Below are 72,089 nucleotides of genomic sequence, written 5' to 3'. Positions count from 1 at the left end.
AATCAATGTGGACCACCAAAACAAATAGGACAAAATCAGGAAAAACCAACAAGAACATTAGAACCATCCGCAATAGCTGCATCAACATCACTTATGCAAATCTTCATCGATCAATATGCTAACTCATATGAAAACTCAACAACAACAATTTAGACTAGAAAGATAACTTGTGGAGCACCAAATAATGAACCATATGAACTAAGGATACACATTAAAATCCAAAACATTCTCCCAAATCCACAACCAAACATATGATCATACCAGAGGTCATCAGATCAAATACCAAAATCTGCGAACCATTAAACAAAAAGTCTGAACTATAAACTTGATCAAATAATATGATCAAGAAATCTTCTGGATCAATGAAACCAACAAGGAGTGGAGTATTCCAGCATCCCAAATAGATAAATCATCTATATTAGATCAATGCAATCACCAGAACACCACATGGCTCTCAGCAACACTAGATCACAAGAATATGGTGACATCAATGACAACAATATATCCTAGCAACAACAATATCCAACAATATCTTCTAGGGCACACAATCAACCAATACCAACCCTTCCCATACATTGGTTTTTGAGCTAAGTGAGATGAAGAAGCTGTTGCACACCTTCTCAAATGAGATTATTAATATCAAGTTCCAGGAAGCCATCCCTCTGAAGCCTCAGTACCAAAAAATTTAAAACGGAAGGTCCCCTTATTAACAAAATCAATATTACTGTCCTCTTCTTTTTCTTCTTTTATCAATTCAGAAATCAATATTAATGGGTCCCAAATATGGAATCATGCCTCTAAGAGCAGAGAAAGCATTGCTAAAGGAGTTATATGGAAAGTTGGAAATGGTAGGAGAGTTAAATTCGGGGAAGACCCCTGGCTTTTTGATAAACCCTTGACTGATTTCCTTGAATGCCCCCCTAATGGTCCCTCCTTTATTAGAATTTTTGGCACCTTAGTTGAAGGGTATTGGTCTGGCAATAAATGGCAAAACATTGAAAGTATCCACCCAAGCCTCATTAAGCTCAAGATCCACCTATCTTCGGTCTAGTTGAACAAAGAGGAAGACTCCCTCATATGGAAATATGAACCCAAAGGTATCATTACTGTTTCTTCAATGTATGGTGTTATCTCTCCCACCCCTCCTGATAATCCTTTTTGGTCAAAAGCTTGGATTAAGGGCCCGACCCCCAAAATCAACTTTTTCTATTGGACTATTCTTCAAAATAAAATCTTGACCCTAGATAACCTCAAGGGTAGAGGTTTTGCCTTTCCTAATAGATGTGCTCTATGTCTTAAGGAGGAAGAGTTAGTGGACCACCTAGCCATCCACTATTCCTTTTCTGCCTCGGTTTGGGATAGATTTCTTAAAAGTTTTAGCATTGATTGGGTGTTTCCTAAAACTATCAGTGAGTTGTTCTACTCCTGGAATATCCATTGGTCTAACTCCTTTTTGAGATCTCTGTGGCAGCTATCACTTCCTCACATTTTGTGGGGATTATGGAAAGAAAGAAACAATCATATCTTCATGGACACTTCCCTCAATTAGGATATTGTGTTCCAAAAAATACAATGGGTGATTGTGGAGAATATTCGGATCATTGGGGGTTCATGTTTTTCGACCAACCCCCTGGAATCTAACATCTTAAGTTCCTAGAATTTGAAGAATGCTGGAAGCTCTGACCCCAAGCAAAACAAAAGACTTGAAGCAAGATGACAAACTCCCCCTCATGGTTGGTTCAAAGTTAAATTTGATGGTGTTGCAAAAGGTAATCTGGGCCCTGCGGGTTGTGGAGCTATTCTTAGAGATGATAAAGGAATATGCAAGGAAATGATTGTTGTCCCAATAGGGAGTCAAACAAACCACAAAGCAGAAGCAATGACAGCTCTCCAAGGAATTCTCCTTGCTAAAAGATGGAATTACCCCTTCATATGGATTGAAGGGGATTCAAACAACATCATTAAATGTATCAAGGGGACCTCTAAGCCCTCATGGTCTATCAATAATATAATAAAAGATGCAAGAGACCTTATTAGCACTTTTGAAAAAAGTTATATATCTCATATCTACCGAGAAGCCAACGGGTCTGCTGACTGGGCAGCCAACGTGGCAGTCAATAAAGATGAAATGAGTACGTGGACGGGAAAACAAGGACTCCTTGAGGATGCCAGACTAATCATTTTTAATCACAGATATAGTAGCACTCCAAAGATCTTTGATGGACAAAACAATAATGAAATGTACTAATTGGAGCACTCTGAGTTATTATAATATTATCAACACCATTTATTATAATACTCATTCTATCACTTCCCATGCTTTTTGGGTAAATTTGGTAGCTCTGAGAAACTTTCTATCTAAAACTCTCTGCAAGTTTCATTTTTCTACTCTAAACAACGAAAACATGGGTGGAAATAGATATCTATACAAACCTAGCAGCTGCAAGGAATGGAAGCAGAAGGAGGAGGTCTAGAATATTTTGCAAAAGGGCAGGTTTTCTAAATTTATAGAGAGACTCCATGGATGGGATGGCACGGTTACCAGTTTCTTCTGGAAAAAGGGCACTTTGAAAATGGGAGACCGATATGTTGTCATAGATGAAGATCTTATCACCCAAGCCACAGGTCTCAAAAGGGAAGGAAGCAACTTCTATAGAGACAGAAAAGTGAGTAAGGAGGCCATTGACAGATATCCCAAAACCGACAAGGAGGAAAAATGCCTGGTGAAGCTAAGTAAAACTTACTATCCCCCTAGGGATTTTGTTAATCCTTGGTGGGAGGTCCTCTTTGTTATAATGTGCTATATTACATTGGATGGTAGATTTACTAAAGTATGCGGCTACCATTTTAGGCATGATGAGAAGGTTAACTTTCCTTATTTTCTGTTATGCTCTATGAATGCCACCATTAAGGCCTATAAAGAGAACCCAATGGGGGACATTGCCATGCATCAAGGCTTAAGGGTCCTTATTTATGACCATCTCAAGGCTAATTAGATTACCCGGCTGCAACCCTCTATTGAGTCTAAGGAGGATGGGACAGACTCTATTTTTTGTGTGGATGAGGGTTCCGACAGTGACCCAACGAGTGACTCTGAGGAGAGCTTGGATGACTTGGAATTTGAAATTGGTAAGAAGAGGAAATATATGAATACCAGACCTTCTTCCTCAAAGGGGAAAAAACCTAAAGGCAAAATCCTCTAGATTAGCTCCTTAGAGGAGGAGGAGGCATCTGAAGACTCAGAGAAGGAGAAACCCCAGGGTTCTCTGAAAAAGAAAACTAAAGTCCAAACTCAGACTAGAAACAAGCATAAGAGAAAAGAGGAGAATGTGAAGGAGCTAGAGGCTCATAAGAAGGAAAAGATTTTGGAAGATGAACAGAACCTAGAGAAGGTGATCACTAGAGAGGTGCATAGGGTCGATGACACAGATACTATTGGTGACATTCCAAAAAAGGAACAGGACAGCTCCGGTAAGATTGATCTCCCCCTGAACCCTCCTCCTGAGGGTATGAAAGGCTTTATGGACACCATGGAGTGGTTAATAACTAGTTTCAAGAAAGTTGTGGATGACAACAAGAAGCTCAGCCACAAAATTCTGGAAACTATCAACACTGGGGAAGGGAAGACTATGGCTGATTATATTGAGGACCTGAAAATACTATTGCAAAAGTTGAAAATATAAGAGACTCCTTCAACCCCAGATTTGAGAAAATAGAGAAAGACCTGCTGGAGGAAAACTCTTACTGACGCTATGGATCAAACTATATCGGGTAATGTCAGTAAAGTCAGCAAAATTGAGGATTGCCTCAAGAGTATTGCAGAGCAAAGTTTAGACATCCTGAAGGTTTCTGCTGGCAATACTAAAACTCTCATCAGCAAACTAGATGAGGAGAAGGATACCCAAGATATTGACCTTGACATTGAAGGCACATGAGATGCTCAAGGAACCAGAACTAGAACCAGAGGTAAAAAGAAAGAAAGGAAGCCTAATAAGGATTTGGATGATCTCAAAGTTGTTGTGGCCACCTATGACTAGTTGGTGAAAAAGGTGGAGGACCTTCTGAAGACTATTACTGTGTAGTGCCTTCCTAGTTTCTTTCCTTTGCTATGTTTTTGGTCTAATGACTTTATTGCCAGTCATTTTGTAAGCGGTTTTTTTGCTCTGGACTCTTTGATGACTTATCTTAATTACCTATGTTAAAGGTTTTGGGTCCTGAAAACCTATTTTCTTAATTAATCAGAACAAAATCAATATTAAGGAGGTGCAAAAGTAAATAATCAATAATAAATTTCCAACCAGATTGTTGATGTTCCTAATTCACTACAAATGGTAACTCCTATTAACAACAAAGAATTGATCATAGGGAAAAATAATTTTATGGAAGATTCAAATTCATGTTGTTTTTCATGTAATGATGTGCACATGTCACAAAATTATCTGTGGTGCAATTTACAATAAAGGGTAGCTAAACAATGCACTCAAGGCATCACACCCAATATGTGAAATTATTTGTCCATAGGGATGGATCATGTGATGTTGAATGCTCAAATACAAGGAATGTCCCTAGAACAAGAGGCAAAAATTGCTCTTGATCATGCAATTTTCTCATGGATGGAAAATGAATGTTATATTCGCAAATGAAGCATCAACATTGAAGGCTCCTCAAGTTCAATTAGACTATAATATTCATTCCAAGTGGAGGTTCACTAGAGAGCCTGTTTCTCAAATTCACCAGCACAAACCAAATTTAGATAAGACTCCGTCCATAATTCCTATCATCTAACCTTTCCAAAACTTGTAGATAAGTACAAATTAAAGGAGAATAAGGACTCCCTCTTGTTTCCATGAATGTGGTCAAACAATTGAAAAAGGCCCCTACCAATGTACCTATATGGGATATATTGGCTATTTTGGAACAAAAGAATTTTCTTAAGGAGGCTTTGGAGAGTCAAGAAAATTAAGTGCAAGTTAGAGATGTCACTGGGTGAACTTGTAAAAAGGAAAAGAACCAATTACAAGGATGCAAAACCAATAACCCTTAATGTTTATTAATTCAAACCCAAATCCAAAAACTAAAGGAGCAGGTAAGTCTATGCTAGATATTTGAATAATATTGTCATTGATGTCAAACCAGTCATTTGATCTTGGACTAGATTGTGTTTTGTGGCCCAAATATTAGTCAAGATATTATGGATGTTATAGATATTACAATATTGTATGCAATATGTATATGTAGTTCAGATGTTGTGGTTTTGGTTAGAAGCTATTATGAAACATGGATAGCTCCGAATGATGATTTTTGTGGATTCATTGAGTTCTCATTGATCCCAGTATCCTGATGTTAGGAGTTATTATTGATCTTGTTATTAGTTATGTGTCCCGATGTTAGAAGATTTGGTAATTATCAGAAGTAGCTCTTCAAGTTTTATGTTGTGGTTTCTTTGGTTCATGTGGAGTCTACCTTTTTAGAGATATTGGGCTTGATATTGAGATAATGGGTTGGTATTCTTAGGTCTAGATGACCCTGCCCCTTTTTGGTAATCCTGATATATGCATTGATAATCAAAGTATGAAAAGGAAGCATGTAGAAATATTGCGGAGGCCGACATCAGCATATTGGTAATGTGTTGGGGTTGGCCCAAACTATTTTGTATCTATACCTCTGGTATACACACACACACACACACATATAGTGGCATGTGATATCGAACAATTGTGTGTGAATGTGAAGGTGAGTAATGTGCGAAAGATAGTTAGCAAAAAAGATACTAGAGTGTGTGAAGTGTGAATTGCAGACAACAAAGGAAATTAGTGTTGTAGTAGTCCTTTACTGAACCTGCTGTAGGATAGTTGTACAAAGATCTATAACCAAATCTACTATAGATTTTGAGATTTTTAATATGAGATTAAACCTGGAACTGATCCCATGCATTTGGAGATGCAACTTTTTCAGTTCAACCTTTCCAGTTGTAGTGAGCATTTCGACAGTTAACCATCTTTTGTATATCTGTAGTGAGCAGTCCGACAGTGAGCTATTTTTGTAATCTAGCAGTGAGCCACCCCTTTGTAAACTCAAACTCAAACTAGTTATATTCTCTTAAGAGTTAACACTCTCCATGGTTTTTCCCATTTGGGTTTTCACATATAAAATCATGTGCTTATCTTGTGGTTGTGTTCTTCACATCTATTCTTCATTAACTGCTCTATATTAGTCAAGTGTGTTTGATAAAAATTATAATTAGTGAAAAGTTTATTATTTTTGAATTGGTGGGAATACTGATTCAATCCCCCCCCCCTCTTAGTATTTTGTTGCTTTCAACCTGATCAACAGGCTAAACCTATGCCCTTCTTCTTAACTCTCATTGATGGGGATAAGTTGTTACATAATTCCATGATAGATTTAGGAGCTAGTACCACAGTGATGCAAAAACAGATAGTAGAAGCTTTGGCTACTAGTTATGAACCTTTAGAAAGGGGATCATGCAATTAGATGGTAAAAAGGTCCAGGCCATAGGGGTTATCAAGGATTTTCCTTTGACCTTGTTTTGTTGTCCTAGTATTACAGTTCCCCAAAGGTTGCTATCATTAATATCCCTCCTATTTTTGGAATTTGTCTCTCCCAAGATTTCATTGCAAACATTGGTGGTTATATGTCTCTTGATGGATCTCCTCTAATTCTTAGAACCAAGTATGGGTCCAAGTTGAAAGTGTTGTTTGAAACCTTGCATGCTGAACATAGCAATTGATATTATGATAAATTTTGAGCCTACCCATACCTATTTTTCAAAGGAATAAATATATTGTGTGGAGTGCTGGAAGAGGAAGGGGTGACTAGAAACAAAATTCAAGAAGAAGATGTCCTCTTAAATGAATTCATATAAGTTGATCCTTTCAAAAATTTCCAATGCCATCGATGGAAACTTATACAATATTTGATGAAGATCAATCGGTCCCTTGAATTACAAAGGAAAAAATAAAAGTTGTAAAAGAAAATTACAATCAAATTCCCAAGCTATGGATATTGCATTTTGATGGTGCCAAAAGTTGAGCAATCTCTAGAGTAAGTGTACATCCATAGAATGAATCCTTATGCCTTTCCGGTTCCAATTTTCCTACACAAATAATGAGGTGAAGTATGAAGGGTTGGTAAGAGGACTTTTCCTTGTCGAACATATGGGAGTCAAACAATTGAAGGTGTTAGGAGACTCAAAGTTCATGGTCAAGAAAGCTCACAACATTTTAGCCACAAGAAATGCACGTATGAGATCTTATTGACATATAGTCTGGGACCTCATTGAAGGCTTTGAAGCTTTCAATATTCAGGTGGTTTTGAGAAAGTTGAATATTGAAGCAGATTGGTTATCCCTAACTGGGTCACAATTTGATCTGTTAACAAACTTGATCACAAACAAACACTTTGTGTAGATGATTACGAGACCCATAATTCCAAAAAATGATTAGAACTAGCAAGTGTTTGAGAGTGATGCTCAAATGGCTCTGTTTATTTAGCAAGAGAAGGCAAGTTTGTAGAATAGTTTTAGCCTAAGATTGAAGAAGCTTATGAAGATCAAGTGATCCAACTAAAAAGAAATAAGCTTTCGAGAGGATTAATAACATTGGAAACTATTTTTGATTGTGATGACACAAAAAATGACAAAGGAAAGTTTGTCATTGATAAAGGGGATTATGTTTATTTGGAAGTTGGAGATCGCAGGAAGTTGAAAGTTGAAAATTAAATCTCTTAGAAGGATAAAGAGAGGTAGATACCATGGTGTGATAAAAACAAAGGGGTAATAGCATGGAATTATGATGATCTTAATGGATATAATTGTGATATCATCTAGCACACCATATAATTGGTTGAAGGAGCTAAATCAATTTGCCAAAAATAGACCTGTTGACCTGAAGATAGAGTCCCTAATGGGACAAGAATTGAAGAAACTAATTGATTCTTGGATTATCTATTTGATCAAACATAGCTTGTGGGTATTGAACCTAGTGCTAGTCCGAAAGAAAAATGGAGATATTCACTTGTGTGCATATTTTTGAGACCTAAATAAGGCCTCTCTAAAAGATCATTACCCTCTGCCCTCAATGGAGCAGATTCTATAGACAGTCGTAGGATCATAAATGTTCTCATTATTGGATGGTTTTTAAGGGTACAATTAAGTGCTGGTCAGAGAAGAATACTAAATAAGACAATGTTTACTACTAAGTGGGGAACCTTCACTTATGCAAAAATGCACTTCGACCTCTTAAATGTTGGTGCTACTTTTCAATGTACAATTGATATCACTTTTAAAAGTCTTATTAATGTGATTATTTTGATTTATTTAGATGACCTCACTATATTTTCAAAGAAAAGGGAAGATTTTTCGATCACTTGGAGGAAAATTTCAAAAGGTGTCAAGAATTTGGGGTGTCTTTCTGTTGGCATTGAACTTAACTGATGAAATGAGATGTGATGACCAGTTAAGTTGATATATTCAAGTATATGATGTTATGGTAGAGATTGTTGGCTAGATGATGATGTTAAGTTCTTTGATGACTTTATTTCTGTTGTCATTGATGGAAACCATGTTTGTTGAGTCATCTAAGTCATCTAGACCTACCGATATAGCCTAACCAATAGTGGATCTAGTGGAATCGGTTGACAACAAGGTTAATAGGTTAGGAAGAATAGTACGATGATCAAGAGACCGGTATGACCGATTGGTGAGGAGTTAGGTGTTGCAGTTTAGAAAATATGTTTACAATATTGGTATCTATCTATGATTGGAACCATATCAACAAATTTGACATATTGAGTGAGTTATGATTGACTGTCATGAACTCTGTGAAGAAGAATGTGTATCGGTGAAAATTATTTGACCGGTAATGATTTATGGTTTGGCGGTGAATCTTATCATGTTCATAAGTTAGTGGTGACGTGTCAGAATCCATGTGAAGTGATAAGAAGTTGTTTGAACGTGTACAAAGATTAGATTTCTTGGGAAACAACAAAGTGCTTAGTAGAATGTGACAAGGGTTTGATTTCTTATCAAATCGATGTGCGGTGATCATTCAATGGTGTAAATTATCTATAAATTTGTTTTAATGATCTGTAATGTATTTTGGCGGATTTTTTTGCCACGCTTGATGTAAATTCAATGTATTTTGAATGTAGCTAGGGTTATGTAGCCAACCTAGTTGAAAAGTGTATTTAGGTCTAGTTTGATAATGGTTTTTGTGTCGATGATTTGAGAAGAAGAGTATGTCAAACCAGATTGTAGTGTCTGCATATGTGATGCAGATTAGAGCTGAGCAAGCAAGGAATTGCTGAGACCAGATCATTTACCTATTTTTTCCTAATAGTTGCAGTAGATTGAAATCCCTTAACTAGTAGACTTGAATAGGTCTTATTTGTAAATCCCTTCACCAGGTGGCTCATTAGTTTGAGTTTAAAATCCTCTATCAAGGTTACTCCTAACAGGATAAAGCTCTTAACAGAGCTAAGGCTGAAATCCCTTCACCGGGTGACTCTTAACAGTGTCTTCTCTTAACTGAACATATTGTAAAGCTCCTAACTAGGCTAGGCCTTTAAAAGAGTGCAAATATTTTGTGGGTGCTAATTCCCATCGTGGTTTTCCCCATTTGGATTTCCATGTGAAAAATCTTCGTGTTCATATGGTTGATGCATTATTCATGTGTTGATTTGATATCTTTACTTTATTTACATGTTGATGAACACTTAAGATATTTTTTTGGTAAATTAGTTTGAAGGATTATTTGAGTTGTTAGCAGTACTGTTTTTTCAAGTGTTTTTGAAGTATTGCAGATTTATCTTGTTACTGATTGACCCCCCATCTTAGTAATAAATGGATCCTCATAATAACAATTGGTATTAGAGCATTAGGTCCTCTTTGTGTAGAAGCTTAATTGCTTGAGGAAAAGATTTGAAGATGATGAAGAAGGAGGGTCCTAAGTTCACAAAGGAAAACTATAGAATATGGAGTGACAGAATGAAGATCTACATCAAAGGAATGGGAGCACAGTTCTGGTTGCATGTTGAAAATAAGTACATAGCTCCTATTGGTACACTGACTCCAGATCACCTTAAAGAGTAGCAAGAGAATATTCAAGAATCGAAAGTCATTGTAAGTACACTTTTTGATTTTGAGTATATTGATGTTCATGGTCTTGAAACAAATTATGAAGTCTGGGAGAAGTTGAAGTTAATTTATGGTGGAGATGAGCATGTGCAAAAAGCTAAGGAGGAAAGTCTTAGAGGCAAGTTTGATGACATGAAGATGATGGAAGGGGAAAACATCACATAGTATGCACAAAGGATAAAAGAGGTAGTTGGAGGAATCAAAAGTGCTGGTGGAACCATTGTTCATTTCCCTTGAAGAATTTGATGGTGGAGTAGTAAGATTTGGTAATAATTCACCATTCTTGGTAAAAGGTAAAGGTTCTATTTCTTTAAATGGTAAAAGTAATGTTGATTTTGTATATTGGGTTGAAGGATTAAAGCATAACTTGTTGAGAGTTGGTCAGTTGAATGATAAAGGTTATTATCATGAGTTTAAGAATTGAGTGTGCAGGATTTTAGGATCCAAAGGAGAGCTAATTGCTACTGGTAAACAGACAAAAGGTAATCTATTCCATATGAATACTAATGTTAACAGTTGTTTGGTTGCTAAAGTTGAGGACAGTTGGTTATGGCATAGAAGATTTTGTCATGTGAATTTTGATAATGTGGTTAAGCTCAGCAAGTCAAATATGGTTAGAGGTATGCCACAACTAGTCAAACCAGACAATGTGATTTGTAAAGAATGTCAGTTGGGTAAGATGACTACTTCTTCTTTTAAGTGAAAATTATTTTCTTCTGAGAATATATTACATTTGGTGCACATTAATTTATGTGGTCCTATGAGTGCTAGAAGTTTTCAAGGTGACATGTATTTTATGATATTTACTGATGATTACTCAAGAATGATGTGGGTTACATTCTTGAAGGAAAAGTCTTAAGCTTTCAATAAGTTTAAGGCATTAAAAGCCTTAGTGGAAAAGGAAACTGGTAAGAATCTAAAGTGCCTAAGATTTGACCGAGATGGAGAATTCACATCAGCTAAATTTGTGAAATATTGTGATGAGCATGGAATCAAGAGACAACTGTATGCAACAAGGACACCACAACAAAATGGAATTATAGAAAACAGGAACCAGAGCATAGTTGAGGCTACTAGAATAATGTTTATACAAGGAGATGTACCTAAAATGTTTTGGAGAGAAGCTATTAGCACTGTAGTATACACTATGAACCGGGTATTGGTTAAGAAAGGTAATGATGAAACACCCTATGAACTATGGCATGGTCATACTCCTATTGTTTGTTATTTCAAAGTCTTTGGCAGCAGGTGTTACATAAAGAGAGATGATTATACTGGTAAATATGATCCTAAGAGTGATGAAGGAACATTCCTTGGTTATTATACCAAGAGAAAAGCATTCAAGTGTTTCAACAAAAGAACTAAGAAAATTGTGGAAAGCATTAATGTGAAAGTTGATGAATATTCTGATAAAATTGATGATACCAGTAAGTCTGATGCAGTTGATGAACAAAAGATTATCATCAATGAAGAAGAAATTCAGTTTGATGTTAAGCATAATAGTGTGGAGGATACAACTCAACTGGTAGAAGATGAAGAAGATGAAGAAGAAGAACAAGAAGAAACTTCTATACTGGAACCGGTTATACCTAGATATGTAAAGTTGAATCACTCTGTAGATCAAATAATTAGTGACAATAAAGCTGGAGTACAAACAAGAAGAAATATCAGAGAAAGTGCTTGTCTAATTTCCATAGTTGAACCAAAGACAGTAAGAGAAGTTCTCAAGGATGATGAATGGATAAAGGCTATTGAGGAAGAGTTTGATCAAATTGAGAAGAACAACTCTTGGTCACTTGTCCTGAGACGAGATAATAAAAATGTGATTGGTACTAAGTGAGTGTTCAGAAACAAACTGAATGAAGATGGTTTAGTGGTTAGAAACAAGGCTAGATTATTTTGCAAAGGGTATGCACAAGAAGAAGGTGAAGATTATGGAGAAACCTTTGCACCAGCTGCTAGACTTGAAGGAGTGAGAATGTTACTTGCATTTACAGTGTTTAAATGATTCAAAGTTTACCAAATAGATGTGAAATCTATATTTTTTAATGAGATTCTAGAAGAAGAGGTTTATATTGAACAAACGGATGAGATTACATTGATAGAAGAAAAGGATATGGTATGCAAATTGCATAAAGATTTGTATGGATTAAAGAAAACACCAAGGGCTTGGTATGAGAGACTCCATTCACATCTCATAAAGATTGGATTTCAGAGAACTAGTTAGGACATCAATATCTACTTGAAGACACAAGGATACAATATATTAATTGCAAAAGTATTTTTTGATGATATCATATTTAGAGGAGATGATGATATGGATTTAAATCTTGTAGAAGCGATGAAAAAGGAGTTTGAAATGTCTCTGATAGGTGAGATCAAATTTCATTGGTTTGCAGTTCCAACAGAAGGAAGGAGGTATCTTTATCAGTTAGTCCAAGTATGTGAAGGAGGTATTAAAAACTTTTGGGATGGAAAACTCAAAATCGGTTGGAACCCTTATGGTTAAAGGTTGCAAATTTTCAAAGGAAGATGATTCAAATCCAGTGGATGAAACTCAGTATAGATCTATGATTGGTAAATTAAATTATGTTGTTCATAGCAGACTAGATATTACTCATGCAGTTGGTATTGTAGCAAGATTTCAAAATATTCCTAAATAGAATCACATGGTGGTAGTGAAGAGAATTTTCAGATATCTTAGAGGGACTATTGATTATGGATTATGGTATCCATATAAAAGAAACTTCTCTTTGTAGGTATTCACTGATGCTGATTGGGCAGGTAATGTAGATGACCAGAAGAGAACAACCGGTGGTGCATTATTTCTAGGAGAAAGACTGGTATCTTGGACCAGTAAGAAATAGCGTTGTATTTCTCAGTCTACAATAGAAGTAGAGTATGTGGTTGCATCCATGAATTGTACACAAGCTATATGGATGAGTCATGTACTAGAATGATTCAAGGAGACTATGATAGAACTGGTGGTGATATATTGTGATAACAAAAGTGTTATAAATATTTCTAAGAATCTAGTATTGCATGCTAGGACTAAGCACATTGAACTAAAGTATCATTTTCTGAGAGAAAGGGTGCAGGAAAAGCAATTCATGCTAGAACATGTGCCAAGTAAGGAGCAGTTAGTAGACATATTCACTAAGCCATTGCTTAAGGCTAGATTTGAATATCTCAGAGGTAAGTTAGGGGTTATACCACTACCTAGGGTCACTTAAGATGTTGTTGAAGCATCAATCCAGTGGACTTATTGAAGATCTTTCACTATGGATTGATGAAAGATGGGCTTTTCTTTAGGGGGAGTAGCTAAGATGAAGAAATTAAGAGTAGCTGAGACGAAGAAAACATTTGTATCAGCAGATGAATTTGACACTTTGCACCTTTGGCATTGTTGTGAAAGGGGGAGAAGAATAGTAAAGGGAGAAGAAAGGCAAAGGAGGAGAAGGACAATGAAGAACATGTGCAGCAGTCATAACAAGAACTCTCACAGTTTTGGATGATGAGCCTTTTTGTATTGCCATCTTTTCTTAGTGTTCCCTGTTGATATATTGGTGCTTCCATCAATGCCAAAGGGGGAGAATATTGGCATTGAACTTAACTGATGAAATGAGATGTGATGACTAGTTAAGTTGATATATTCAAGTATATGATGTTATGGTAGAGATTATTGTCTAGATGATGATGTTAAGTTGTTTGATGACTTTATTTGTGTTGTCATTGATGACAACCATGTTTTTTGAGTCATCTAAGTTATATAGACCCATTGGTATAGCCTAACTAGTAGTGGATCTAGTGGAACCGATTGACAACAAGTTTAACAGGTTAGCAAGAACACTATGATGATCAGGAGACCGATATGGCCGATTGGTGAGGAGTTAGGTGTTGCAGTATGGAACATATGTTTGCAATATTGGTACGAGTCTGTGATTGGAACCACATCAACATATTTGAAATATTGACTGAGTTATGATTGACTGTCATGAACTCTGTGAAGAAGAATATATATCGGTGACAAATATTTGACCAAGAATAATTTATGGTTTGGCGGTGAATCTTATCATGTTCATAAGCTAGTGGTGATATGTTAAAATCTATGTGAAGTGATAAGAAGTTGTTTGAGCGCGTACAAGGAACAAATTTCTTGGGAAACAGGAAAGTGCTTAACAAAATGTGATGTGTGGTGATCATTCAACGGTGTAAATTCTCTAGAAATTTGTTGTAATGATTTGCAATGTATTTTGGTGGATTGTTTTTCCTGGGCTTGATGTAAATTCAATGTATTTTGAATGTAGCTAGAGTTATGTAACCGACCTAGTTGAAAAGTGTATTGAGGTCTAGTTTGAGAATGGTTTTTGTGTCGATGATTTGAGAAGAAGAGTGTGTCGAACCAGATTGTAGTGTTTTTGTGTATGAAGCAGATTAGAGCTGAAAATGATCTATACAAGCAATCAAGGAAGTGCTGAGACTAGATCATTTACCTATTGTTTCCTACCAGTTGCAAAAGATTGAAATCCCTTAATCGGGTAGACTTTAACAAGTCTTATTTGTAAATCCCTTCACCTAGTGGCTCATCAATTTGAGTTTAAAATTCTCTAGCAAGGTTACTCCTAATAGGGTGAACCTACTAATAGAGCTAAGGTTGAAATCGCTTCACCGGATGACTCCTAACAGGGTCTTCTCTTAATTGGGCATATTGTAAAGCTCCTAACTGGGCTAGGCCTTTAACCGAGAGCATTCCAAAAGAGTGCAAATATTTTGTGGGTAAAGGGAAAAACCATGGTGGGAAGCCTACCCATAGTTAGATGATGTTGGAATCCAAGAATACTGAGGGGGGGGGGGGGGTGAATCAGTGTTCTACTGGAATATAAGATTTTAGCCTTATGAAAGTATTCATTCATCAATTGGTAAACATAAATACATATAACTGAAACAAATAATGCAATCACATAAATGAACACCATAACACAGATAATTTATATGTGGAAAACCTCAATGAGGAAAAACCACGGTGGGATTTGTGACCCACAATATTAATTCACTGGCCATATGAAGAGATATTACATATAATAGGGGATTGCACATGCAATAAGGCACACTACCTAGAGCACACTACTCATCACCAAGAGTCTCACTGACTACAATCACTTTCTAATACAAAACTGCAAAACTGAACTCATATAATGCATCTGCTATAACTGATTGAGTTCTAGTTAAGGCTCTAACTGTTCTGGTTCTTAAACCCTAAACCCTTGCCAGAATAACATACACCTTATGAGTACCTTAGAAATCATCTATAGTTCATTACTGAATATTGCTTTGGCATACAAATGATCTTGCAAACATAAACTTCACATTTCAAATCTTATCACGAATGTTGTTCTTTAAATGACCTAATAGATTGACTTATATACCCTTACAAACATTTATGCCATATGTCGGCTTACATACAAAATGATAATACATGATGGCTCATTACAAATATATATGAATTATAAAATGCTTTGCCGGATCTCCAAGTGATGTCAGCTTCCCATACCGGTACCTAGTTTGCCGGTTACCTTTGAAATCCTTGATGCTAGTGAAGTATTTGCTGGATGTTAATGTGAACCAAAATATGTTACTAATTTTGCCATTAATGACAACATAAGAAACCAAATGAGTGTCAATTACCAACAATCTCTCCCTTTGGCATTGATTGCAAAACTCATGAAAAATGGTTTCAATCTTCCCTGCTGATCTTGGAATGTGATTCTGCTCCCCCTGAGCTATATATACCATCTGAAATCTGATCCATACATATTTTTCCTTTCTATTTTTCACATACATCACTCCCCCTTGGCATCAATGCAAAAAACTAGTACAAAGAATGAATAAATCAAAGAAATTTTGTATAGGGAAATGTCTCTCAAAATACTTATTGGAGTTGAATGAGCTTGAAGATTTCTGGGTAAGCATTCTTAAAAAACTCCAAGTATATGTCCCAACTAGATTTGAATGTCCTTGAAATTGACACAAGTCCATTTAGGACATATGCATGAGATTCTTGTTCCTTGAGTTATGTCGGTGTGGGCTTTCCCATCATATCTATACACTCCTTATTTACATACAGTGTGTCCAACTAGGGACTCACTAACCCTCTGAGCTCCTTAGCTCTCCGTATGATTTTATCTCCGTCTCTTTCAAGAGATGAAATTTGGACTTCAAACAACCAAATTTGACCATCTACATATGTGGTTAAATAATTTACTCCATCAAAGTTATTTACAATGCCTACAATTGTATTTTGGATATCTTTAATGCTTTGTCTATACCTTATGTAAGTAAACTTGAATTGCAGCATACCTAGTAAATATTTGTACATTGCTTCAAAGCATCATCTATCATTTTCAATCTATCTGCTATCTATACTTTGTCATTTCAATAAGCTATTCAAAAGTGGCCCTCTTGGCCTAAGCAAACCGGTCCAGAGCATGCCAGTTAGAGATCCATTGTAGTGATTGAAATTCCTTTGAAATATGCTCTGTCAACATTTTGAGCTTGTTGGATGGACTTGCTCCCTTATCAATTTGGCATTCCGGGACTAACTGGTGCAAAATTGGAATGGAATTATTAATTGTTTTCTTTTCGTCAATCCCTTCCTTGATCATTTTTTGAGCTGCAATCATCATGAGTTTGGTTGAACTCATCTATATTATGCTCTTCTGCTCAACATTTGTAGTGATAATTACCAACAATGAAGTTCTGGCTACCCATTCTCTATTAGATTCCTCTCCCTTTTTCTCTGATGATTGTGCAGAAACACTTATCGGAGTTTGAACTTCCTTTTCCTTCTCTCCTTCCTAATTTTTCTCTTTATCTTTCTCCTCTAGTTTATTTTCTCCAATATCATCTTCTTTTTCATCGATGGCTTTGCCACTTGGTGCAACATCTGTTACTGTCGGCTCCCCATTTTCTATATCCACAACTTATTCATTTTGATCTAGAGGACTATTGTCCTCAACATCTATAACCTGTTCATTATGTACACTAGCGTTTTCTGCTTGAATTCCTCTTTATCCTGTACATTTCCTTCTACTGGAGATTCTACATTTAATTCCTTGACATCTTTCAAAATTGTGAATGGGTTGTCCAGTACACCTTTGCCTTTTCCATCAATCAGGATGTCAGTTTCAATATCTTCATCTATGTCTTCCTTCTTCTTCTTGTCGGATGATGTAGGAGTTTCTTTCATTGGCCTTTTCTTTTGAGTAGGCTTCCTTTCAGTTGACTTACTCGTTGATATCTTAAATGTTACCTTCCTTGCCGGCTGCTTCCTTGTCTGCTCAACTTTCTCCTTTGCGTCTTCTACCTTTTTTATCTGCGCCCTCTTGAAAGATAAATGAATTTCATCCTCAGTCTCAATATCTAAATTAATTGGTGCAATGAGAGCTTCAGGTTGTTTCCTCTTCTTGACTTCTTTGGTTGATGAGGCTTCAATTAAAGTCTTAATATCTTTTGAGACTTTTTCAACAAATTGACTTACTTTACTCTGCTGCCTCTCTCTCTTCTTCTGATTAAATTATGTTTTAACTTCAAATTCTTTTTGCTTTGCAGTTCCAAATGATTTTTCAGATTCATCTGCTAGTGCATCTATAAGCATCTTAGAATATGCATCCAAAATGCTTGCATCTACCTCATAACCCATTTATTCAATCCATATCTTCTAGGGTATCATAGCTTCCATAAGAGTTTCATCCTTTTTCACCATGAAATAGATTTCAGTTGAGTATTTCTCAACTATGCGCTTTGGAATTCTTTCCCTTGACTTCATGGCTTTCTGAAATGATTTGAAGTATCCCCAAACTTTGTCATCTCTTTGGTTCCCCAAAATGGTGATAACACCCTTAATCTACCTGCCTACTGGTATATTGAAGGCCCATTTCCTTTTGCCCAAACCCGGTATCTCATTCAAGAAGAAAAGAATTAGGCACACTATCAGATTTCCATACGAGAAAACTCCTTTCTTTTCTCCCTTGATCTTGCCTAAGTTTATAATCAACTCCTCTTTCCTCCATTCACATAGATCATACTTTTCATCCTTCTTCAACATTTGTTAAGAAACAAATATGCAAGAGCTATAAACTAAGTTAAGTTGATTAGATTGGGTTACCTTATAACCTATAATCATGCTGACGAATTTGGCATACTTGTCAATAATGGTACTGACTCTCATTGACTGACTATTAGAGGTTGCACCTATCAACTTGTTGATTTGATCATTTGATATCTTCTTCTTTGATTTCTAACCTATCTGAGGTAAGCCAGTGATAGCCCTGATTGCTTCCTTTGTGATCTTGTGGGGTTTATCCAACCAAATAAATTCACCGTGAACTCTACTTAGCACGTAATATATTATTTTTTCCTCAAACTTATGAATATTGAAGATTCTAGTTAACCCTAGGTCTGCAATATGCTTGAATTTGGGCTTGATGATTTCAGAGTCGCTCAACAGTTCAGATATGCACATTGATTTGATTTCAGCTATTCCCAAGTCCTCTAGATTGTAGTGGATGTAAGCTCTGACATCCTCAACATAAACAACACCTTTAGGAACCCTCTAAAAAGTGCTGACCAAATCATCTAGAGTTGCAATATGAGGGCATCTTTTGAATATTGGTCTCAGACAGTCCTTAAGCTCTACTACACTGGGATTTGCAATGAAAGTGGGGACAAAAGAAGAACTAGCCTCCATTTCGAATAATTGAATTGCAAAAAATACCTGGAAATAGTCGTCAGTGACAAACCCTAGATATCTCCTTTGAATGCAGTTGAAATCACTAATGGTTGCTACTGATCACTCTGAATCACCTTTGACTTGCTCTGTATCGCTTTGAATGGAAGGTGAACATACTGAAGTGAATTCTTCCTTTTATTCTTTGAAAAACCTTAATTCACCATCGACATAAATGCCTTTCGGTGAGACATACCGGATCTCGATTCAATATATATATGCTAGATAAAATTTCTCAGATGTTTGAAACTTCCTTCTAGATCTCTTTCCCAGGGAATAGGCAGGATTTTCATGAAATTTGTCTACCCCTAAGGCATCTTCCTCAATTGCCGAATGAGCTTCCTGTTGGTGCAGGAACATTCTGCTTTGTTGGTTGAGTAATTAGAGTAGTTTCATCTCCTGATTGATCATCTGACTTCCAGACCCATCTCTTAGTATGATCTTGCTAGATCTCATTGATCTTTTGCTTTCCTTTATCATTTGATCCATTATTGCTAACTGGTGGATTTATGCTTCTACAAAACTTGGCTATGTGACCAATCTTGTTGCATGCATAGCATGTAACATTGTTCATTTGAATTTCTTTTCCATATCCAAGATAATTGTTTGACCTACACTGATTAGCCATATGTCCAAAATTTCCACATGCATGACAATTTACATTCATTCTGCAATCTTCTATCTTATGACCATACTTATTGCATTTGGAGCATTGACCAGTGATAGATTATAATTCTGATTTACTTTATTTCTACATTGTCTAGCCATATGACCAAGTTTATTACAAACAAAGCATCTACCATTAAATTCGTGAGCATTGAGCTACCTTACCGGTGTCCTCTAGTTCTGGTTGTTCTAATCATTATGCATACTAGATGTCTGATCTTCATTTGCAGTACCAAAGCTCCTACCTTGTTCAAATCTAAGTCCTCTAGAGTCTTTATTTTTCCTTTGGCTCTCCAATAATTCATTAAGTTGTGTCAAATTAGCCTTGAATTTGTCCTTATACTCATTTGCAATAGTCAGATCATCTCTGAGGATTGTCATCTATCTTTCAAGTTCTTGTTCATTGTTTTGGAATTGCACTGATTCTATTCTCAACACATCATTTTCATGAGCCAACCTGATGCATACTTTAGATCTGTCCTTTAGTGATCTAGCAAGGTCTTCTTTTTCTTTTTGTCTTCAATTTATTTTGGCATCCTCATAGTTAGGGCTTGCGTTTCAATTTTTCATAACTTCATTTTCTTGACTCAACTTCTGACATAAGTTCTTTAGAGTATCATTTTCTTCATCAATTTGATTTTGCAATTGTTCCCATAGTTCCTTTCTTTTGCATTGAGCATTAGATAGATTTTCTTGCAGAGTGATAATGAAATCTTTTGCAAATCTAAGTTCACCTTTCATCTTTATGTTCTTAAATTTTTCAGCTTCAAAATATTCAAGAAAAACTTCATGCTGCTGCCTCAAACACATCTCCATGGATTCTGGATTCTGGATTCAGGATCTCCCTCAAGCTGTTAGGCTTCCTCTGAGGTACAAGGCTCTAATACCAATTGTTAGAATCCAAGAACACTGAGAGGGGGGGGGGGTGAATTAGTGTTCTATCAGAATATAATATTTTAGTCTTATCAAAGCATTCATTCATCAACTAGTAAACATAAATACATATATCTAAAACAAATAATACAATCACATAAATGAACACCATAACATAGAGAATTTATATGCGGAAAACCTCAATGAGGAAAAACCATGGTGGGATTTTTGACCCACAATATTAATTCACTAGCCATATGAAGAGATATTACATATAATAGGGGTCTACACATGTATCAAGGCACACTGCTCATCACCAAGAGTCTCACTGACTACAATCACTTTCTAATACAAAACTGCAAAACTGAACTCATATAATGCATCTGCTATGCCTGATTGAGTTCCGGTTAAGGCTCTGACTGTTCCAGTTCTTAAACCCTAAACCCTTGCCTGAATAACATACACCTTATGAGTACCTTAGAAATCATCTACAGATTATTACAAAATATTGATTTCACATACAAATGATCTTGCATACATAAAGTTCGCATTTCAGATCTTATCACGAATGTTCTTCTTTAAATGACCTAATAGACTAAATTATATACCCTTACAAACATTTATTCCATATGTCGGCTTACATACAAAATGATAATACATGTCGGCTCATTACAAATATGTATAAATTATAAAATGCTTTTTCAAATACTACCCTTTATCGGATCTCCAAGTGATGTCAGCTTCCCATACCAGTACCTAGTTTGCTGGTTACATTTGAAATCCTTGATGCTAGTGAAGTGTTTGTCAGATGTTAATGTGAACCAAAATATGTTGCCAATATTGCCATCAATGACAACATAAGAAACTAAATGAGTGTCAATTGCCAACAGATAATACTTCTGCAGTAAGTATGTGATTACAATATGAGGGGCCCGCACATGCAAGAAGGCCAATAACCTAGAGTGATTTTCTCATCACAAAAAGGAGCCTCACTAACTACAAAATAAATCCAGACTACAATTTGGAATAAACATTGAATTGCAAAGATAACATCTTATATGCCTGAGTACAGTTCTGGTTAAGCTTAGTACTAGAGGCCTTAAACCTCTCTTACCAACCCAATTTGATCACCTATGATCGACCAAACCTTTTGCATATGATTACAACATTATTCACACATAGATAAACCCATAAACATAATCCCATATACCCATGATCTATAAAGAGATCTTACATCATATTTATACCAACCCGGGACCTAAACAATTAGGTCGGCCACCTAAAAGATAATACAATAAATTCACAACATAAAACCACAATCCAATGATAAACCAATTCGGCTTAGGCCGAAAATGATGTAAACCAATCATTAAATCCCACTAGTAACGCATCAGGAACCCCCTCCAACATGTTACATAAATCGGTCCATAACCTATATAACACCAAACCCAAAATAGGTCGCCGTAAACCATATCCAACACCACCGATGAACTGGAACAAAAAGAAGATAGCCAACATTATCCCGAGAACCATCTAGAAGCCTCACCAATACCACTTATCATGTGCATAAAAAGATCTTCAACAAATCTGTACCGATAAAACCCTTACCGGTGACCAAAAGGCTTACTAGAACAAATGATAGCTCTCGAGTCATCAAATCCCGAAGCAACTGATCATGATACACATCTGAATAGCATGAATGACAAATCCAAAACAATTCCACAAACCAAAGCATACCGGAGCATACTAGACCAATATCATAATCCAACCACTCTATCAAAACCAACCAGAAACTGGTAAATAACCAAAACAACTGGCATTGCCATCAATGACAAAACATCATTGCAACACATAATCAATTTCTCCAAATTTCCAATAATCTCCCCCTTTGGCATTGATGGCAACGCTAGATGTGAAAAACATCCAAGTGCCAAGAAATGCCAAACAAGTCTTCCCCTATGGAAGACAACCAACAATCTCCCACAAGATGATATAGAAATGAAGCTTTGATCTCTCCCCCTTTGACATCAATTCCAAAAGTTTGACATGAATATCAAAGAAAAATAATAAATCCTCCGATTCTCACAACTGACTATTACCCATGAGTAGTACCACCACCACATCAATCTATAATGAGTAATAGCTCCAATAATGCATACCGGACTAATGCCAATCAACATCACGCAGGTCTCTACCGGAGGGGTAGAAACCCCAAATCTGTCTTTGAAATACTCAAATGATTCCTTAGGAAAAGGTTTAGTGAAGATGTCTGCAATCTACTCTTTAGTGTTCACATAAACCAGTCTAACTTCATTTTCTTCCACCTTCTCCTTCAAAAAGTTATACTTGATAGATATGTACTTTGTCTTAGAATTAAATATCAGATTCTTTGATATATCAATAGTAGCAGAGTTATCACAGTGAATAACTACCGGTTCATTATAATCCACCTTTATATCCTTCAAAATTTTCTTCATCCATAGAACTTGTGTACAGTTAGTAGCAGCAACAACATACTCAGCTTCAACAGTAGATACAGAGGTACATGACTGCTTCTTGCTGATCCATGAATCAAGTTTCTTTCCAAGAAAGAAAGCTCCAACGAATGTGATCTTCCAGTTATCAACATCTCCAACCCAATCTGCATCTATATATGCACATAATGTAAAGTCATCATTTTTAGGATACCATAAACCATATTCAGTTGTTCCCTGCAAATACCTGAAAATCTTTTTCACCACACTCTCATGATTTTCTCTAGGATCACTCTGATATCTTGATACAATACAAATTGCATTCATTATATCCGGTCCAGTCTGAGTCAGATATAATAGACCTCCATTCATAGACTTGTACCTTGTAGGATTTATCGGTGTAGATGCATCATTCTTTGTCAATTTCTCACTGGTAACCATAGGTGTACTAACTGGTTTATAATTTTCCATACCAAATTTCTTCAACAACTCCCTAGCATACTTAGTTTGATAGATGAAAATACATTCATTAGTCTGAGTAATCTGTAAACCTCAGAAAAATTTCATCTACCTAATCATAGACATCTCAAATTCATTTTTCATATTGCTAGAGAATTCCATTCACAACTTATCTTCACCTCGAAAAATGATATCATCAACAAAGACTTCAATAATTTATATGTCATCATCAGTGATCTTATAATATAAATTATTGTCAACATTACCTTTAGTGAAATCAAGCTTCAAAATATATTTATCCAATCTTGCATACCAAGCTCTAGGGGCTTGTTTCATTCCATATAAAGCTTTCTTTAACCTACAAACCATGTTTTCATCATTTGAAAGTGAAAATCTATAAGGTTGCTCAATATAAACTTCGTCTTCCAGATCTCCATTCAGAAATACACACTTAACATCCATCTGATAAACCTTGTAGTTTTTATATGCAGCACAAGCAAGAAATAATCTCACAACTTCAATCCTAGCTACCGGTGCACAGGTTTCATCATAATCAATTCCTTCCTTTTGAGAATATCGTTTACAAACCAATCTAGCTTTATTCCTCACAACTTGTCCATATTCATTCAATTTATTCCTAAAAACCCATTTAGTTCCAATAACATTCATTTTTTTAGGCCGGGGAACTAAAGTCCATGTGTTATTCTTTTCTATCTGATCTAATTCTTCTTCCATAGCTTTCATCCAACATTCATCTTTACAAGCTTCAATTACTGATGCTGATTCAACTTGAGAAATTAAACATACCTCATTGCCTGCCAACCTTCTTCTTGTTATTACTCCTTTGTTTTTGTCTCCAATGATCTGATTTGAATGATTCAACCTTACATATCTAGTAGTCTTCTGATTTTTTGTTCCTCTATCCTGATCTTCAATTATTGTTGAATTTTTTGATAATGCTGGAGTAACTAGTTCAACATTCTATTATAGTGTAGGTGCTACCAGTTCAGTTATGATCATTTCCACTGCCGGTTCTCTCTTGTAAGTTCTGATTTGACTTATGTTCTGCTCATCCACTTTGACATTTGTGCTCTCCACAATTCTCTGCAATCTTTTGTTATAACACCTATATTATTTGCTTTCATTAGAATAACCAGGAAATATTCTTTCATCACATCTAGGATGAAACTTTCCAATGGAATCATCTCTTTTGATATAGCATTTACTATGAAAGATTCTGAAATGCTTAACTGTCGATGTATGACTAAACCATAACTCAAAAGTTGTCTTACTGGTATCTCCTTTGATATGAAATCTGTTGAATGTGTATACCACCATGCTTACAGCTTCTCTCCAGTAGACATGAGACAGATTAGCTTCCATCATCATAGTTCTAGTTGCATCCAAGATAGTTTTGTTCTTCCTTTCCACAACTCCATTTTGTCGAGGTGTCTGGGGTGTAGACAACTGTATCCTTATCGCATTCTTCTCACAGTAGCTATTAAATTCATCGGATGTGAATTCTCCACCTTGATCTGACAAAAAAATAATCTTCAATCCTGCCTCTGTCTCAATTTTATCTTTAAAGATTTTAAACTTTTCAAATGCTTCAGACTTCTCCTTTAGAAAAGTAACCATCATTCTAGAATAGTCATCATGATTAGCATGAAATATCTATCACCCTAAAAACTTTTGGTAGACCACACAAATCAGTATGAATAGGATCAAGAACATCATTAGATTTGTCTTGTATACTCTTAAAAGAAGTTTTGACTTCCTTTCCCATTTGACATTCCTTACATACCAAATTATAGGGCTTTACAATCTTAGGTATATCTCTATCTGCCTTAGTAGAATTGATCTTCACAATGTAATCAAAATTCACATGAAATAACCTCTTATGCCATAGACAACTCTCATCAATTTGTACAATCAAACATGTCTTCTCACCGGAGTTCAAATGAAAGATATTACCTTTAGTCTATGTACCGGTTGCAATCTCCAATCCAAATTTGTTGATAATCTTACATTTTCCATCCTTGAACTGTAACTGAAATCCCTTATCCACCAACTATCCCACACTCAAAAGATTATGCCTTAAACCTTCAACATAATAAACATTATCAATGCTATGCTTACCATCCAATGATATTGTTCCTCTTCCCTTGATTGTGCATGCTTTGTCATCTCCAAATCTAACCAGACCACCATCAAATTATTGCATAGATAAGAACTTCCTTTTATCTCCAGTCATATGATGTGAACATCCACTATCAATTACCCATTTATCCTTGTCTTCAATTTTAGTAGCAAGGGCCTTCTCTTCAAGTACCAGATCATCTTGCTTAATAGACAAAAATATCCATTCCTTTCCATTGCTAGATCTAGTAGGTGAATCTTGTGCCGGTTCATCATCAAAATCAGTCACACCTTCCTCATCTGCATAGTAATATGATTTGTCTTTGTTTCTCCTGTACTTATGCTTGTTTTGATAATCATGGTTAGGCCTAAAAGATATTCTAGCTCTTTCTTCAAATCATGAATTCCTTTCAGGACATCTAGATGAAAAATGACCTATTTTATTACATGCAAAACATTTAAAAGGTGATTTTCCTTCATACTTACCTCCTGTCAGTCCTTTAGGTACTCTTCTAGCAAATAAGGCTTCAAGTTTCTCAAACTCTTCATCTTCTTTCTTCATATCCTCTAGTTCCTTTGCATATAAATCTTTGCAATCACTCTTGCTAGTAGATGATGTAGATGCATGAAAAGCAGGTTCAAATTTTACAGCTCTTGAAGGTCCAAATTCCTCTAGCTCAAAAGCAAATAACTTCCCAACCCCTATTAACAGAGGTGTTTTCCATAGTTCTCAACTCATTAATTACAATAGCTTTTATCTTATAAGCTGGTCACAAATCTCTCAATACTTTAGAAACTATTTCATCTTCGCTCAAAGATTCACCACAATATTGAATTCCCCAAACAATCTCATTAACTCTCTCCATGAAATCAATAATCCTTTCATCTTCTTCCATCTTCAGGTTCTCATAACTCACCCGGTAACCATCAAGTTTAGAAATTTTAACAGTAGGGTCACCTTCATTGAGAGTCTCCAATTTGTCTCATATAGCCTTTGCAGCGGATTTGTTAGGTAGTCCCATTATTTGTTGATCAGAAAGTGCACACAAAAGGGCTTCTCTAGCTCTACAATCATTTTCAATGTCCTTATCCAAGCCTATCGGAGGAGGATTGCAAGATGTCATATTATGAGGTGTATAGCCATTCTCAGTGATCTCCCAAATCTCCTTGCCAAGACATCTAAGATGAGTCTCCATTTGAATCTTCCATACCTTGCAATTTGTTCCATCAAGCCTAGGATTTTCTCTCTGAAAAAATAGTAGCAGATGAACTTGATGAACTTGAACTACTAGATACTATAGGATCTTCCTGAAGTAGTTAAGATTCTATAGAGAGGACCAAGATTTGATACCAATTGTTAGACAAACAAGAATTGAGAGGGATAAACGGTTGACTCTTTATATACAGCTTACCTTGCCTATGTGCCCACTAGTTCATCCAGTGATGGAGTGTTCAGTGAAGGTAGGACCCATCGGTGAGTAATCCATTCTTTCTTGACTGTCCAACTAGTTTCCCTTTTTATAGAATAAGGGTTGTCTAGTTCAACTAATCTAGCTCTGAAAGCCCTACTATTCTATGGACAACTAGCCTAGCAACTAGGTTCAGTTTTTGATCAAGATCCACTCCACCCTGATTTGTTACCAACTGAGGAAGTACCAAATGGCTGCAACAGCCAGGATGGATGCATGAAGTTTGATGCCTATCTATATTAGGGAGTGTGAGACATCTATCTATATAGTTTTTAGTGCAAGATGAATCAATTCATCGAAATCAAATAACCATAGGACAACTGAGAAGGGAGGTGAATTAGTTGTCACCGGATTATAGAACTTTAAGTATTCAAATCCTTATTACCAGAACACATAAACTCAATACCAAAATGCATTAACCAAATATCAAAATAACTGATATAGAAATTAAACATAAACATAAATCACAGAACGGTTAACATTCATCCATAACACATGACACCAAGATTTGTACGTGGAAAACTCGGTAAAGGAAAAAACCACACTGAGAAGCCTACCCACAATACGATAATACTTCTACAACAAGTATGTGATTACAATATGAGGTGCCTCCACATGTAGGAAGGCCAACAACCTAGAGTGCATTGCTCATCACAAAAAGGAGCCTCACAAACTACAAAATAAATCTAGACTACAATCCAAAATGAAGATTGAACTGCAAAGATAACATCTCCTATGGCTAAGTACAATTTTGGTTAAGCTGAATACCAGATGCCTTAAACCTCTCTTACCAACCCAATTTGATCACCTATGATCGACCAAAACTTCTGCATATGATTACAACATTATTCGCACACAGATAATCCCATAACCTTAATCCCATATACCCATGATCTACAAAGAGATCTTACATCATATTTATACCAACCTGAGACCTTAACAATTAGGTGAACCACCTAAAAGATAATACAATAAAATTAACAACATAAACCCATAATCCAATGATCAACCAAGTTGGCTTAGGCCAAAAACAATGTAAACCAATCATTAAATCCCATCGGTAATGCATTAGGAACATCCTCCAACACATTATATAAACCGGTCCATAACCTAGATAACACCAAACCCAAAATAGGTCACCATAAACCAGATCCAACACCATCGATGAACTAGAACACAAACAAGATAGCCAACAACATCATGAGAACCATATAGAAGCCACACAAACACCACTTATCACATGCATCAAAAGATCTTCAACAAAGATCTCTTGATAAAACCCTTACCGATGACCAGAAGCCTTACTAGAACAAATGATAGCTCTCGAGTGATCAAATCCCAGACCAAATGATCATGATACACATCTAAATTGCATGAATGAGAAATCCAAAACAATTCCACAATCCAAAGCATATCAGAGCATACTAGACCAATATCATAATCCAATCACTCTACCAGAACCAACTGGAAACCGGTAAACAACCAAAACAACCAATGTTGCCATCAATGACAAAACACCAATGCAACACATAAACAATTCCTCCAAATTGCCAACACATACTCCTAATGTCTTTTATTTCAAAGTCTTTGGCAGTAGGTGTTACATAAAGAGAGATGATTATACTGGTAAATATGATCCTAAGAGTGATGAAGGAACATTCCTTGGTTATTCTACCAAGAGAAAAGCATTCAAGTGTTTCAACAAAAGAACTATGAAAAATTGTGGAAAGCATTAATGTGAAAATTGATGAATATTATGATAAAACTGATGATACCAATATGTCTAATGCAGTTGATGAACAAAAGATTGTCATCATTGAACTAGAAATTGAGATTGATGCTGAGTAGAAGAGTGTGGAGGATATAGATCAACCGGTAGAAGATGAAGAAGATGAAGAAGAAGAACAAGACAAAAATTCTATATTGGAACTGGCTATACCTAGATATGTAAAGTTGAATCACTCTGCAAATCAGATAATTGGTGATAAGAATGCTGGAGTACAAACATGAAGAAATATCAGAGAAAGTGCTTGTCTGATTTTCACAATTAAACCAAAGACAGTAAGAGAAGATATCAAGGATGATGAATGGATAAAGGCTATGGAGAAAGAGCTTGATCAAATTGAGATGGACAACACTTGGTCACTCGTCCCGAGACCAACTGATAAAAATGTGATTGGTACTAAGTGGGTGCTCAAAAGCAAACTGAATGAAGATGGTGAAGTGGTTAGAAACAAGGCTAGATTAGTTTGCAAAGGGTATACACAAGAAGAAGGTGAAGATTATGGAGAAACCTTTGCACCAATTGCTAGACTTGAAGGAGTCAGAATGTTACTTGCATTTGTGGTATTTAAAGGATTCAAAGTTTACCAAATGGATGTGAAATTTGCACTTTTGAATGGGATTCTAGAAGAAGAGGTTTATAATGAACAACTAGATGGGTTTGCATTGACTAACGAAAAGGATATGGTATGCAAAATGCATAAAGCTTTGTATGAATTAAAGTGAGCACCAAGGTCTTGGAATGAGAGACTCCATTCACATCTAATAAAGAGTGGATTTCAGAGAACCAGTGAGGACATCAATATCTACTTGAAGAGAGAAGGATACAAGATATTAATTGCATAAGTATTTGTTGATGATATCATATTTGGAGGAGATGATGACATGAGTTTAAATTTTGTAGAAGAGATAAAAAAGGAGTTTGAAATGTCTTTGATAGGTGAGATCAAATTTTTCATTGGTTTGCAGGTCCAACAAAAGGAAGGAGGTATCTTTATTAGTTAGTCCAAGTATGTGAAGGAGGTATTGAAAAAAATTGGGATGGAAAACTCAAAACCGGTTGGAACCCCTATCGGTAAAGGTTGCAAATTGCCAAAGGAAGATGATTCAGATCTAGTGGATGAAACTGAGTATAGATCTATGATTGGTAAATTACATTATGTTGTTCATAGCATAGCAAATATTTCTCATGTAGTTGATATTGTAACAAGACTTCAGAAGAGTCCTAAAGAGATTCACATGGTGGCAGTGAAGAGAATTTTCAGATATCTTAGAGGGACTATTGATTATAGATTATGGTATCCATACAAAGGAAACTTCTCTTTGCAAGTATTCACTGATGCTGATTGGGCAGGTAATGTAGATGACTAGAAGACCACAACTGGTGGTGCATTATTTCTAGGAGGAAGATTGGTATCTTGGACTAGTAAGAAACATAGTTGTATTTCTCAATCTACAACAAAAGTAGAGTATGTGGTTGCATCCATGAATTGTACATAAGCTATATGGACGAGACATGTATTGGAAGGATTCAAGGAGAATATGATAGAACTAGTAGTGATATATTATGATAACAAAAGTGCTATAAACATTTCTAAGAATCCGACATTGCATGCTAGGACTAAGCACATCGAACTGAAGTATCATTTTCTAACAGAAAGGGTGTCGGAAAAGTAATCCAAGTTGGAACATGTGTCAAGTAAGGAGCAATTAGCATACATATTCACTAAGCCATTGCCTAAGGCTAGCTTTGAATATCTTAGAGGTAAGTTAGGGGTTATACCCCTACCTAAGGTCAACTAAGATGTTGTTGAAGCATAATCTAGTGGACTTATTGAAGATCTTTCACTATGGATTGATGAAAGATGGTCTTTTCCTTAAGGGGAGCAACTGAGATGAAGAAAAAATTTGTAGCAACAAATGAATTTGACACTTTGCACCTTTGGCATTGTTGTCAAAGGGGGAGAAGAACAATAAAGGGAGAAGAAAGACAAAGGAGGAGAAGGACAGTGAAGAACACGCGTAGCAGTCATAACAAGAACTCTTACAGTTTTGCATGATGAGCCTTTTTGTGTTGCCATCTTTTCTTAGTGTTGCCTGTTGATATCTTGGTGTTTCCATCAATGCCAAAGGGGGAGAATGTTGGCATTAAACTTAATTGATGAAATGAGATGTGATGACTGGTTAAGTTGATATATTCAAGTATATGATGTTATGGGAGATATTGTTGGCTAGATGATGATGTTAAATTGTTTGATGATTTTACTTGTGTTGTCATTCATGACAACCATGTTTTTTGAGTCATCTAAGTCATCTACACCTACTGGTGTAGCCTAACTTGTAGTTGATCTAATGGAACCGGTTGACAACAAGGTTAATGGGTTAGCAAGAATAGTGTGATGATCAGGAGACCAGTATGGCCGATTGGTGAGGAGTTAGGTGTTGTGGTTTGGAACATATGTTTTCAATAATGGTATGAGTCTGTGATTGGAACCGTATCATCAAATTTGACATATTAAGTGAGTTATGATTGACTTTCAAGAACTCTATGAAGAAGAATGTATAGCATTGACAGATCTTTGACTGGTAATGATTTATGGTTTGACGGTGAATCTTATCATGTTCATAGGTTAGTGGTGACATGTTAGAATCCATGTGAAGTGATAAGAATTTGTTTGAGCATGTACAAGGATTAAATTTCTTGGGATATAACAAGTGCTTAGCAGAATGTGAGAAGGATTTGATTGCTTATGAAATTTATGTGTGGTGATGTGTGGTGATCATTCAATGATGTAAATTGTCTAGAAATTTGTTGTACTAATCTATAATGTATTTTGGCGGATTGTTTTTCCGCGCTTGATGTAAATTCAATGTATTTTGAATGTAACTAGGGTTATGTGACTGACCTAGTTGAAAAGTGTATTTAGGTCTAGTTTGAGAAGGGTTTTTGTGTTGGTGATTTGAGAAGAAGACTGCGCTGAACCAGATTGTAGTGTCTACATGTGTGAAGCAGATTAAAGCTGAAAAGGATCTATACAAGAAAGCAAGGAAGTGATGAGACCACATCATTTTCTAGTTGTTTCCTAACAGTTTGAGGAGATTGAAATCCCTTAACTAGGTAGACTTTAACAGGTCTTATTTGTAAATCCCTTCACCGGGTGGCTCATTAGTTTGAGTTTAAAATCCTCTAGCAAGGTTAATCCTAACAGGGTAAAGCTCCTAACAGATCTAAGGCTGAAATCTCTTCACCATATGACTCCTTATAGTGTCTCCTCTTAACCGGGCATATTGTAAAGTTCCTAACTGGGCTAGGCCTTTAACTGGGCACATTCCAAAAGAGTGCAAATATTTTGTGGGTGCTAATTCCCACCATGGTTTTTCCCATTTGGCTTTCCACGTGATTAATATTTGTGTTCATATCATTGATGCATTTTTCATGTGTTGATTTGATATCTTTACTTTATTTGCGTGTTGATGAACACTTAAGAGAATTTTCTAGTAAATCGGTTTGAAGGATTGTTTGAGTTGTTACCGGTACTCATTTTTGAAGTGTTTGTGAAGTATTGCAGATTTATCTTATTATTGATTTAACCCCCCATCTGAATAATAAATGGATCCTCATAATAACAATTGGTATCAGAGCACTAGGTCCTCTTTGTGCAGAAGCTTAACCACCTGAGGAAAATATATGAAGATGATGAAGAAGGAGGGTCCTAAGTTCAAAAAGGACAACTACAAAATATCAAGTGATAGAATGAAGATCTCCATCAAAGGAATGGGAGCATAGTTCTAGTTGCATGTTGAAAATAAGTACACAACTCCTACTGGTTCACTGACTCCAGATCATTTTAAAGAGAAGCAGGAGAATATTCAAGCATTAGAAGCCATTGTAAGTACAATTTATGATTCTGAGTATATTGATGTTCATGGTCTTGAAATAACTTATGAAGTCTGGGAGAAGTTGAAGTTAATTTATGGTGGAGATGAGCATGTGCAAAAAGCAAAGGAGGAAAGTCTTAGAGGCAAGTTTGATGAAATGAAGATGATGGAAGGAGAAAACATCACACAGTATGGACAAATGATAAAATAGGTAGTTGGAGGAATCAAAAGTGTTGATGGAACCATTGCAAAAGACACAATGGTTTGTAAAATTCTTAGAACTCTATAGCCTTCTTATGCTATTAGAGTATCTGCTATCAAGGAATTGAGTTCAGTTAGCAAAGACAAAGTTACTGTTGATTCTTTGATAGGCAAGCTTACTGCTTTTAAGTTAAATAGCTTTGATAATAGTGTACCTAAGGAAGAATATGCTTTGAAAGATTCTATATCTAATGCACAGGTAAGAAAAGGAAAGGATATGTATAGGTCAAGTCATCATGGTTGTGGTAATGAAGGAATGGATGATGAAAGCAAGCTGATGGAATTTGAAGCTTTACTGACAAAGAGACTTCCTAGAGGCACCAGTAAGTACAAAGGCAAGCTTCCTCTTAAATGTTTCTCTTGTAACAAAATAGGACATATTGTTGCAAACAGTCCTAACAATGATCAGAAGGAAAATTTCAGAAGTTATAAAGGAAAAGGAAGAAACAATGCTATGTTGCAGTTGATGAAGGCATTATTGATGAAGAATTTGAGGATGAGGATAATGAGGAGATTATTTTTGTAGCAGTAAAGGAAGATATTTCTGACAAAAAGGCTTTAGTATCTCATATTGACAGTAGTGATGAGTGGGTTATTGATAGTGGTTGCTCACACCACACGACCGATGATAGGAACAAGTTCATTTCCCTTGAAGAATTCGATGGTGGAGTAGTAAGATTTGGTAATAATTCACCATGCTTGGTAAAAGGTAAAGGTTCTATTTCTCTAAATGATAAAATTAATGTTGATGATGTATATTGGGTTGAAGGATTAAAGCGCAACTTGCTAAGTGTCAGTCAGTTAAATGATAAAGGTTATCATCTTGAGTTTGAGAATGGAGTGTGCGGGATTTTAGAATAGAAAGGAGAGTTGATTGCTACTAGTAAACAAAAAAAAGGTAACTTATTCTATCTAAATACTAATGTTAACAGTTTTTTGGTTGCTAAAGTTGAGGACAGTTGGTTATGGAATAGAAGATTTTGTCAGGTGAATTTTGATAATGTGGTTAAGGTCAGCAAGTCAAATATGGTTAAAGGTATTCCACAACTAGTCAAACCAGACAATGTGATTTGTAAAGAATGTCAATTGGGTAGGATGACTACTTCTTCTTTTAAGAGAAAAACATTTTCTTATGAGAATATCTTAGATTTGGTGCACACTGATTTATGCGGTCCTATGAGGACTAGATGTTTTCAAGGTGACATGCATTTCATGATATTTATTGATGATTAGTCAAGAATGATGTGGGTTACATTATTTAAGGAAAAGTCTGAAGCTTTCAACAATTTTAAGGCATTGAAAGCCTTAGTGGAAAAGGAAACCGGTAAGAATCTAAAGTGCCTGAGATTTGACTGGGGTGGAGAATTCACATTAGCTAAAATTGTGAAATATCGTGATGAGCATGGAATCAAGAGACAACTATCTGCACCAAGGATACCACAACATAATGGAATTCCATAAAGGAGGAACCAGACCATATTTGAGGTTGCTAGAACAATTTTGATACAAGATGTACCTAAAATGTTTTAGAGAGAAGCTATTAGCACTGCAATACACACTATGAACTGGGTATTGGTTAAGAAAGGTAATGATAAAACATCCTATGAATTATGGCATGGTCATACTCCTAATGTCAGTTATTTGATAGTCTTTGGAAACAGGTGTTACATAGAGGGAGATGATTATACTAGTAAATTTGATCCTAAGAGTGATGAAGGAACATTCCTTGGTTATTCTGCCAAGAGAATGTTAGGATTGATGATAGTCCCAATGATACTGAGAGGGAGGGGTGAATCAATATCTAACTGGTTAACATATTCTTTAACCTTATTAAGTATTTTTCATTCTAAAATAGTGTACTGGTAAACAATAATTAATGCAGTAAATAAGAACAGTATAAACAACATAGAAAGCACACCATAACACAAGATGTTTAACGAGGAAACTCAGTGTGGGAAAAACCTCGGTGAGATTTGTGACCCACAATATTCACTCACTGGCCAATGAATGGATATTACTTACAAGAGGGGCCTGCACATGCAAGAAGGCCAACTGCCTAGAGCACACAACTCAATTACAAAAGGAAGTCTCACTGACTTACAAAATGGATTATGAAAATCCAATATAATGTACTGCTACAATTCAACATCTGCTATGCCAGGTTCAGTACCGGTTTAAGCTCATACAATAACCATAAAAACTTATACAAAATCTTCCTTAATATTCACTCATCACTTCACATCCATGCTCTCTCCTCTTCATCTACATCAAAATGAATTACAAGACCTCATACATATATGAGTCTATTACAATATGCCTTATCGGCTTTACAAAAGATATTTATGATTAAATACAATAAACAAAACTTTATTCCTATCGGCTGGGATCCCGGTATACATTGTTGTCGCTATCGTTGAAGTGTTTGCCGGTGCCGGTGCCGGTGCCTGAAGATATCCACAAGTTTGTCGGTAAGTTGCCATCAATGACAACACCATCGTTTCTCACTAGAGTGTAGAATACCAACAATCTCCCCCTTTGGCATTGATGGCAACACTCATGAGAAAAATCCAAAAATATATCCCAAAATTGAAGTCCAAAGTTTTACCAAAAATGTGTGCTCCCCTTGAGCAGATGATCTCCTCTGATGACCATTTTTATCTATCCTACTACTCCCCCTTTGACATCAATGACAAAGGTTGTCAAAATTGTCAAATGAGTGCAGTCTTCAATTTGAACCTTGTAACCGGTTGGTTACAATCTGGAATAAGTGTGCTAAAACCAAATTCAAGCTTCGAGTAAACCTATTACTTGTTAGGCCCAATATGGAAAGCTAATGTACTGAGAGGGGAGGGGTGAATCATTACTCCGAAACTTTTCTTGAATAATAACTTTACTGTTATGCATAAACAGAATAGTGTAGTAACATAAAATAAAGTTAAAACAAATAGATAACAATCATACATGATTCACTCCATAACACATATATTTTGGTTACGCAGAAAATCTTGGTTAGAGAGAAAAATTGTGGTAGGGAAGGCACCCACAACTTCACTACTGCAATAATAAAGAGTGCTCGGTTAGAGTTACATATTAGCTATTTCTGATAGCTTACCCTGTTAGGAGTAACAAGATCTGTTAGATCTACCTTGCTAAAGGATTTTACAACATTTAATCTAAATGTCGCACCGGGTTAGAGGATTTACAATTTATAGACTTGATTAGAGTCTTTTACCCTGTTAAAGGTTTCTCTTACAACTTCAAAATATTACAATAGAATCTTTACAAATATCTGCAACTTTACATCTAAAATGTTATAGAAGATTCTATGTGTTTAGAATAAGTTACCTTGCTTATAGCATACCTCGGTAACCCATATAGTAACTCGGTAAACCCTTCTGTTTACTCTATTCTTTGACTGTTCTCTAAAAACATTCTCGGTGACCTCTGTGTCTCTGTAACAGTCTTCTTACACTCATGCATACACCCTTAACTCATGATGTATACATAGATCTCTTAAGATAGTGATCCAATTCATTGCTTCGATCTTACAAACATGATTCCTCGAATGAATACCTATACAAAATATTTCATTGGTTAGATTGATCTTGAAATCATACACAATCTTCTGGTGCAATTTCCAATTTAATAACAGTTAGATGTGCCTCGATCTTGTAACACATTTTCATATGCATGTCTAGGTTCAATGTATCTAGTAACACGTTTCACTCAGTGTATATCAACTCGGTGTGTCATCTTTGCTGCTCGGTAGACATAAAAAGATACTCGGTAGACAGCTCGGTGTATACTGCATTCTGTGACTGCTTTCCTCTATAACCGACTAGACTATGCATACCGGCTTCTCTGTGTATACCGACTGCATGATTCAGTAGTGTTAACCGACTAGAGTATATAGTATGACTTTGAATATAAAACTAATGGCAATTTGATAAGTAGTAACATTACTTTCCTTCAAATTTGCCTCTATTCTCTGAATAGTACCGGTGAGATGATGTATTTGTTCTTCCGGTGTCTTCTATCCTTGAATTAGTACCTTAGAGATCTCTTTCCTTAGAGAGATGAGGTTATCTAACTTAGGACTGAGTCTACATTTTAGCTCTTTGGTTTTTCCTTTTAATCTTTCCTTCTCTTTCTCTAACTTCTCTAGTGTTTCCTCAAATCCAGCAATTTCCTGTTCAATAACTGATATAGGTTCAGATGAACCAATGATATTATCAGCTATATCATCTATCTCCTTTTGAACTTTGCTGATTTCCTTGTCAATATCCACTGTCAAAAGACTTGTCTTACAAATGTCTATGTACAGTTCCTTGAACTCCGTAATTGTTTTATTCAGTGCCAGTAAAAGAGTATCAATGTGTTTTGTGCACTTCTTTATTGTTTCCTCAAAGAATTTCTCTTTTTCCTTTTCCATTTTCTCCTTAAATGTTTCTTCACTTATTTGATCTATAGTCAGTATATTGCCAGTAATATATTTAGACAATGTTTCTAACTGACCTAAAGAATCCTTTACCTGATCTAAATTGCATTTTGGTGCAATCAACTTAAGAATAGGAATTGTGTCATCTATTGCCTTATAGGCCAATGCATTACAATCTATAATTTTCTTTATTGAATCCAAGAATACTTCAGTCACATTGGTGGGTCTAAATTCTATCATTGAAGTACTGGATGTCTGCCCAACTACCTTCATAATCTTTGTGCTTCCGGGTGGAGTAACCAATTTGCCTGAATCGACCTCTAGTAGGTCAGTGTGTGTTTGCATTTCCACTAGAAAAGGTTTTGACTTTTCAGTTGTTGCCGGTGGCACTATCCTAGTGTGTACCCATGAATCAACCTATTTCTCTGCTTGTGTCTCTTCTTGTTTTACAGTGTTATCTACCGGTATCTTAGTTGTTGTCTCTGTTAGTTTATCAATGCTTACATCAATGTTATCAGTAACCATGCCACTAACCAAGGGATCAACTAAATGTTCAGTTTTCTCTGACCTCTTTGTTTGAGTCTCAACCCCAATCTCAATGTTATCAGCTAGTTGCTTAGTAGCAACATCATTTTTCTTTTCCTCAGTGCTTTCCTTATCAACTATAATATTAACCTCCTAAGTGCCTATGTTCATCGTGTACAAAATTTTAGACTCAGGGTTTGTATCCTCATGTGGTGTTTCCACATTCTCAGTAGCCGGTGTATTGCCAGTCTATACCGGTGGAGTAATTGAAGGTGGTGGTAGGTTATCAGTTACTTTAATGTTTGGTAATCCTCCTACTTTACCTTTCCCCTTGTCTTTTTCCTTCTGATAAACTTTGAAAGTTATAGGTCTTTTCAGTTCTTCTTGGTTCTCCTTCTCTACAAAGAAAATGTCCCATTTGTTTGTTGTTTCTTCTGCAATTTCATTTACCCTACTAGCCATTAGGCTCACATGTTGGTGTCCACTTGAGAAAACTAATATGTTAGCTTCACTAATAAGTTCATCAATCTCTTCAACAAAGTTAACCGAATGAACAACCAAAAGTTTTTCAATCTTTAGTTTCTTATCAAGTTCCATAACTGCTAACCTCTTAGCATCTAACCACCCATACAATTCACTAGGTAAATCATCTACAACTTCTATTAACACTTTTCTTGTAAATATCAAGATGTAGAATTATGTTGTTCTCAACACTTTCCTTTTCCTCATTTGTGAATGTATCATACAATTTGCTTACATTGGATAAATTACCATCATCTGTTATTTCATTCAGTAAGTTGTCCAGTGGTGGTATAACCTATTTTTGTTTCCTCTTCTTAGGTGTCAGCTTCTTTGCCGATGGTCTCACTGCCTATTGCTTCTGCCTTGTTGTTCTTTTTTTCTTGGGAGGAGGAGAGGGTACCGGTGAGGGTTTTCTCTTCCTATCAACTCTTCTAAATTTAGTAGGAATTTCACTATCAGAGGATGTACCAACCGGTGAGAGATGAGCCTCCGGTTGTAATCCTTCTAAGTCACTTTCCTTAATACCAGTAATGTTCATAATGTTTTCTTTTATTTCCTTCACTTTCTTGGATGCACTCCTAATGTATTTTTCTCTTCTCTTTCTTTGTTTTAATGTCTGTACACCACTTTCTATTTTTTCTGCACTACCAAAAACCTTTTCTTTTGGTTCTCTAGGGGCTTCTAATAGGGCTTTAGCATAAGTTTCAATGATGTTTACATCTACCTCATACCCCATTTCTATTACCCATACAGTTCTAGGAAGAACTTCCTCCATCCATATCTCATCCTCCTTGATTACAAAACATATTTCCTTCTCATATTTATCTACAATGCTTTGCGGTAACCTTTCTCTTGTTTTCATTTTTTGCTTTGAATGTTTTGAAATACTCTGTTATGTTGTTATCCTTATCTGTCCCCATATCAATGAAGATATCTATCAGTTGTTTTCCTACCGGTATATCATAACCAAAGTCTTTCTTACCAATACTGGGAACCTCTTTTGTGAGATACAACATCAGACATACCAAGAGATTGCCAAAATGAAAAGTACCTTTCTTGTCTCCTTTGATCTTTTTTAGATTATCAATCAACTCATCCTTTAACCATTCACATACATCTAACTTTTCATCACTGATAACCATATCATATGCACTTTTAATACAAAGAATGGAAACAAAGTTGATTTGGTTTGCATGGGTGGACTTATAACCTAAAATCATACCTATGAATCTGACTTTCTCATCTTTTACATCATTCACTCTCAGGGATCTGCTGTCATAGGTCGCTCCAGTTAATGTCATCATTGTGTTATTAGGAACCTTTTTAGTTTTATCTGGCCTACTACCAGTGGAGGGTAAGCCAGTGCCTTGACTGCTTCTCTAGTGATCTTACAAACAAAGTCCAGCCAAAAGAATTCACCATGAACTCTGCTAAGCACAATCCTTACTACCTCCTTAGGAAATTCTGGGATGTCAAGGATTTCTACAAAACCTGAAGTTTCAATTATCTTATGTTTGGGTTTCATAATTCCACTTTCATCACAAATAACATTTTTATACATTTTCAATATTTCTTCTGAACCTAATTCCTCAATGTGGCAATGAATATATATTTTCTAGGGTCTTTTGCATATGCAACACCTTTTGGAATTTTAGAAAAAGCACCTAGGGAATCATCCTCTTTTGCTTTCTCGGGGATAATCTTGAAAATGGGCCTAGGGCATTTAACTACTTCCACAATAGTAGGGTTTGCAATAAATTTTGGATCAGAGGAGGAAGCCATTAATAAATACCTTAATCTGCTTGATAGGTTTGAATGCTTGAAATAACCTACTTCACTTCTCGCTTTCGATGCCTTCGCTTGGATTTTCATGCTCTCTAAAAGTTTGAATGCTTGGTGAATGAAAAAGAGGGAAAATCACTGATTTATAATGTCTTTTCCTCCAACAACTACAATAAATGCTCATCGGTTAAGTGAAACTTAACACATCTTCCAGTAGAGAAGAAGTCCATCTTCTTACCATCAACCGAGGGTAAACTTGCATGATTTTCAACTTGTTACAATACCCCAAGGGTTACTTTTCAGTTGGATGAAGAGTATCCTGCCAGTGGAGTAATACTTTGTTCTACTGGTGAAGGAATAGTCTCATCAAAATTCTGATCTATCTTTCTAATCCATTGTCTTGAAAATTCTTGCTTTACCTCATCAACCTTCTCTTTGCCTTTCAAACTGGATCCTTTATTATTTGTCGGTGAAGTCTTGCTTCTACAAAATTTTGCAATATGTCCAATCTTGTTATAAGAATAACAAGTCACATTGTTCTTCTGAATAGCCTTTCCATATCCTATTCCAATTTGTGTTCTGCATTGAAGTGCCCAAATCTTCCACAAACATAACATCTCATCTTACATTCATTCTACAGTTTTATGAATTGTGACCAATTTTATTGCATTTGGAACATTGACCAGTGGGTGCATTAATGTTCTGATTGTTTCTAGATATACACTGATTTTCTCTATGACCATACTTGTTACCGTTAAAGCATTTCCCATTAAATTTGTAGGCATTAGGTTGTCTTATTGGTTTACTATGATCATGATTGTTTGCAGTACCGAAACTTTCACCAGCTTCAAATCCAAGTCCATTAGTGTCTCCATTAGTTTTCTGAGTTTTCAACATACCATCAAGTTCTTCTGAACTTTTATTGAATTTCTCTTTATGTTGATTTGCAGTAGCCAACTCATTTTCCAAAAATTCCTTCTATCTCATAAGTTTAGTTTTATCATGTTCCATGTGAATCAGATCTGTCTTTAACATATCATTTTCATGTCTGTGTCTTAGATTTTCATTTCCAGCATCATTGAGTCTCCCAGTCAAGTCATCTTCATTCTTCTTTCTATCTTCAATGTCTTTACAAAATCTCATAGTCATGTCTTGCATATCATTCCTTAAGGTCATGTTTTCTTGCCTCATCTTGCTTACAAGATCATTAAGAGTTTCTTTTTCATAATCATTACTCTGCATCTTCTCATGAAGTTCTTTTCTCTTATTTCTAGCGATAGTGAGATTCTCCTAAAGTCCTTGAATGAATTCCTGTACAGTCCTTAGATCATCTTCAAGTTTGATATTGTTCAACTTCTCTATATCATAGTCCACAAGAGCTCCTTCTAATTGCTTTCTAAAATTCTCCATCTGTACCGGTGTCATAATCTTCCTCAAGTTTTTAGGCTTTTGAAAATAGAGGACTGAGCTCTGATACCAATTGTTAGGATTGATGATAGTCCCAAAGATACTGAGAGGGGGGGGGGGTGAATCAGTATCTAACCGGTTAACAAATTCTTTAACTTTATGAAGTATTTTGCATTCCAAAATAGTGTACTAGTAAACAAGAATTAATGCAGTAAATAAGAACAGTAAAGACAACATAGAAAGCACACCATAACACAAGATGTTTAATGAGGAAACCCAGTGTGGGAAAAACCTTGGTGGGATTTGTGACCCACAGTACTCACTCATTGGCCAATGAATGAATATTACTTACAAGAGGGGCTTGCACATGCAGGAAGGACAACTACCTAGAGCTCACTTCTCAATTATAAAAGGAAGTCTCACTAACTTACAAAATGGATTATGAAAATCCAATATAATGTACTACTACAATTCAACATCTGCTATGCCAGGTTCAGTACCGGTTTAAGATCATACAATAACCATAAACCCTTATACAAAATTTGCCTTAATATTTGCTCATCACTTCACATTCATGCTCTCTCCTATTCATCTATATCAAAATGAATTACAAGACCTTATAAATATATTGTTAGGGATTCCACAGATACTGAGAGGGGGGGTGAATTAGTATCTGACCGGTATATAGAATTTCTTAACTTAAAACATGCAGAACATAATATGATAGTGTATCGGTATGCAAGAAATAATGCAATAAACAAAATCAAGAACATCCACATGAAAAGCACACCATAACACAAGATTTTAATGAGGAAACCAGATGTGGGAAAAACCTCGGTGGGATTTGTGACCCACAATATTCACTCACTGGCCAATAAGAGAATATTACTTACAATAGGGGCCTGCACATGTAGGAAGGCCAATTGCCTAGAGCTCACTTCTCAATGGGAAGTCTCACTGACTTACAATGAGGATTATACAAATCCAATAACTTGTACTGCTTTACAATAGCATCTTCAATGCCAGATTCAGTACTGGTTCCTACTCTGTTCTTTACATATACCCCTTAACCTATATTTCGCATAATAGGTCTGCCTAATATTTTTCCTTAATGCTTACATCTACTCTCTCAGATGTCTACAATGATCTCTTTTATATATAAGAGTCATTTTACAATTTGCCAAGTTGGCTAACACATTTTTACAATGATAAACAAAATATAATATAACAAAATCCTGTCGGCCTCTGTGTCGGTGCCGGTGTAGAGTGTGATCTGCTGATGCCGGTATAATGCCTTTGATGGTGCCATAGGATTGTAAGGTTGCCATCAATGACAAAACCTTCAATCACATACAATGTCTCATTGGAGTGTGCATATGCCAACAATCTCCCCCTTTGGCATTGATTGCAACACTCATGAGAAATTTCAAAAATGATCCAAAAATGTGAAGTCCAAAAAAATGTTATCAAAAATGTGTGTGCTCCCCCTGAGCATATGATTCCTGTGATTTGAATTTTCTCATCCCACTACTCCCCTTTTGGCATCAATGACAAAGGTTGTCAAGATGTCAGTAGAGTTTGTAGTTACAACCTTGTAACTGGGTAGTTACAATATGAAAAAGATCTCCCAAAATCAAGTTTATACTGTCCATAAACTTTTTGCTATCCTTTATTGATGTCTCTGTTCTCTTCACTGTACCGGTGAAATGCTGCAAATGCTCTGTCGGTGTTTTCTTTTCCTGTATTAGTGCCTCAGATACTTCCTTCCGTAGAGATGCTAGATAGTCCAATCTTGGACTTAGTTTTGATCTCAAATGTTTTGCCTTATTTACTATTCTTTCTTTTTCTCTTTCCAATTTGAGTAGTTCTTCCTCAAAATTTGTTATCTTCTCCTCAAAAACTGATAGTGTATCAGGTGAGTTGACAAAACTATCTGCAAGTTTATTGATCTCATCCTGTACCTTGCTCATTTTCTTGTCTATATCTATAGTCAAAAAGTTTGTTTTACAGGTATCTTTGTACAAATTTTTGTATTCTTTCAATAAATTACATAATTTCGATAGAAGTGTGTCAAAATCTCTGTTACACTTCTTTATTTGCTCATCAAAGAATTTTTGTTTTTCAACTTCTACTTTAACCTTCAATGACTCTTCTTTTATTTTCTCAATGTTTTCTGAGGTATATTTACACAGTGTATCAAGTTGTCCTAAAGAATCTTTGTTGTCTATATTACAGTTGGGAGAAAATACCTTCAAAATTGGTATGGTATCATCAATTGCTTTGTAAGCTTGTGAGCTGCAGTCGGTTATTTTCTTGATAGAATCTAGTAGTACCTCAATCATATTAGTTGATTTGAAGCTTGATGATGAATCAACAATCTGAGTACCAGTGGAAGTAACCAAGCTTGTATTGACCTCTAGTAGGTCTGTTTGTGTCTGTTTCCTTATGTACCTCTTGTTGTTGTTGTTGTTCCTGTTCCAGAGCCTTTTGCTCTATTTGTTCTTTTGTTTGTTGCATTGCCTCAGTCTGAGTCTGAGTCTCTAGCTTTTGTTCTTTATTTTCTGCTGGTTTCTCCTATGAGTTATTAGTTTCCTCAGCTACCAGAGGCTCACTAGCCATATCAGTCTTATCTGTTGTATCTTTGTCTACCACTATGTTGATCTTTTGAGTATCAACATCCACAGTATATAATACTTCAGGATTAAGATTATCATCCTCTACATCCATAATCTCAGCTGCCGGTTGATCTTCAGTAGTTGTTGTTTTTACCGATGAAGTAATCAAAGGAGGTGGGGGTAAGTTGTCTCTAACCTTGATACTAGGTGGTCCACCAACTTTTCCTTTCCCCTTGTCTCTATCTTTCTGATAAACTTTTATGGGTTTGGGGTTCCTGTACTCTTCTTATTTTTCTTTCTCAACTAGGAATATATCCCATCCATTTTCTGTCTCCTCTGTTACCTCATTAACTCTTCCTACCATTAAAGCAACGTGCCAGTGTGCAGTAGAAAATATTGTTCGGTTGGCTTGAGCAATTAGGTCATCAATTTCTTGGGGAGAGTTTACCGGATATATAGCAAGTAGCTTTTCAATCTTTATTTTCTTATCTAGTTCTATTACTACTTGTATTCTTGCTTCTAGTCTTTTGAATAGCTCATCTGGAATTTCATTGACTACTTCCATCAAAAATTTCTTTTACATATCCATATGTAATATAACACTATTTTCAACTTGCTCTTTTTCATCAGCTGTTAGAGTGTCATATATTTTCTCTATGTTCTTGAATTTACCTTCCTCTATGATTTCATTCAGTAGTATATCAAGAGGGGCGAAGTCTTTGTTTGTCCTCTTCTTCTTCTTGGGTGTCAGTTTCTTCTTTGGTGTGGCCTTTCTTACTGGAGATCTCACTGCTTGTTGTTTTTGCCTTGTCCTCCTAGGTGAGGGTGTGGTTGCTAGTGAGGGATCTCTTTTTCTTACAACTTTTTTGAAAGTTGCAGGCATGTCACTCCCTAAAGAAGTACCTACCAGTGATAGGTGAGTTTCAGGTTGTGGAGCTACTAACTCATCCTTTGTTATACTAGTTTTCTTCAGTACATCTTCTTTGATGGCTTTTGCTTGTCTGGAACCTTTCCTTACAATTGCCTCAACCTTTTTCACTCTTTTCTTTGATTGTATTTGGATTTCAATGGTTTTTGCACTACCAAATACTTCTTCCTTAGGTTCCCTGGGGGCTTCCAGAAGTGCTTTAGCATATGTTTCAACTATGTGATCATTTGTTTCATAGCCCATCTCGGTTACCCAAACTGTCCTAGGGATGATTGCTTCCATCCAGATTTCATCTTTCTTGATGACAAAGCATATTTCATCTTTGTATTTGTCGACAATCTTTTGAGATAACCTGATTCTTTTCTTCATTTTGGCCTTTAATGCTTGAAAGAAGTCATGAATATTGTTTTCCTTGTTCTCACCCATGTTATTGAATAGTTCTGTTAACTGTTTGCCTACTGGTATATCATATCCAAGTTCTTTGTAACCTATACTAGGAACCTATTTTGTTATGTGTAGCATCAGGCATACTAACAGATTTCCAAACCTGAAAGTTCCTTTCTTGTCCTTCTTGATCTTTCCAAGGTTGTCAATTAATTCATCTTTTAACCACTCACATACATCAATTTTTGCATTGTCTGTGACCATATCATAAGCACTCTTAATGCATAAACTTGAAACTAAATTGAGTCTATTTGCATGAGTAGCTTTATATCCTAATATCATGCTAATGAATCTCACATTGATATCTGTTACATCATTAACTCTTAGGGACCTCTTGTCGAATGTTGCACCAGTTAGGTTTATAACTAGGTCATTGGAAACCTTCTTGGTTTTATCTAGTCTTTTACCGGTGGTTGGTAACCCTGTGACAACTTTCACAGCTTCCTTGGTGATTTTGTGGATTGCATCTAACCAGAAAAACTCACCATGTACCCTGCTTAAGACTATCCTAATCACATCCTTGGGAAATTCAAGAATGCTAAGGATCTCTGTAAATCCTAGGGTCTCAATGATTTTGTGTTCATCTTTTACATTGCCAGTTTTATCACATATCATAGTTTTAAACATGGTTTTAATTTCTTCATCTCCTAACTCCTCAATGTTGCAGTGGATGTACATTCTGGGGTCTTTAGCATAAACAACTCCCTTAGGAATTTGAGAAAAAGCACCTAAGGTATCATCTTTCTTTGCTACCATGGGAACTAACTAAAATACAGGCCTAGGTCTTTTTATCACTTCAAAAATAGTAGGGTTTTCTATATATTCAATTGCAAAGGTGGGTGCCATGATTAAATACCTTTTACTGCCTTAGGATGGATGATTGCTTGGAGTGTTCTTGCTTCTTGCTCGAAATGCCTTAGCTCAGAATCTTCTCACTCTTTGTAAATTTGAAATCTTGGTGAAATGAAATGGAGCCAAAACCTTAACTTTATAGTGTCTATTCGCCATCTACCACATTAATTACATGTCGATTAAGTATTCACTTAACATTGTTTGCCGGTAATAAGTAATTTCCAACTTCTTATCTCTAATCGAGGAAATAATAGCACATGTGTCATTAGATTGCCAAACCCTCAAGGAAATTTTCTTCAATTTGATGAAGAACTTCCTATTGGTGGAGCACTACTCTGTCCTTTCGGTGAAGCATCACTCTACTCTGTTGGTGAAGTATTGGTTGGTTCTACCGGCGGAGGAGTATTCCCAATATTTAGATCAGCTTTTCTAATCCATTGTTTTGAGAATTCTTGCTTAACCTCTTCAACTTTTTCTTTACCTTTCAAGCTAGAAATTTTGTAGTCTACCGGTGTTCCTTTACTTCTATAGAATTTAGCAATATGCCCAATCTTGTTACATGCATAACAAGTTACATTATTCTTCTGAATAGCTTTCCCATAACCTATGCCGGTTTGTGTTCTGCATTGATTAGATAAATGTCCAAATCTTCCACAAACATAACATCTCACATTCATTCTACAGTTTTCAGAGTTGTGACCAACTTTGTTGCATTTAGAACATTGATCGGTGGGTGTGTTGATATTATGATAATTTCTAGATCTACATTCATTTGCTCTATGACCATACTTATTAGAGTTAAAGCATTTTCCATTGAATTTATAAGCATTAGGTTGTCTTACTGGTTTGCTATGCTCCTAAGTATTTGCAGTACCAGAGCTTTCACCAACTTCAAAGCCAATTCCAGAAGTGTCACCTTTAGGTTTTTGATTCTTCAGCAAGGTGCCAAGTTCCTCTGAGCTTTTCTTGAATTTTTCTTTATGTTGATTTGTAGTTTCTAGTTCTCTTTCTAAGAATTCTTTTTGTCTCATTAGTTCATTTGAGTAATTCTGAGTATGCATCAGATCTGTCTTCAACATGTCATTTTCATAGCTAAGTCTTGTGTTCTCATTTGCTGCATCACTTAGTCTTCTAGTCAATTCTTCTTCATTCTTCTTCCTGTCCTCAATCTCTTTGGAAAATCTCATAGTCATATCCTGCATTTCATTTTTTGTTGTCATGATCTCTTGTTTCAACTTGCTTATCATATCATTAAGTGATTCCTTTTCATCATTCTCATTTTGCAATTTTTCACAAAGTTCTCTTCTCTTATTTCTTGCAACAGTAAAATTTTATTGAAGTGTATGAATGATATCCTGAGCTACCCCAAATCATCTTCTAGTTTGATATTTTTCAATTTTTCTATGTCATAGTCTGTAAGAGCTCCTTCCAATTGCTTCATTAAATTTTCCATCTTTACTGGTGTCAAGATCTTCCTCAAGCTCCTAAGCTTCTGAAAATAGAGGACCAAGCTCTGATACCAATTGTTAGGGATCCCACAGATACTGAGAGGGGGGGGGGGGGGGGGTGAATCGGTATTTGGCCGGTATATATAATTTCTTAACTTAAAACATGCAAAACATAATATGACAGTGTACCAATATGCAAGAAATAATGCAATAAACAAAATCAAGAACATCCACATGAAAAACACACCATAACACAAGATTTTAACAAGGAAACCTGGTGTGGGAAAAACCTTGATGGGATTTGTGACCCACAATATTCACTCACTGGCCAATAAGAGAATATTACTTACACTAGGGGCCTGCACATGCAAGAAGGCCAACTGCCTAGAGCTCACTACTCAATGGGAATTCTCACTGACTTACAATGAGGATTATACAAATCCAATAACTTGTACTGCTTTACGATAGAATCTTCAATGCCAGATTCAGTACCAGTTCCTGCTTTTTTTTTTACATATACCCCTTAACCTATATTTCGCATAATAGGTCTGCCTAATATTTTTCCTTGATGCTTACATCTCCTCTCTCAAATGTATACAATGATCTCTTTTATATATAAGAGTCATTTTACAATTTACCAAGTCGGTTTACACATTTTTACAATGATAAACAAAATATAATATAATAAAATCCTATCGGCCTCTGTGCAGGTATACTTCCTTTCTTCTGTGCCAGTGTCGGTGCTGGTGTAGAGTGTGATCTGCTGATGCCGGTATAATGCCTTTGTTGGTGCCATAGGATTGCAAGGTTGCCATCAATGAAAAAACCTTCAATCACATACAATGTCTCATTGGAGTGTGCCTATGCCAACATATATGAGTCTATTACAATATGCCTTGTCAGCTTTACAAAAGATATTTACAATTAAATACAATAAACAAAACTTTATTCCTGTCGGCTGGGATGCTGATATACATTGTTGTCACTGTCGGTGAAGTGTTTGCCGGTACTGATGCCTACTGGTGCCGGTACCTAAAGATATCCACAAGGTTGCTGGTAAGTTGCCATCAATGAAAACACCATCATTTCTCACTAGAGTGTAGAATGCCAAAAGAGAAAAGCATTCAAGTGTTTCAACAAAAGAATTAAGAAAATTGTGGAAAGCATTAATGTGAAAGTTGATGAATATTTTGATAAAATGGATGATACCAGTAAGTCTAGTGTAGTTGATGAACAAAATATTATCATCATTGAATTAGAAATTTAGATTGATGCTGAGTAGAACAATATGGAGGATATAGATCAACCGATAGAAGAAGAAGATGAAGAAGATGGAGAACAGGAATAAGAAGAAACTTGTATACTAGAACTGGTTAAACCTAGATATATAAAGTTGAATCACTTTGCAGATCAGATAATTGGTGACAAGAATGCTGGAGTACAATCAAGTAGAAACATCAGAGAAAGTTCTTATCTGATTTCCATAGTTGAATCGAAGATAGTAAGAGAAGACAACACTTGGTCACTTGTCCCCAGACTAGCTGATAAAAATGTGATTGGTCTTAAGTAGGTGTTCAGATACAAACTAAATGAAGATGATGAAGATTTTAGAAACAAGCCTAGATTAGTTTGCAAAGGGTATGCATAAGAAGAAGGTGAATATTATAGAGAAACCTTTGCACCAATTGCTAGACTTGAAGGAGTGATAATGTTACTTGCATTTGCAGCGTTTAAAGGATTCAAAGTCTACCAAATAGATGTGAAATTTGCATTTTTGAATGGGATTCTAGAAAAAGAGGTTTATATTCAACAACCAAATGGGTTTGCATTGACTGAAGAAAAGGATATGGTATGCAAAGTGCATAAAGCTTTATATGGATTAAAGCAAGCACCGAGGGCTTGGTATGAGAAACTCCATTAACATCTGATAAAGATTGGATTTTAGAGAATCAGTGAGGACATCAATATCTACTTGAAGAGAGAAGGATATAAGATATTAATTGCAGAAGTATTTGTTGATGATATCATATTTAGAGGAGAAGTATTTGTTGATGATATCATGTTTGGAGGAGATGATGACATGAGTTTAAATTTTGCAAAAGAGATGAAAAAGTAGTTTGAAATGTCTCTAATACCCATGAGATCAAATTTTTCATTGGTTTGAAAGCCCAACAGAAGGAAGGAGGTATCTTTATTGGTCAGTCCAAGTATGTGAAGGAGGTATTGAAAACATTTTGGATGGAAAACTCAAAACCGGTTGGAACCCCTATGGTTAGAGGTTGCAGATTGTCAAAGGAAGATGATTCAGATCCAGTGGATGAAACTGAGTATAGATCTATGATTGGTAAATTGCATTATGTTGTTCATAGCATACCAAATTTTGCTCATGCAGTTGGTATTGTAGGAATATTTTAGAAGAGTTCTAAAGAGTCTGACATGGTGATAGTGAAGAGAATTTTCAGATATCTTAGAGGGACTATTGATCATGGATAATGGTATCCATACAAAGGAAACTTCTCTTTGTAGGTATTCACTGATCCTAATTGGGTAGGTAATGTAGATGACCAGAAGAGAATAACTTGTGGTGCATTATTTCTAGGAGGAAGACTTATATCTTGGACTAGTAAGAAAAATAGTTGTATTTCTCAGTCTACAACAAAAGTAAAGTATGTGGCTGCATTCATGAATTATACACAATCTATATGGATGAGACATGTACTAGAAGGATTCAAGGAGACTATGACGGAGCTAGTGGTGATATATTGTGATAACAAAAGTGCTATAAATATTTCGAAGAATCTAGTGTTGCATGCTAGGACTAAGAACATTGAAGTGAAGTATCATTTTCTGAGAGAAAGGGTGTAGGAAAAGCAATTCAGGTTGGAACATGTGTTTAGTAAGGAGCAGTTAGCAGACATATTCACTATGCCATTGCCTAAGGCTACCTTTAAATATCTCAGAGGTAAGTTAGGGGTTATACCCCTACCTAAGGTAACCTAAGATGTTGTTGAAGCATCAATCTAGTGGAATTATTGAAGATCTTTCATTATGGATTGATGAAAGATGGGCTTTTCCTTAGGAGGGGCAGCTGAGATGAAGAAATTAAGAGCAGCTAAGATGAATAAAACATTTGTAGCAGCAGATGAATTTGACACTTTGCACCTTTGGTATTGTTGTCAAAAGGGGAGAAGAATAGTAAAGGGAGAAGAAAAGAAAAGGAGGAGAAGGACAGTGAAGAACATGTGCAATAGTCATAACAAGAACTCACAGTTTTGCATGATGAGCCTTTTTGTGTTTCCATCTTTTCTTAGTGTTTCATGTTGATATCTTGGTGTTTCCTTCAATGCCAAAGGGGGAGAATGTTGGCATTGAACTTAACTGATGAAATGAGATGTGATGACCGGTTAAGTTGATATATTCAGGTATAGGATGTTATGGCAGAGATTGTTGGCTAGATGATGATGTTAAGTTGTTTGATGACTTTATTTGTGTTTTCATTGATGGAAACCATGTTTGTTGAGTCATCTGAGTCATCTATACCTACCGATATAGCCTAATCGGTAGTGGATCTAGTGGAACCAGTTGACAACAAGGTTAATAGGTTAGCAAGAATAGTATGATGATCAAGAGACTGATATGGCCGATTGGTGAGGAGTTAGGTGTTTCAATTTGGAACATATGTCTATGATTGGAACCACATCAACAGATTTGACATATTGAGTGAGTTATGATTGATTGTCATGAACTTTGTGAAGAAGAATTTATACCAGTGACTAATCGTTGACTGGTAATGTGTTAGATAGTTCAAATAACTGGAAGACAACTAAGAGGGGGGGTGAATCAATTGTCACTAGATTACCGAAACCTTAACCAGTTAAAATTTTTATACCGAAACACATAAGATCAATACTGGAATACATAAACCAATTACCAAAATAGAAAATATACCAATTAAGCACAAGCAACAATTAGAGAATAGATACCATCCACATGACACCAAGATTTGTACATGGAAAACCCTGTAAAGGGAAAAACCATGGTGGGAAGCCTACTGACAGTCAGATAATACTTTTGTAGTAAGTATGTGATTACAAATTGAGGGGAGGCCAACAACCTAGATCACTTTGCTCATTACAAAAGGAGTCTCACTGACTACATAAAAATCCAGACTACAATCCGGAAGGAAGAATGAACTGCAATGATAGCATCTTCTATGCCTGAGTACAATTCTAGTTAAGCTCAATACTGGAGGACCTAATCCTCTTGCATAAACCCAACTCTATCACCAATGATCGACCAAATCCTCTGCATGAATGATTATTACATTTTTCACTCCTATACCATCCTATCATGATCTACAATGAGATCTTACATCATATATATACAAACCTCAACCATAAACAATAAGATCATCCACTAGACAATAAATCCTATTACATAATTACAAAACATGTCAGCCTGAGACCAAACAAATAATAACCAACCCATAAGTCATCCCGAAAACCCATCGAGAAGACCAAACAACACGTTACATTAAGCCAGTCCAAAACCTAGATACAACCAAACCCAATTTAGGTCCACACATGCTAAAGCAATGATCTCAATCAACCAAGTATCAAACATGATCACAATCAACATCCTGACTAGAAGCTACACCAACACCACTTATGCATAATATCAAAAGATCTTCAACAAAGCTCTACTGGTGAAACCCTCACCGGATCAACAAACCAGGCTTACCAACATATAAGATAGCATCTAATCACCAAATCAAAACCAACTGACTGAACATGTATCTAAGTAGCATGAATAGTAGATCTAAGCCAATTACATAAGCCAAAGCATACCAGAGTATACCGGATTAACATGATCTTACCAACCAGAAACCAAACATGCTACCGGGACCAAAAGGATACCGGTAAAGCAGCCAAAGCAACTAGTATTGGCATCAATCACAAAACATCAATGCAATGTAAAATCGATTCCTCCAAATGGCCAACATAATGATTTATGGTTTGGCGGTGAATATTATCATGTTCATGAGTTAGCAGTGGTGTGTAAGAATCCATGTGAAGTGATAAAAAGTTGTTTGAGTGTGTACAAGGATCAAATTTCTTGGGAAACAACAAAGTGCTTAGGAGAATGTGACAAGGGTTTGATTGCTTATCCAATCGATGTGTGGTGATCATTCAATAGTGTAAATTGTCTAGAAATTTGTTTTAATGATCTGTAATGTATTTTGGTGGATTGTTTTTCCGTGCTTGATGTAAATTCAATGTATTTTGAATGTAGCTAGGGTTATGTAACTGACCTAGTTGAGAAGTGTATTTAGGTCTAATTTGAGAAGGGTTTTTGTGTTGGTGATTTGAGAAGAAGAGTGTGTCGAACTAGTTTGTAGTGTCTGCATGTGTGAAGCAGATTAGAGTTGAAAAGGATCTATACAAGCAAGAAAGGAAGTGTTGAGACCAAATCATTTAGTTGTTGTTTCCTAACAGTTGCAGCAGATTGAAATCCCTTAATTGGGTAGACTTTAACAGGTCTTATTTGTAAATCCCTTCACCTAGTTTGAGTTTAAAATCCTCTAGCAAGGTTACTCCCAATAGGGTAAAGCTCCTAACAATCATGTGTCCAGCTTAGGACATAGATAGATATTGACTATGACTTATTATTTCACTAGATGGTTAGAAGTCATTGCTTTAAAGAATTCCATAAAGTATAAGATCACAAATTTCCTTGAAGAATTAGTGATGAGGTTTGGTGCACCCAAGACTATTATTTCAAATAATTCAAGACCATATGTGGGCTCTAAGGTGACAAAATTCACATTATCACATTGAATTTTTCTTAAAACTTCTGCAAATTATTACCCACAAGGAAACAAATTAGCTAAATCAACAAACAAAAATTTGATCAAATTGATCAAGAGGATGTGCTCAAAATATGAGAAGGATTGGCATAAGCATATAAGAACAACCCTATGGGTTAACTGAATAATTCCCAAGCAAGTATTGAAGACGTCTCTGTATGAACTTGTATACAGAAAAGAAGCGGTAATACCCATCTCTATCGAGATCCCCACATTATAGTTGTTAAAATCTCTAGAGATAGCTCAGAAGATGATGGTATCAGAGTTAGACTTGTTGAGTTGATGGATGTTCAAGAGAAAAGAGAAAAGGCATTTGATGCCTTGGTAAATCACCAATAAGCTATCAAATGTAGGTTTGATAAAAAGTCATTAGACTTGGGCTACAAGGATAGAGACCTAGTCTTAAAATATGATGAGTACACTGCTAAGCCAAGTCAATACCTTAAATTTGACACATTGTTGGGTGGTCCTTTCTGCATCATCAAGTGCAAGGAGAGTAATTCCTTTGTGTTAGAAGACATGGAGGGCAACACTCTTGGGATTCCTGTCAATGAAACCCACTCAAGATTTTTTATTAAAAGCTCTGTTCCCTTGGGATTGTAAATATTAGTTAGGGTTTCTTTAGGTTGTGTGTGTTTCATTTTTTAATAAGTATTGTGCGATATGTCTTTCTAGGTATCAGTCTAAAATTTTGCCAACACTCTTCCCCTTTATTCAAATGATTAGGTGAAGTGACCATTATTAGTTGCCTTTAATTTAGGTTTTAGTTGCTCTCTCCTTTCAAGTTGTCATATTATTTCCTAAGGCATTTCCCTTTCCTATTTGGTGGCGTAGTGGGTTGGCTATACAAACACATTTAATTAAGGTGTTTTTTTTCTAAAAATGTGGTGGTTACTTAGAAATATGCACACAAGAGATAGTATTCTTGTTGGAAAATTAATGTCTCAACCTTGCATTTACATGAGGTTACTATTTATAGTAATTTTTAGTTTGAGCATGAAATGGTACAAAATTCTCCCCAAAGCTTCAGATTGGCTAGATAAGCATGCCGGTAAACTTTTATCACAAGATCACAACTAGTTTTGAAGATATTAAAGTTTCCATTTTTGAGGGTGCGATGAAAAGTTTAAATTTAATTTTGATGATTTTAGACCCTCCAAAAAACCCTAAAAAGTGGGTGTAACCAGCATAGTAGGTTATGAGGTGACAGAGCACTTCTCAAGCTTTTCGACACATCAAATGGTTCATCAATCGAACACCCAGATCACAAGATATGGCCTCTAGAAGTTTGGACTCCTGTAATAGGAAATATGGAATTGCATCAGACACATAAATGAGTTGTAAAAGGGAGGAACACATGGTGATGTGTGTTTTAACATGTCACAGGGAATCTAGAATGGAGATAAGGTCAGATCTACATTATTGGGTGGTTTGAGCCCATGGTTTTGTAATATCATTTAATGGTTCCTTGTATTGTATCTCCTATATATGAGGTGCATGAGATAGAGGTTGTGTGTAAGAGTCTTATGTCTATTGAGTTACCTCCAAGTCTCTGATTAGTGGTACTCTTGTGAAGAGATTTCTCAGCAAGTATATTATAATTTGTTATTGATTGCTGAATAATATATTGAGCTTCTTTTGGAGTGTGGGGTTTTTCTCTCGAAAGAGTTTTCCCAACGTAAATCACTATGTTGATGTGTTGTGGTATGAATGATATTATGTTTTATTTTGTTAAGTTTATGTAACTATTGTAATGATCTGTAAAAGTTTTGCATTACTTTCCTCTCAAGGTTAGTGTAGGATGTTGTTCTGCTACTTAACTTCCTTACAAGTGGTATCAAAGCTCGATCACCTTTGGTTTTAGTTGTGGGTTGTTGGGGTTTTTTGAGATAATCTAGATTTGAGTGGGAGTTTGTCTAGAAGACTCATTTTTTATCTTGTTATAGGTTTTTTCAGATGGCATGTTCGTCAGGAAGAATAGAGGTGGAGAAATTTAATGGAAGTAATTTTGAGATGTGGAAGTTGAAGATGGAAGACCTGCTAATAGATCAAGATGTATAAGATGTTTTTGATGCAAATGTCTCAAGATCTATAGATCCTACTATGACTACTTAGTATGATGTTATAGATCAAAAAGATAAGGGTCTAATCAGATTGTGCTTGGCAGACTCTGTTCTAATCAATGTCCATGAAACAAACTCTACATAGAAGATATTGACTAAGCTTGGTGAAATGTATCAATCAAAATCCTTATTGAATTTAATTTGCTTGAGGAAGAAAATGTATTCCTTGAGAATAGAAGAGGGTGGATGAGTTACATACCACTTGGAAGCATTTAATATGTTGGTGGCTCAATAAGCTTCCATTGTTGTTAAGATGGAGGAGGAGGAGAAATGTTAGATCCTACTTAATTCTTTGCCTGATTCATGGGATTTTCTCGGTATTAATTTTGTTATTATGAAGTCGGAAGACCTGGTGGGTTCCCTACTTGGTGAAGAGATGTGGAGGAAGGTATCCATTAGTTCAAAGGAGCCCAACCGTCCATGGAAGACCTAAGGAAAAAGGCAAGAAGAATGAGAAGCATAATAAATCCAAGTCTAGAGGGAGATCAAAATCTCCTGGAAAATCCAAAGTCATCTGCTAGAATTGCAATAAACTGGGATACATCTGTAAGGACTACAAAGAAGAAAATAAGAAGAAAAAGAATAAGTTTGATTTTAATTCTGAGTCCGAGAAAGAAGATGGTGATGCATTCATTGCAACTTTGGCTACTCATACATGTAATGATGCATGGTTAATTGACTCAGACACATCTTTTCATATGACTTCCAATAAACACTGGTTTTCTAAATATGAGGAATTTAATGGAGGTAAAGTGTACTTGGGTGATGATTCACATTTAGATATCGTTGGTTGTGGTAAAGTTAGGATTTGGTTTCATGATGGTAGAATAAAAAGGATTGGTGGTGTGTTTCATATCTTTGGATTAAAATGAAATTTATTATTTTTGAGAAAACTAATAGATGCAGGTGTGCAGGTAGTCTTTTCTTAAGCAGGATGTAAAATGATTAAGGGTGCTATGCTGATTTCTAGAGGTGTCAGATTTGGCACTTTGTATAAGCTAGAGGCATACACTGTTGATTGTAATAACACTTCTATAAAAATTAAATCTATGGATACTTTGTCAGAATATTTGAGGGTTTAACTTTTAATAGATGGACATGGCTTTTGGTTACTAAAGGGTGCTATTTCTTCTGAAAAAAAGTTACTATGTAGGGGAAAAAGTAAGACTAGGTGAGAAAACACTAATTCTACTCTTCCATACACACTCACGGAATATGAAAGAGCCTAGGAGGGTAACACACTTCAGCTACTTCTTGTGAGGAAGAGAGAGCCAAGTATTACCCTTTAGGGTTTCTATTCCATTGCTACAAATGAGAGATAAGAAAGATACAAATATACAGTAGTAACCGTAATCTAAAAATGCAAGACTGAGAATAACTAATATGTTGCTGGAAATTATAGATTAGGAGGAAAATTCAGAAGTGCACCTGTGTCTGAAATTTAAGCCAAAAGGTCTGGGACCAGGGTGCTGTGCCACTGTCTTGATTCTTCAGATCTGGAACTATACTTGCAAAACTGGAAACTAAGATCTAAAACCTGCTGCTCTATCAAATATTGCTGAAAACAAGGAGGACCAGGGTACCATGCCTTGTCCTGGGAAGGAATAGGGCACCACACCCCTATCCCAGGGCTTTATGATGAAATTTGGCCTTTGGAACAATCCCTGTGCCCTCTATCAGTACTGAAAATTATAGTGACGCTTGGATCCAAATCTATACCTATAGCTAAAAAATAGGGTTTTGGATGGCTATGTAGGGTTTTGCATTAGTCAAACCCCTATTTTGGTGATTTCCACCTCAATGAATAACCAATTTGTAAAGTAAAATAGTGTGTGCAAGAACCTTGTGTGTGTGCGCAATCCTAGGATGAGAGAAGACAATCTAGAGCAACCCTAAAGAGTTAACCCTAATTTCTTTTAATTGACAATAGAAATGCCCTAAATCAATGATGCAAAGTGATCTATAGCATGAATGTGAATCAAATTGATATAATTAATCTCATACAAAGACATGGAAACATCATGAAACCATACAAAACCCCAAGGGAGAGGTACAAGCCAATCTTCAGTCGGTGATCTTCTATTGCTTTCCTACATCTTCAAAATCCCCCAATTGATGGAATAATGCTTGATGAATGTTTGATTGATGAATGTTGAATGTTGTTGAAGACTTCAAAGATCTACTCTTTTGCTGCATAGAAGGCTCTTTATGCTCCAAAAACCTACTCTTAGATTCTTAGAAGGACCCCTTCAAATGAAGAAAGAGAGCTCTTATGTATGAAACCGTAGATCTTAATTTCAACTTTAGACCGACCTAGGATTTGAATTTCCCACCAATCTTTTGGGGTTAAGCATTATAATATCATAGAATTATGCTCTAAAAATTTTGAGAAAAATGTCAGGGACCGTGTGCAAAGTGCACATGGTCTGACCAAATTTTTACCAAATTTTCAGGGTCGTTAGATATGATGATATTAGAGAGAATCACAAAGTTACAGCTGATTTCAAGATGTTTTGATATGTGAAATCAGGCCTTAAAGATCAAAATAGGACATGATTAGGGTTTATGATTTAATGATTTATTGGAGGAATAAAATGAAAAGGGGCACGCTTAGCGTAAAGGGCCCAACTTACAATATGTGAAGAGGTGAAATATGAATTTAGATTAAATTAAATTAATTAATTAAATGCTTAAAGGAGATTAGAAATGCAAGATGCAAAACAAACTAAGGTGGGTGTTAAACCAAGTGTAGAATTGTACCACCCTAGAAAGGGTGTAAAATTTATGATGCTACATTTAGGCCCCAGTTTAGCGGTCATATGACACTATGTGGATATGCAAGATAAAGTACATAAAAGTAAACATCATTTGAAAAATGATAATCCATAATTTGTCGGATGAAGCCCCTAGCGGTATCTGCAGTACATAGTTAGGAACCACACCCTACAACACCACATGTTAGATCACAAAATTACCTAATGATTACTAAGGAAAGTGATGAAATTTGTGGGTAGCTATATGCCCCCCCTATTTCCTCTTGCTTATTAGTGAGGTGAAACAAGGTATCATGCTTACCACAGTGAATTGTGATGAAAACCTTGATGAAACATGTTCACAACAAGGATCGATTATACATCCAAGTACTTTATGGAACAAATTTTGAGCAAGAGAGTGAATTTACAATGCCAATGCCACCGACAGAATGAAAATCGCATCTCCCAAGCTCAACTTATGATAGATTGAGTGAAAAGGATGAAATTAGGGTTTATAACTTAAAATCATAAAAATGAAAAAGTGCATACCTCATAAATATGAAAAGCGACACTTTCTTTTGTCACTTTTTAACTTTTGACACTATTCACTATAGAGGAGCCCACTAATTAGTCATCATGCCTCGATGTCGACCCAAGTGACCTACACGGATGGAGATCTTGCGCCAAGCAGTTTTGACCGGCAGATCACTCGACAAGGTGAGTTGACTTTCTATTGACTCTTGTTTGACTTTATTGATTGCATTGTTTTTCAAAATTGATGATGTCATAACCTAGATTCTGCATATGCTCCCTGTTTGTGCCCCATGGGCCCCAGGGTACCTTGGTCTCAAGAGGGTGCCCTAGTCCTAAGGGGGTACCTTGGTCCTAGAGGGGCACCCTAGTCCACTCAGGGTACCCTAGTCCTAGCTCAGAGTGACCAAGGGTAACATGGGATCAGGCGTCAGAAGGATAGAATAGATTGATGATGCTTTCCATTAGATGATTATGATTGATTAAGCGATTACTGATCATTTCATGTTTTTGATTTTGCAGATTCTTTCATATATCTATGAGTATAATGCCAGTCACACCTTCCGGAGCTTGCAGAGTCATATTCTGAGGCTCTCACCAGAGGATAGAGAGTTGCTTCATGCGGTAGGAATGTGGTATGTGATGACCATTCCTGCCATCAAGTTCCATCCGATGATGCTGATGACACTGATGTAGAGATGGGACGTGGATATCTCCACTTTTTTTTTCTATGAGTGGGGGAGATGACATTGACACTCGAGGATGTACACTTCATACTCTATCTTTTCATCAAGGGAGAAATAGTTAGATACTGAGCCGACTGCACTACTACCAGTTACAGGAGGGAGCAGGTTTGCTACATTGGGAGAGAGATGCCCGGTGAGACAAGGGACCACATTATGATCAGTTGGCTCCTACATCCCACTGGTGAGGTTCCGCTAGTGAGATGACTGATGATTGTGACCATTGCATTAGTTGTGTGACCTAATGGGTATGACACACATATGCATGATGGTCTCACTTACACAATTAGAGACATGGAGAGACATCGAAGGGTATTCTTGGGGGCGGAGCATGCTAGCCCACCTCTACCATGACCTAGGAGAGTACGTGTTTGGACAGGGATGCAGCTTGATGACCTGCAAACTGCTATAGATGTAGATAATCGAGCATATTGCGTGCACTAGACCCGCTAGGGTACCCATGGACTTGGTTCCAGAGCAACCTAGAGTGTTCGCATATCCACTTACCCGTGAGTGGCAGTTTGGGGATCTGCTGCATTGGAGAGTGAGATTTGACAGATTGAAAATAAAGGTTATTAGATGGAGACCATACCTTAGGATGTACATGAGGGCAGGGATACATAGGCAGTTGTTTTGCATGCAACAGAACCGTCTACTAGAGGGATGGTACAACCACATCATTGTCCCATTCTACTTCGACATAGTCCGACATTAGTTTAGATTTGAGTAGTGTGTTCCTATAGATGTACCTATCTATATCCGGCACTCATGTTCGACTCCTAGGTCGGGAGCCGTTTCGAGGCCTACTAGCGATGAGATTAACATCACAAATTTAGATGGGTCAAATTGGGACATCGTGACCGATTATAGAGATGATGTGGGCACATATTGGTGATAAATCACATGGTGGGGTAGGACATACCCTAGAGCCATATTTCCAGCAGATTATCCTCGAGGGAACCCCATGCCATGGAGACACACAGGTGATGAGGAGGAGCCTAACACATCTGAGGATCCTGGTGGGGAGGGTACAGATGATCAGGATGATGATGCAAGGCAACAAGAGGCTCACAGTGTAGGAGAGGGAGGTTGAGATGGTGATGATGAGGAGGATAGAGAGGAGGAGGAGGAGGAGGGAGAGAAGGGAGAGGATGAGGAGGAAGAGGAGGGTGAGGAGGATGTCGAGGAGGAGGGAAGGAGGATGAGTCAGATGCGGTTCCTCATCACTTCGAGGATGACACCATAGCCCTAGATCCACCGAGCATTCCATCGCAAGTGGATAAGGACCCTATATGGGGTCATGATTCTGGTCCCCACCGTCCTATGCCCACTGTGCAGAGATAGTACAAGCGCGAAGAGCCTAGTAGGTCCCAGTCATAGGAGGTCCCTTTCAATGACTCCTATTGGTGAGAGGGAGACCCAGGTAAAATGCTTTGTGATTGTTTAATTTATATTTCTTAATATTTAAATTTGCTGATATAGAATGTTACTAATGAAAATATCTCTCTATCTTTGTAGTTGGTGTCCAGGAGTGGTGCTCCCTGATCTAGAATGTAGTGATAGATCTCATCACGACTGCACACATCTATAGCCTCTCCCAGCTAGTGCATAGAACATGAGGGAATACGAGGCGACATGAGGATCTATTCACCTATATTCAGCTCGAGATGGAGATCTGGAGAGAGAGGGGGAGATCCTTGCTAGAGAGACTACAATAGACAGAGCATGATCTAGCAGCATCTCAGGCAGAGGCAGCCACATACCGAGAGATCATGATGGAGAGGGATCATAGGAGCTCCTCACAAATTCACTCATGTTCTACATCACAATACACTCACATGGACCCACCCTCATGGCCAGATCAAGAGGGGACATCTAGTCACCATCCTCCAACCACTAGTCCTAGGGATAGGAGATGATCATGATATGATATTTTGGATGTACAATTATATACATGTTATGAGATTTTATCGATATGTATCTGATGCTCTGTGAAACGGGGGAAGGTTAGACTAGAACCTGTGGTGGAATAACACACAAAAAACCAAGAAACCATTAATGTTAATCAACCAAAAACTAATCTAAGCAGGCATATGAAAAGAGACACCAAAAACATGAGAGAATATTTAACTAGGAAAGTAAATATAATGAGACATCTCCAAATGCCTCCTAACATGCTCTTAGCTCCTTCCTCTCCTCTCCAAGTTCCAAACTAGTAAAGCTCTCAGCATATTTTTGCACTATGGATGCTTATGGAGGTTCAAGATTGAAATGTTTACTCTAAAATGCTATGCAAATGTGAATAAAAGCTAATATTAGATGCTATGATGCTAAAATGATTTATTTTAGGCCAAAATAACAAGATATTAGTGGTTTATGCTAAATGCTCTCTAAAATTATCTATAACTTAGATGCATACAAGTTTTCAGTATTATGACTATGAATGCTAAATGCTTGAGGATTTGAAAATGAGGAATGTGAGCTCTATTTATAGGTAAAATGGAGCAATGTATGGTTGAGATTGAGTAATCTCAACAAGGGCCAGGATTGAATGTTATTCAATCCATGTGAGGGCTTTCAACCCAATCCCAGGATGATAAGTGTCAATGTGAGATAGGTTGAGAGGAGAGGGAATAAGCATTAAATGCTTGACATGACCTGAGAGTTAACTTGGGAGTCAAGGTCAAGGTTGGGTTGAGTGAATAAATTCTTTATTCAAAGAATAAAGCTTTTATCCAATGGATAAACTCTTGTGCAAAGGTAAAAGGGATAACCATGGTCAAAGCAATAAATGTTTGAGGAGACACATGAGTGCAAGTTGAATTAACCATAAATGGTTATGTAAGAGCCATTAATGGTCATGTAAGAGCCATTAGTGGTTTTGGAAGACTTTAGAGGTTAGATTGTTGAACACACAAAGCATTAAATGCTTTTCAAAGACTTTGAAGTCTTTGAGAAGTGACTTCAAGTTGCTTAGGAATGTGACAATAATTAGGGGATGGATTAGGTTAATTGATTGGGATTAGATAGGTTCTAGAAGAATTTAGGAAGGGCAAGTGGGAGATGGTGGGTGAGAGAAAATAGGATTTTATTTAAAATAAAATTAATTTATTTCAATAAATGTGTGCAAGTTGTATTTGTAGGAAAATGCAAGTGGGCATATAAATGATTTAAATAAATGTTTTATTTATTTTATTTAAAAGAGGAAAAGGGGGATTTAATTAAATAAATAGAATTTATTCATTTAATTGATTGTGAATTTGGTATAATGAATTAATTAAAATAAATTGAATAATTTATTTAATTAATCGGAGAATGTTTGAAGATGAATTAATTAAATATTAATTTAACTAATGGCTAGTGGATTTTTAATCAAATAAATAGCAAATATTCATTTAATTAAACTAGACAGATTTATGTGACTACAGTATCTATTTATGCTTATGTTTTGTCTCAAATATATTATTTTAATTCATGAAATAATGTATGCATTGCTTTGATTAAAAGCAACATATTTGGTAGTCAACATGTATGTCTAATTTAATTTCTATGTGATTGATTTCTCAATGCTTCATGATTAAATTGATACATATGTGATTTAATTAAATAACTAAGTATTTAATTAAATGCTACTTTGGTGATGCAGAAGGAAAATGTGTTAATCTTAAGAAATATATGACTAATGTGATTTAATTAAACCTAATTAAACACAACATGATATAATCCTACTCAACACATATGAAATTGTATAGCATTCTAGCACATATAAAATGTAAATCTATTACAATTTAAAGAAATGAATCCAAGACAAACAATAAATTTAAGAAACATGCTTGTCAAGAATGAAGTAATGTAGACTAAACAATACAATATCATTTAATACGACATACTTTAATGAAGATATGCTAACATATTATCCAATTTTGAAGAAGGAAAAGACACAAGGAGAGAGAGAGAGAGAATAAGCTAGAAGGAGAGAGATAGACAGAGAAATTAGGCATAGTATCTACGAAGGTGCATAGCATTTATGGGTTCCTTGAGAGGCGTACCTTCCACATCTACTATCTTGTAAGCACCTGATCCATAGAATTCGATAATAATATAGGGTCCAATCCAATTAGGACTGAATTTTCCTTTCTTCTTGGGTAAGGCATTCACATTGCGTTGATTCTCATAAAGTACCAAATCACCTACTGAGAAGGAATATTGAATGACTTTATCATTGTAGCTTCGTTGTAGAGTTTTATGATAGGCTTGAATATGATCAAGAGAATTTATGTGACGTTCATCGAGCATCTCAATCTGTTGAAGCCTTTGTTCTCTATAGGAGTCATCATCCATTATATCCTTGAGAGAAACTCTTAAAGATGGAATTTCCAACTCTAAAGGCATAATGGCATCAACACCATAAACAAGATTATAAGGAGTACATCCCGTAGCAATGTATACACTCATTCGGTAAGCCCAAAGAGCATAGATTAACTGAGCATGCCAATCCTTACCATGCTTTGTTACAGTCTTGTGAAGAATTTGCTCAATTATCCTATTTGAAGACTCAGCTTGACCATTTGACTGAGGATAATATGGTGTAGAGAATTTATGTTGAATATGATATTTCTTGAGAAACTTCTTCACATCTTTGTTCTTAAATGATGTTCCATTATCTAAAACCAAAGAAGAAGGTATTCCAAATTGGGAAATTATGTTTTCTAAGATGAATTGACAAATTACTTCAGCGGTAGTGGATCGAAGAGGAACTACTTCTACCCACTTTGTAAAGTAATCAGTTGTAGTAATGATGAAAGTATGTCCTTGAGATGAAGGAGGATATATTCTACTAATGAGATCCAAACCCCATGTGGAAAAGGGCCAAGATGTCACTTGACATCAAAGTTCTTGGGCGGGAGAATGGATCAAATTGCTATGTTGCTGACACTGATGACATTTCTTAAAAAATGCAAAGGAATCCTTTTCCATAATTTGCCAATAATATCCCATTCGGAGTAATCTTTGAACTAAGAATCTACCCCCAAAATGCCCCCTGCAAGCACCTAAATGTGCTTCCTCAAGGGCAACTAGGATTTCAGCTTTGTTAAGACATCGAAGGATGAGACCATTATAACCCCTCCTATAAAGAATATTAGAAAGGATAATGTATCTAGCAGCTGATTTACGAATCCTGGCCCTAGTAATCTTGTTTGTAGAGTCAGAAAAGGTACCGTCATTCAAATATCTCATGATATTCGAGTACAATTCATCAAAATCAATAGCATAACAATATGCCACATCACTAGGATTATCAGCAATAGTCAGGGTGGTGAGGTTGTGAATAATGAATTTGAGATCTACCAAGGGCTCCTCTAAAGACACAAGAGAGGCTACACATGCCATTGCATCAGCATGTTGATTATCTTTTCGAGGGACAAGCTCCATGGTATAAGAATCAAAATTTTGCAATAAGGATATAGCTAAATCTCTATATTGTGATAATTTATCTTGCTTAGCTTGATAAATTCCTATCACTTGTTTTATGATTAATTAATAATCTCCATAGATATGCATATGTTTCACATTTAATGCTAAGGCTACTTTAATTCTAGCTATAAGAGCCTCGTATTAAAAAATGTTATTGGTATGTAGGAAATTGAGATGATATGATAAAGGGATAGGTTTATTTTTAGGAGAGATTAAGACCACCCCTTCCCCCAATCCCTTTGACACCTAGAGCCATAGAAATATAATTCCCAAACCTCATCAATCTCGATAGAGAAAATGTATTCATCAGAAAAAGACTCCGGGTTAGGTAGGGAGAAGGGCAAAGGAGCCTCAACTAAATGATCAGTCAACACTTGACCCTTTATTGCCTTTTGTGAGACAAACTTAAGATCAAACTCAGTCAACATCATAACCCACTTAGCTAAGTGTCCTGAAAGGTCAAATTTAGAGAAAAGATGTTTTAGAGGATCAAATATAATGATAACATGGACCTCAACATTCAAAAGGTAATGCCTTAATTTTTAGGTTGCAAAGACTAAAGCAAGGCATTGCCTTTCTATCATAGAATATTGGACTTCATAATCAAGTAGAGTACGACTTATATAATAAGCCAAACATTCTCTACCATCCTTATCACGTGGTGCCAATAAGGCTGCAAGAGAATGAAGGGAAACAACTATGTATAGAAAAAAGGGTTTAGAAGGGTCAACAGGCTGAAGAATAGGAGGAATGGCCAAATAGATTTAAGTCTTTAAATGCTTGATGACAATCCTCATTCCATTGAAAGGTGATATTATTTTAAAGCAATTGAGTAAAGGGAAATGCACGATCCACAAGTTGAGAAACAAACCTATGAATAACTTGAATCTTCCCTTGTAATCGTTTTAGTTGGGAAACATTTTTAGGAGGTGGCATATTAACAATGACATCTATGTTTTTCGTATCCACCTCGATTCCATGATCCGAGACTATGAATCCTAATAATTTACCATTATCCACACTAAAAAAACACTTTCGAGGATTCAAGCACATGTTGTACTTTTGGGGATTTAGCTAAGATGTCATCAACATAGTTTTCTAAGATCTTAAGTATGTAATCATGGAAGATAGGGGTCATAGCATGCTAATAGGTAGCGCCTGCATTTTTCAATCAAAAAGGCATCATAACCCAATAAAACATGCCTCAAGGGGTGGTGAAAGCAGTTTTAAATTGATCTTGAGGATTAATGAAGATTTGATTATATCCTAAGAAACCATCCATGAAGGATAATAAAGAATGACATGCTATAGAATCCACTATCATATCGATATTCGGGAGAGGAAAATAATCCTTCAAAGAAGCTTTATTAAGATCTCAAAAAACCATACACATTCTAAGCTTGTTATCAAGTTTACTCTGCCATAATGTTTGAAATCCATGGGGAATAATTGATAGGATGAATGAATCCGACATCCAATGACTTTTCAATCTCAACCTTAACAAGTAATGCTACTTTAGGGTTCATCTTTCGAATCTTTTTCTTCATAGGTTTAACATCAGGGACTAAGACATTATTATGAGTGACAATCTTAGGATCAATACTAGGCATGTCAGAATATATCCAAGCAAAGATTTTAGGGAGTTCATGTAACAATTTGGAAAATTGTTTTTGTTCTACTTCATCAAGACATTTCCCTATCTTAATGACTTTATCTTCAACACAAGGATCCATCCTAATATCAATAGTATCACTTATGAGGACATTAAGTTGTTGAGGAGTATCTTGCAACTGAGGAAATTCTTTAACTATCTCATCATTATTTCTTTCTTTCCCAAAGTAGGCTTCTACATTTAAATAATAGGGAAAACCACGATTATGGTGATAGCGAGGAAGGTTGTCGTAAAATCATAAGAACTCGGCTAAGGAATCATTAGTAGGAAAAACATCCAAAGAAAAGACACTAGAAGGATCACAATATATTCTAGGTATTTTATTAAGAGAGGGGTAGAGATGACATTAACACCAATAGATGGTCTCTTGGAAGCTTTAGTATTCTCAAAAGGATTATAGTCAAGTCCAAATGTCATATCATGAAAGTTGTTTTCCAAGGGAACCCTTATCCCTTGTTCTTGAGCACCACATCCATTACCATTATATCCACACCTAGATAAGATGTGAAAGATAGGACCATAGAGGTTAGCCATATCCAAAAGTGAAGGAGGATTTTCATAAAGTGAAGGATCAAAATCCTCTAGATCAAAAGTCAAAGGAGACGAAGTCTGAGAAGCCACCACAAAGTTATTACTCAATGGTCTAGATAAGGTGGATTGCTTTTTAGGTTGTTCTTATTCTTTATTCTTTTCAACCTTGGGTTCTCTAGGGGGAATTTTATACTCATATAAAGGTAGGAGTAAAGTCAAGGGATCCCCAATCATCTTCTACAAGAATATTTTCAAGAGAGAAGGCATCCTTAGTAGTAGAATCAGGTTGGGAAGGATCTTCCTCAAGAACTTTAGGTTTACTTAAGGAATTATTTGTTGCCATTGTGTTGTCATTGATGTCAACCAGTATAAGATGGCTACGTGTATAAGAGATGTATGTGCAGCTCTGTCATGGATGCATATCGGATGTGATATCTTTGATGTCACTTAGTGTTGTAGTTCACTGTAAGGGAGAGAATGTCATTTAGGATGATGACCATTGGAGTCACTGGTACACAAGTTAGTGCTTGACTTGTGTGAATGATATGGATAGGTTACTAGTATAATCTTTCACCGGTAAGGAGAATATGTCAACTCGTAAGTGATGTGTTGACATGGAGAAGATAAATCAACCAAGTGAGTGGTTGTCAACTGACAAGCTTATGACCAGTGTACAAGAAGGATGAGCAAGATGTTGAGATGTTGTTTGTGATGAAGAGGTGGAGTGTTATCTAAATCACATCAACACAGGAGGAGAAAACTGTACAGGTCACCGATACACTATGTGGATGCAAAACAACAAGACTCCCATCAGATAGAGATGCAGTCACCATGTGAAGAGATGACTGACAATGAGTGTGCCCAATCAGATCACATGTGCCTGTTTGAAGATATGATGCACAAGAAGGGAAGCCACATGAATGCATTGTAGGATGCAAATGACAGGGATCCACTACCATTGATAAGTGGAGCTTATCTCCTATTATGCACAATGTTCATCACAATTTTGTGAGATAAGGAAGAAGAGGTAAAGGTAGGTGTTTGAAGGCTCACATCGGATCTATTGGTGAATCACAAAGATGCCTCAAGTGCATGAAACCAAGGTTATGCACTAGAACAATAGAGAAGGAATAATGAGTTGTCGGGACAGACGAAGAGTGATGAGTTTGTCACTTTGACAAACCGGTTGAGATGTTATCCATACTGATGATGAATAAGGAAAGACTGAGCAACTACAAATAGAGAGTGCTACTGACTTGCAGATGCCTCAGATGGAATACATTAAAGGATGATGAGATGGTGTCATCAAGGTGTCTACCAGTAAGTATGTCCACCGGTAATGCAAAAATGTGTAGATGGAGAAGAATCCCATCTGATGAAGATATGCATAAGGAAGGTTAGCAAGAATAGTGCTGATCGGTTGAGTGTTCCACCAAAAGAGAAGCATAGTGAAGGGTTAAACTAGTAAGAGGGTTTGTCGGTTGATCAAGTGTGAACCAACCCAATGTCGGCAAGTTGAATGTTGAGTTGGATGTCAACATGTATAATATGTAGGTGCCAAGTGGCAAGAAGGTAGAAGTCGGTGAAGGTATTTATATCATCTAGGTATGGTAGGTGTTTTTATAGTTGAACATTTAATATGGAGCCCATGATTTGTGGATTAGATCAGAGGATTGCAGCTCGAGGAAGAATGATCAACAAAGGGAGATTAGGTAGTTGTTGGCACCAGGATCAAAGAAAGGAAATTAGATTGCTGGAGAATCTCAAGAAGGAAACAACTGGGTCATGAATGTGTCAACAAATTTCAAGGTCAGGTTTGCTATTCTTGGCAAGTATACTTTGGATAGATGGAAAATGAGTGATGGCTTATCCCTCCAAAGAAGGTGTGCGATCCAAGTTTGATCAAATCAGATTGGATGCAGATTTGGTTGGTAGAAGAAAACCCTAACCATCCAAAATTTGAATTGGCTTTTGGCAGGAAAACAAGTTGATAAATATGCAACCCAAAATCGATGGAGGTTGTCATTGGATGAGAGAGTATTGCTACTGAAGAAAGAAAATCATTCAAGTGCTCACTGAGAAGGAGAAGAAGAGACTGAGTGTGAGTAAGAATAGGGTTGAAGTGTTCAACCCACATCAAAGACAAAACCGATAATCAGTCTTTGAATTTGCAAAAGGAGTAAAACAATAGTGATAGAACTGAAACAAGAAGAGTTGTAGAAGACTGCAGAGAAGGCAAGCGAGAGTACTAACGGGGCATAGTATCGGTGGAGAGAAGCTGCATAGTAGAGAGATCTGATAGAGGAGAGTACTGATAGAGAGAAAATTTGACAATGAGAAAACTGACAAAGAAAAGGAAGGAACTTAAATGGTGAAGGTGCACCAGAGAGTAAGTTGCATCAGAAGATAGAGTTACTATGGAGAGGAGAGTAGAGAACTGACAAAGCATTAGAGAGAGGAGAACCGGTAGAGAGATTTATAGAAGAGTTACAAAGCTCATTTGTAACAAGGCTATTAACTTGTAAATGATTATGTTTTGTATTCACTGAGTTGTAGCTCAGTGTAGGGGTTGTATCTCCTTGGGTTGGTGCCCTAAATTAGGGGTTGTAGCTCCCTAGGTTGGTGCCCTAAATCAGGGTTTGGTGCCCTAAACATTGTAATCAGAGATTTATTGTGAGGTTGGATTGGAGCAGCAGACTCCAGCAACATTTCTCATCGAGGTTTTCCCATCTTGGGTTTTCCTTGTATACGCTGGTGTTATGTGATGTCTCTTTTATGGGTGAGTGCTTTAGAGTTAGTCTCCCCTCTAATCGGTAAGTTTGCATTTAGTTAGATCTATTAACCGGTATACTCACATAAGATAGTTAAAGGGAAAAGTTTGAGAACCACTGATTCACCCCCCTCTCAGTGGTACATTATGTCTAACAATTGGTATCAAAGTCCTATGTTCCAAGTTGATAAGCTTTCTCTAGCTTGGGTAGATTATGGCTTTTGGACACAATGGTATGTCTAGTGTCAATCTCACCTCCAATATTTGATGGTTCAAACTATTCCATTTGGAGTTGGAGAATGGAAGTCTACTTGTCCTCCCTACGGTTTGATGTGTGGATGTCTGTTGTAAATGGCTGCCCTAGTAAAGTCAGTCCTCCCATCGATTCAGATGCAGAGAGAAGAAACCAGTGTAATGATGTAGCAATGAAGGCTATACTTTGTGGTTTATTTGATGATGTTTCCTCATAGGTGGATAGATGCAGATCGACAAAAAGCTTATGAGACAAACTGAAGAAGCTCTATGGAAATGAGCCTACTATTGCAACACTGGCTTGTGAAGATAGGATGAGAAATGCATCTCATGTATCTGTAAAGGATGAAGGCAGATCTTCTAGTAGCCACAACAATGATGATGAAGGAACCCACCTCTCCATGGCTCATGAATATGAAGATGAGAGGTACACATCTGAAAATGATCATGTAGATCACTCCTACTGGCAAGATGTGTTTGGCAATGATAGTGAAGGTGAAGAAGAAGAGGAAGTAGAAGTTGATCTTGAAGGAGAGCTTGTAAATGCACTTGAATAATTGAGAAGAGTAAGAAATTAATACAAGCTATTTGAGAATGATGCTATTGTGGAGCAGAACCGGTTGATCAAATTCCTTGAAGAGTCTAAGAAATGTATCTTAGAGTTGAAGACTCATGAAGAAGACACCAAGGAGTGTCAGTGTAAAGATATAGCATCTGAGCTATAGGTAAAAGATAATGAATATCGGTGGTTGCTTGGAGAAATGAAGCTTCTCTGAAATGACCTTGAGAAATGTTAGGATGAGATCAAGGTAAGAATCTGGTTTGATGGCAGCAGTGATGCCTTAGACAAAATATTGAAAAATAAAAAGCATGCTAGGGACACTGAAGGATTAGGTAGTGGTGTTGGTGAATGCTCCACCAACAAGAATGTCCCCCATAATGACATTTTGTTTGTCTCCTCAAATGGAGAAAACAAGGGACAAACCTTCACAGTTAGAAATGCTCCTCATAAGAAGGTTAATCTAACCACAACCGGTGAAGACATGTAGATAAGGATGAGGATCATCCCAAAGGTAAAGGGAATATGGGAGAATAAAGATTCACCAGATGCAGGAACATGAGAAGACAACAAAGAGGACCTCCTACCGGTAGAGGACAAAGAAATGCTACCACCCACATGTCAAGACAAGTGTGGAAGAAAGGGCCAGATGGAGGAAATACAAAGTATGGACAACCCAAGATCCATCCTAAGAGAAGGAGAAATGGAGATGCCAGACTAGTAATATTCCCCATGCATGGCAGAATAAATTTTTAAGTCATATGCCATTCTTTACTGGTTATTGCTTTGCATGTAATGGCTATGGCCATAGAGCAAACAAATGTAGAAAGGGATCAAGAAGGAACATTATAGGATCTCATAGATATCATGCAAATGAGAAAATTGCATCAAGGAGTAGATACATGCATAACTC

The sequence above is a fragment of the Cryptomeria japonica genome, chromosome 10 (genome assembly GCF_030272615.1).
Source record: "Cryptomeria japonica chromosome 10, Sugi_1.0, whole genome shotgun sequence".
Taxonomy (NCBI): Eukaryota; Viridiplantae; Streptophyta; class Pinopsida; order Cupressales; family Cupressaceae; genus Cryptomeria; species Cryptomeria japonica.
Note: the sequence above shows the minus strand (reverse complement) of the source record.